A 72089-nucleotide genomic window follows, 5' to 3' on the forward strand; every position below is an offset into this window, starting at 1 on the left:
GATGTGGGGAAAGGCCAGACATAGAGAAACATGCATGGAGTGAAAAAAAGAACCACCACAGTGATATGAGCTGACAGAGTGACAAATGCTTTGGATAAGTCTCCTGAAGAACGTTTCCAGACAGTGACCAAAATGAAGATATAGGAAAGAATTAGCAAGAAGAAGGTGCCCATGCTCATGAAGCCACTGTTGGCAGCAATAATAAACTCAAACCTGTCTCCATCTGTGCATGCAAGTTTTATGATCCTGGGAAAGTCACAGTAAAAGCTGTCTACTTCATTAGGACCACAAAAGGGCAAGTTTATAATGAAAGCAAACTGAGACATAGCATGGATCACCCCAGTTACCCAGCCAGCAATTACAAATGAAACACATATTTTAGGGTTCATGATGTTCAGGTAGTGAAGAGGCTTACAGATTGCTGTGTACCTGTCAAATGCCATGGCTATGAGTAACACCATCTCCACTCCTCCCATAATGTGGATAAAGCATATCTGTGTCATGCAGCTTTGGAAAGAAATAATCTTGTATTCACTTAAAAGGTCCCTAATCATCTTTGGGACTGTGGTAGAGGCAACCCCCACATCAATGAAAGAAAGGTTGGCCAGCAGGAAGTACATAGGAGAATGTAGGTGAGAATCAAAAATTACCAAAAAGAAAATGAAGAGATTTCCCAGGATGATCCCTAAATAGATCAAGGAAAAAATCAACATGAGAAAAACTTTAGTTTCCCAAGAACTAGAGAGTCCCAGCAACACAAACTCAGAAACCACAGAATTATTTAGTCTATCCATTGACTTGGGCGGGAGATCTGATTTTCACATCACCTGAGGATAGAAAATGATTAAAAAGACACAATCAGTGGTATAAATGTAAATTTCCTATTTCTTGCTAGTTGTTCTTTGGGGGTATATATCCTGAACTAGAAATAATTAAATAGGATAAGAAAAAAAATAAGGATATAGAAATGTTGTGGTTAAGAGAATGATTACATAAAAACAGAAGAAAATTATTAATATTTTATATGGAGATAAATAGTGTTGCTTCCCTTCTATTCCATTTTCAGATCTTTTTATTTGCCTCTCAAGGATTTTTAGACATATCCCCTGATCACTTACCTAGGTGTTCTCTCACCTGAATAATCTCAGCTATTACTGTCAATTTCACAATAATAGTCTCACACGTGTTTGCTAATTCTCCTTAGCTGGATTTATTTCAGTGGTGACATAGAGATCTTTAGGCCAAAATAGTTTAGTGTCTTTCACCTTGTTTCACCTTGTATGTGTGTTTTACTTTTTAAATTTTGTATAATTTATCATGAAAGTGAAGTGCTGAGATGTGGTTATTCATAATTTTGATTCATAACTATTATCATGGTACCTGCCTCTATATTCAACTAAACTGTTGGATACAAAGCTGAATAATTGAATGTAAAAGTGTTAATTAAACAATCATAAGATTAATAAATAGCATTTATGCAAAACTTTGTATGAACCACATTATCTCACTTAAATCCACAGAATTGCATAAGAAATTCCATAAGAAATGCTTTTTTACATTCATTTTGCTAACAAAGAAACTGAGTCTTAAAGGGATCAAGTATCAGAGCCGCAACTTTTATCCAGAGCTCTAGGACACCGTAATCCATGTTTAAAACCATGCCATTGTGCTCTTCAAGCCTGGCACATTCCAGTATGCTGGATCTTTCCTAAGGATCCATTGGTTAAACTTTCTTCTACTTTTTGCTTCCTTTTACCTATTCATAAAGTTAAGTTCTTTTTTAAAAGATTTGATTTTTTCAGGTGCCTGGCTGGCTCAGTTGGTTAAAGCCTCTGCCTTCGGCTCAGGTCATGATCCCAGGGTCCTGGGATGGAGCCCCACATCAGGCTCTCTGCTGGGCAGGGAGCCTGCTAACCCCTCTCTCTGTGCCTGCCTTTCTGCCTACCTGTGATTTCTGTCTGTCAAATAAATAAATAAAATCTTTATTAAAAAAATATTTGATTTATTTGTTTTAGTTGATTGATCAAAAAGATTTTATTTATTTATTTGAGACAGAGAGAGAGAGAGATGCATGAGTGTGGGAGAAGGTCAAAATGAGAAGGGCAAGTTGATTCCCTGCTGAGCAGGGAGCCCAATGTGAGGCTCAATCTTAGGACACTTAACCAACTGAGCCACCCAAGTTCCCCTACATAATTAAGTTCTTTCTAAAAAAATAAAATCTCTGAATCTTGTGTCTCCTAATTTTCTTTCTCTCCCTAACTCTTCATTAGCAGCCCTCATTTTTTGGTTGCCAGTAAGCCAAAACAATCAGTTTCCAAAATTCCTTTTTCTTAGAAAGAGACTCTGGCTTCCAAATACATCATACAATAATCAGTTTTTAATTATCATTTTCCTTGATATCTCTGCAGGATTTGATACTGTTTTTCATGTCCTTAGTTCTGTAACTCCCTCTGCCCTTGGCTCCTTGGCTTTCATAAGGCCAATCCTCTTCCCACTTCTTGCCAATAGAAATAGCATTTGTTTAAGTGGTTGGCTGAAATCTCTAGATTTGAGAAGACAGTAGATCTATCCTAAGTGGAGAGCATGATATGTGATTTTTCGAAACCATTTACTATAATTCCATTTACCCTGCCCATGATTTCATCTAAGGTAGGATATGTGACCAAGAAATACTCAATGTGACGTAAACCAATGTTGTCTGGAGAGCTTTCCTTCCAAAACAAAAGACAAAATTCCATGTAGAGAAGGCTCTTTTCATGGTCTTTTTCCTCTTTTTTTTTCATTTAATTCCAATGATATCTTAAAGTTACAGCAACAACAAAGTTGTAAAGCCCATATAATACAAATAATACAATAAAAATTTAGAGAGGACCCAGAAACCAAAAACATGCTGAATCATTTAAAATCTGCCATAGGGGCGCCTGGGTGGCTCAGTGGTTTAAGCCGCTGCCTTCGGCTCAGGTCATGATCTCAGGGTCCTGGGATCGAGTCCCACGTCGGGCTCTCTGCACTGAAGGGAGCCTGCTTCCCTCTCACTCTCTCTGCCTGCCTCTCTGCCTACTTGTGATCTCTCTCTGTCAAAATTAATAAATAAAATCTTTAAAAAAAATAAAAAAATAAAATAAAATCTGCCATAGTGTCCCTTCAGATTTGTTCTTCTCTCGTGAGAAAAATAAACGAGAACTTCTATGATCAACTAAAGCCAGGTTTTCTGTTAATTGTTTGAATGCAATCAGACCATTTTTATGATAGCCCTTTCCTAACTATTCTTCTGCCTTTCTGACTTCTCTATACCTTTCACTAACACAGTAATCAACCTTAATTTATGGTGTAACTCAGAGTCTGTGATAAGTAATTGCTCTTTTTTTTTTTTTTAATTGTGCTGGAAATACCTCTTCTAACCATACTCAGCAAAGTCTTATATGTCTGTATACCTTGGTCCGATGACAGAAAGGATTTAAAAATGCAAATCTTACATTACATATGTATCTTTTTTAAAACCCTTGTAAGGATTTTCCACCTGTGTCTTTTTAAAACCCTTTTACGGATTCTCATTGCCCTTAGGGGAAAAGTTTTATTCAGTATCAGGTTATTCATTGCAACTAGTACCTACATGTTTAACTCTGAATCTGTAGCTTTATCTCTTACTCCAGAGTAATATATCCAAGCAGTATGTGGTATACTCAGATGGAAGTTCCACCTCCATCTTCAAGTTAATGTCAAACTGAATTTATGATATTTTAATTGATAGCAATACCTTAATAAATGTCATTACCATTCTCCCCAGTGCCCAGTGTAGATACCTGGGTCACACTCTGTCCTTGTCATTTACTATTTATTAAAATAATCTTGCTAGATTTATTTTTCATTTAATTGTAAGTTTTTAACATGGACAATTGTATGATATGGGAATGATTATAGTTTTGATACTGTTCTTTCAAGAACATTATTTGATTTAATCTTTCTGCTATAGTAAATCATTGAAATGACTTATTAAAATTTGATTGAAAAGCTCTCATTTGTAAGTGAAGCAAATGTGTAATATATGCACTCTATTGAAAAAACAAACTTTCCTGAAACATTTGAAATGCAGATTAAAATTGGAAATGAATCTGTGCAAATAGAAGATGTTTTTACCACTAAAAAAATCCATTCTTAATGAATGAACTATCTTGAGCAATAACTGCAGTGTCCATTAAAAGCCCAGCAGAAATGTTTTGGAGTTTTACAAAGGTACCTAAATGTCCATTTCAAAGTCCAGGGATATTTTGAAAAAGAAATCAAGTGGGTACCAAGGGAAGAAAAGAGAATACTTTCTATAAAAGATATTGGGATATATCATAAACCCGTGATAATTAAATAATGATTAATTTGACTAAAATGACAGGTAAATAGAACAAAATGTAGTTATGAATATGATACAAATTAGGGAACTTAGTATATGATAAAGACGGCAAAACAATTAAATAGGATAATGGAGGGCTTTAGAATTTAGAATAGATCTAAATTCAGAGTATTCAATGGTTACTAAACATGTAGCTTAACACTGGGAACAAACTTTTAAGCATCTTACTATACATCTTACAGCAAAGTATATTGTAGATGAGTAGAAGCCTTAAATGTAAAAATAAAGTTGTAAAGTTTAATACATTGAATTATGATTTACTTTCTAAAACTTGAGATTGTAGCATTTACCTCAAATTCAGAAAGCAGATTCCATTTTTGCATTTTCTCCTCAACAGACTGAATAAGCCTATTGATGTTGTAGAATTGGAGAAGCAGTGCTTCCAGTTCTCAGGTGAAGGGAAATGTGAAGTAATACAGTCATTCCAGAAGGAGTTGAGTCATAAACGTAAAAAATATTTTAACTGTAATTCAGTAATTACAGAATTAATTAATTCAGAAATTAATTGAAAGAAAATAGATAAATACACAAAACATATAGTGCTATTTTACTTTAACATTTCTTATAATATGAAGTGTTTAATGATAAAAGGACTGATTATGTGGAATATTCTATTTTTAAAAAGCCATTAGGTCTACATTAATGAGCATGGAAAGGTATCAGTTAAGTCCAGAAAACTACAGTAAGAAAATATTTTTACTGTGGGAGGGGAGTGCAAATGACATTTAAATGAATAGAGTTTTAGAATTTGTCCCAAATATCTGTAGGTGGTGTGGTTAAAAACTTTTTAAATTTGAATATAGCTGACACACAATGTTACATTAGTTTCAGGTGTGATTCAATATTGTTATATGCTATGTTATGTTCACCACAAGTGTAACTACCGTTTGTTGTCATACAGGTGGTGAGATTTTAAATAATCTTATGCTTGTTTCTTTACCCCCAACTTGATTTGCTGTATTTTTAGAGGTGATATTCATTTTTTTTTATTTGAAACCAAATGTGTCAAAATAAATTGAGGAGATGGAAACATTTATATAGAAACCATTTCAATACATATTAAAACAGTGTTTAAAGGCACACACATGGGGGCCAAAATGCATCCCCAGGTCCCCCATTTACCTGCTGTGTATTCCATATGAATTACTCAGCTGCCAGATACGTCTGTTTCTGCATCTGTTAAAGGCAGATACTAACAGTCTCTATTTCCTGTAGTTGTTTTGAGGACTAAATGAGTTGAAACAAGAAAACATCAGATAGTGCTTGGACATACACAAAGTACTAAATAAGTTTTATATATTGTGATAATTTTGATGATTTTCAGGAAACAGACCAGAGTTTTAACAGTGATTGAATAAATTTGGCAGAGAGAAAGCTAGCATGCCTTTTTCATGTTATTTCAGTACAAATGGAAGAGCAAAGACATAGACATTGCATTTTATTTTTATGATCCTAATATTCAGAGAAAAGGGAGATGAGAGACCCAATATACTTCACATACTATTTTCAAAAAGATACTAGAGCTTTGAAGAATATGTCATGCAATTTTAACTCTTAGAATAAGACTAGAAGGATATAAAACAGTGTGAATGAAAATTATTCAAATAAAGTGAGTTAACAAAGGAAAAGGGTGACTAGGAGAGAGGTAAACTGTGGGGAATGTAAAAAAGGAGTTAATTATGGAACCCGATGCTGGAGAATTAAAGACGGGGTTTCCACCTACCTGCACAGGCTCTGGTTTTCACCTTCAGCAGCTTCAAGGGATTGAGAAACACAGAGACATTCACTCCCTTCTAGATTCATCTTTATTAATTGAGACATAAGGTTATAAATAGTTGTTACTGTTAGGAATGAAACCAATTACAGGACTGGGTATTAATAACTAACATTTATTCCATTATTGGATGTCTATAGGTGTTAGGAGTTTTATGACATTAGCTTTTTCCCCAAGGGTCAAGTTACATGAGATGCAGAATAGAATCACAGAGAAATTAAAGAATCTGTGTTTTGAATAGTAATTATGTGACGTTATACATCACAGATATTTTATAAATTATAGAATTGTTGAACATTATTGTGAATCACTAATTATATCTTTTTGGCATCAATATCATGTAAAAGACTAAATACCACTACACATTCTTTTTTAAAACATTTTTTTGTATAAATTCAATTAATATATAATATATTATTATTTTGAGAGGTACAGGTCAGTCATTCATCAATCTTTTATAGTACCCAGTGTTCATTACATCACACGCCCTCCTCAATGGCCATCACTCAGTTACCCCATATCTCCATCTCCCTCCCCTCCAGCAACCCTCAGTTTCCTATGATTAAGAGTCTCTTATACTTCGTCTCCCACTCTGGTTTCATCTTGTTTTATGTGTTCCTCTCTTCCCCTATGATCATCTTTTTTGTTTCTTAAGTTCCACATAGTGATATTATCTGATAATTATCTTTCTCTGATTGAATTATTTCACTTAGCATAATACTCTCTAGTTGTATTCACATTGTCGCAAATGGTAAGATTTATTTTTCTTTTTTTTTTCTTTTTTTTTTTTTTTTTTGGTGGCTGAGGAGTATTCCATTGTGTATATATACCATGTCTTCTTGATGCATTCATCTGTTGATGGACATCTGGGCTCTTTCCATAGTTTGGCTATTGTGGACCTTGCTTCTGTGAACATTGGGTTGCATGTGCCCATTCATATCATTACATTTGTATCTTTGAGGTAAATACTTAGTAGTGCAATTGCTGGTTCATAGGTAGCTCTATTTTCAACTTTTTGAGGAACCTCCATACTGTTTTCCAGAGAGTCTGCACCAGCTTACATTTCCACCAAAAGTGTAAGAGGGTTCCCCTTTCTCCGCATCCTCACCAATATCTATCCTTTCCTGACTTGTTAATTTTAGCCATTCTGACTGGTGTGAGGTGGTATCTCATTGTGGTTTTGATTAGTATTTGCCCGGTGCCAAGAAATGTTGAACATTTTTTTAATGGATCTGTTGGCCATTTGAACATATTCTTTGGAGAAATGTCTATTCATTTCTTCTGCCCATTTCTTGATTTGATTATTTGTTCTTTGGGTGTTGAGTTTGGTAAGTTCTCTATGGATTTTGGATACTAGTCCTTTATCTGATTTGTCACTTGCAGATATATTCTCCCATTCTTTAGATTATCTTTTGGTTTTGTGTTCTGTTTCCTTTGCTGTGCCAAAACATTTTATCTTAATGAAATTCAAGTAATTCACTCTTGCCTTGGTTTCCCTTATCTTTGGAGATTGTGTCTAGCAAGAAGTTGCTGTGGTGAAGATCACAGAAGTTGCTTCCTATGTTCTCCTCTAGGATATTGATGGAGTCCTGTCCCACACTTAGGTCTTTTATCCATTTTGAGCCTATTTTTGTGTATGGTGTAAGGAAATGTTTCACTTTCATTCTCTCATGCGGCTGTCCAATTTTCCCAACACCATTGGTTGAACAGAGCCTATTTTTTTTGTATGGTGTAAGGAAATGTTTCACTTTCATTCTTTCATGCGGCTGTCCAATTTTCCCAACACCATTGGTTGAACAGAGCCTATTTTTTTTGTATGGTGTAAGGAAATGTTTCACTTTCATTCTCTCATGCAGCTGTCCAATTTTCCCAACACTATTGGTTGAACAGACTGTCTCTTTGCCATTGGATATTCTTTCCAGCTTTTTCAAAGACTGACCATAGAGTTGAGGGTCCATTTCTGGATTCTCTATTCTGACCCATTGAACTATGTGTCTGTTTTTGGGTATGTACTATACTGTCTTGATGATTACAGATTTGTAATAGAACTTGAAGTCTAGAATTTTGTCACCACCAGCTTTAGTTTTCCTTTTCCAACATTCCTTTGGCTATTTGGGATCTTTTCTGTTTCCATAGAGATTTTAGGATTATTTGTTTCAGTTCTGTGAAAAAATTTGATGGTGTTTTCATAGGGGTTACAAGGAAGGTATAGATTACTCTAGGTAGCATAGACATTTTAACAATATTTGTCCTTCCAATCCATGGTATGGAATGTTTTTCTATTTTTTTTGTTGTTGTTGTTGTTTTTTCCTCAAGTTCTTTTATGAGTGTTCTACAGTTTTTGGAGTACAGATCATTTACCTCTGGTTCAGTTTATTTAAGGTATCTTATGGTTTTGGATGCAATTGTAAATGGGATCTACTCCTTAATTTCTCTTTCTTCTGTCTCAGTGTATTGAAATGCAACTGTTTTCTGTGCATTGATTTTATATCCTGCCACTTTGTCAAATTCTTATCTGAGTTCTAGCAATTTTGGTGTGGGATCTTTTTGGTTTTTCACATAAATCATCATATATCTGCAAAGAGTGAGATTTTGACTTCTTTGCTGATTCAGATGTGTTTTATTTCTTTTTATTCCTGATTGCTGAGGCTGGGTGTCTAAGTACTATGTTGAACAGCAATGGCAATACTGGACATCCCTGTGGTGGTCCTCAGGGGAAAGGCCTTCAGTATTTCCCCCATTGAGAATGATATTTGTTGTGGGCTTTTTGTATATGGCTTTTATGATATTGAGGTATGTTCCCTCTATCCCTACACTGTGAAGACTTTTAATCAACAAAGGATGCTGTACTTTGTCAAATGCTTCCTCTGCATCTACTAAGAGAATAATATGGTACTTGTTCTTTCTTTTATTAATGTGGTGTATCATACTGATTGTTTTGCAGATGTTGAACCATCCTTGAAGCTCAGGAATAAATCCCACTTAATCATGGTGAATAATTCTTTTAATGTACTATGGCATCCTATTGGTTAGTCTTGGTGAGAATTTTGGCATCCGTGCTCATCAGGGATATTGGTCTGTGATTCTTCTTTTTGGTGGAGTCTTTGTCTGGCTTTGGGATCAAGGTAATGCTGGCTTCATAGAATGAGTTTGGAAGTTTTCATTCCATTTCTATTTTTGAAACAGCTTCAGAGGAATAGGTATTAATTCTTCTTTAAATGTTTGGTGGAGGGTGCCTGGGTGGCTCAGATAGTTGAACACCTATCTTTAACTCAGATGATGATCCCAGGATTCTGGGATCCAGCCCGTGTCAGGCTCCCTGCTGGGCCGGGAGCCTGCCTCTCCTTCTCCCTCTCATGCTCCCACTGTCTTATACTTGTCTCACTCTCTCTGTCAAAATAGGTAAATAAAATCTATAAATAAATAAATAATACATAAATAAATGAATAAATAAAGAAATATTTGGTAGAATTCCCCTGGGAACCTATCCAGTCTGGACTCTTGTTTGTTGATTGATTTTTCACTACTTATTCCATTTCCTTGCTGATATGGTTCAGGTTTTCTGCTTCTTCCTACTTCTGTTTTTGTGTGTATATATCTCTAGGGATGCATCAATTTCTTCCAAATTGCCTAATTTGTTGGTATATAGTTGCTCCTAATATGTTCTTGTAATTATTTGTATTTCTTTTTTTTTTTTAATTTTATTTATTCGACAGAGAGAAATCACAACTAGGCAGAGAGGCAGGCAGAGAGAGAGGAGGAAGCAGGCTCTCCACGGAGCAGAGAGCCCGACATGGGGCTCGATCCCAGGACACTGGGATCATGACCTGAGCCGAAAGCAGAGGCTTTAACCCACTGAGCCACCCAGGTGCCCCAATTATTTGTATTTCTGTGGTGTTGGTGTGATCTTTCCTCTTTCCTTCATGATTTTACTTTGGGTCCTTTATCTTTTCTTTTTGACAAGGAAGGGGAGGGGCTTTTCGCTGTTATTAATTTCTTCAAAGAACCAGCTCCTAATTTCCTAGAAAGGAAGCAAGCACTGTTCTACCATTCTTTTGATCTCTGTTTCATTAATTTCTGCTCTAGTCACTATTAATTCTATTCTACTGCTGGGTTTAGGTTTTATTGTTTGTCCTCTCTCCCACTCTTTTAGGTATAAGATTAGCATATATATTTGAAAATTTTCTTGTTTTGTTGAGAAAGGCTTGTATTGCTATATACTTTCCTCTTTGGATGAAACTTGCCATTTCCCAAAGGTTTTGAACAGTTGTGTTTTCATTTTCACTTCTTTCTAAGAAAATTTCTTTTTTAATTTCCTGGTTGACCCATTCATTCTTTAGTAGGATTCTCTTTAGCCTCCATGTATTTGAGTTCTTTCCAAATTTCCTCTTGTGATTGAGTTCCAGTTTCAAAGCATTGTAATATGAAAATATGCAAGCAATGACCCAGTCTTTTTGTATAATTTGAGACCTGATTTGTGACCCAGTATGGGATCTATTCTAGAGAATGCTCCATATACACTTGAGACAAATGTGTATTGTGTTGCTTTATGATGGAAATCTTTGAATGTATGATTGAAGTCCATCTGGTCCAGTGTGTCATTCAAAGCCCTTGCTTCCTTGTTGATCTTTGTCCATTGCAGGGAGTGAATGTTAAAGTCACCCGCTATTATTGTATTATTATTGATGTATTTCTTTAATTTTGTTACTAATTGGTTTATATAATTGGCTGCTCCCATGTTAGGGGCATAAATATTTACGACTGTTAGATCTTCTTGTTGGATATACCCTTTAAGTATGATACAGTGACATTTCTTATCTCTTATTACAGTCTTTAGTTTGAAATATAATTTCTCTGCCATAAGGATTGCCACCCCAGTTTTCTTTTGATGTCCATTAGCATGAAATGGTTTTCCACCCCTGTACTGTAAATCTGAAGGTGTCTTTGGGTGTAAAATGAGTCTCTTGCAGACAGCATATCAATGGGTCTTGCTTTTTTATCTAATCTGATACCCTGTGTCTTTTGATTGCGACATTTAGCCCATTTACATTCAGCATAACTATTGAAAGATATGAATTTACTGCCATCGTATTCCCTGTCCAGTCACTGTTTCTGTATATTGTCTCTGTTCCTTTCTGATCTATCTTACTTTTGGATTCTCTCTTGACTTAGAGGACCTTTTCAATATTTCTTCTAGGGCTGGTTTAGTGATCACAAATACTTTTAGTTTATGTTTGTCCTAAATGCTTGTTATCTCTCCTTCAATTTTTTTTTTTTTTTAAGATTTTATTTATTTGACAGAGAGAGATACAGCAAGAGAGAGAACACAAGCAGGGGGAGTGAAAGAGGGAGAAGCAGGCTTCCTGCAGAGCAGGAAGCCCAGTGTGGAGCTAGATCGCAGGACCCTGGGATCATGACCTGAGCCAAAGGCAGATGCTTAATGACAGAGCCACCCACGCACACCTCTCCTTCAATTTGAATGACATCCTAACTGGATAAAGTATTCTTGGCTGCATATTTTTCTCATTTAGCACCCTGAATATATCATGCCAGTCCTTTCTGGCCTGTTATGGTCTCTGTGGTTTGGTCTTCTGCCAGTTTAATGTTTCTACCCTTGTAGTCTACAGATATCTTGTCCTGAGCTGCTTTCAGGATTTTCTCTTTGTCTCTGTGATTTGCCAAGTTTCACTAATTCATGTCAGTGTGTTGACCTTTTCTTACTGATTTTGAGGGGAGTTCTCTGTGCCTCTTAGACTTGAATGCCTGTTTCCTTCCCCAAATTAGGGAAGTTTCTGCTACAGTTTGCTCCAGTATACTTCTGGACCTCTCTCTCTCTTTTCCTCTTCCTCCAGTGTCCCAGTTATCTTGGTATTTTTAGACTTTATAATATCACTTATCTCTCAAATTTTCCCCTTGTGATCCATAGTTGTTTATTTCTTAACTATTTCTTAGCTTCTTTATTCTCCATCATTTTGTCTTCTATATCACTAATTCTCACTTCTGCCTCATTTTTCCTAGAAGTTAGAGCCTCCATTTTTATTACATCTCATTAATAGACTTTTTGATTTTTACTTAATTAGATTTTAGTTCTTTTATTTCTCTAGAAAGGGATTCTCTAGTGTCTTCTATACTTTTTTCAAGCCCAGGTAGGAATTTATAACCATAGTTCTGACATCTTACTTATCTCCATACTGATTATTGTCCCTGGCTTTCAATACAGTCTCTTGTTCTGTTTTCTGAGGTGAGTTTTTCCATCTTATCATTCTGTCCAGAGAAGAATAGATGAACAAGAGTACAAATACTAAAATGGGAACAATGATGCCAGAGAAACATACACTAAACAAATCAGAAAAGACCTGAAAATGGAAAACAAAACAAAACAAAGCAGTAAAATTTTTAAAAAGGGAGTAAATATAATGAGAGAGCAGAAGAGAATAGAGCAATATACTGGATCCTATGTCTATTTTGGTGTTTTTTTTGTTTTGTTTTGTTTTGCTTTTTCCAAACCAGATCCCAAAATTGTAAAGAAAGAAAACCTTATATATGTAAAGAAATGAAATTAAACACAATGAAAGGATAGAATGTAAATGTAAAAATGAAAATTAAAAGAGGGAGGGAAAAGTTAAAAAAAAGAACAAAAAATAAAAAATATAAGCAGTTAAGTAGAACAGAGCAATACACTATATCCTGAGTGTGTTTTGGTCAGTTAGATGAAACTACAACTCAAAATGATAAAAAAAGAAAAACATATATATAAATAAAATTAAAATAGAATACATTCAAAGGATAGAATGTAACTGTAAAGATGAAAATCTTAAAAGCTTAAAAAAAAAGTAGGAAAAGAAAACGAAAGTGAATATGATTAGACAGGTGAAAAGAACAGAGCTGTACACTAGATTCTGGGTTTATTTTGATCTGTTCCTTAGAGGAAACCAACTCCAAATTGTAAAGAAAGACAAATATATATACACATATATTTTATTTTTGTGTGTGTATATATATTATATAATATATACATTTATTTTTGTATGTATATGAATAATATTAAATACAATGAAAGTATAGAATGTACTTTAAAAATGAAAATTAAAGTAGATTTAAAACAAAGAGTTATTAAAATATGAAATTGGTTGAAGATGGGAAGAGAAAAAAATTAAAATTGAAAGACTGAAGAATCATGGGAAAAAAAGAAATGAATTCTGTATACTATTTCCCCTAGTTCTAGAGTTTTGCAGTTTTGTGTGATCCATAAACTTGGTCTTAGCCCCATGTTCTTGCTGATCTTCTGGAGGAGGGGCTTGTTGCATTGACTCTCAAGTGTCATTGCCCTGGGTGGAATTGCACCACCCTTGCCAGGCAGCCAGGCTAAATACACTGCTTGGATTGATCTATGTGGGTTTTGTTCCCTGAAGGCTTTCCATGCCTTTTTAGAGGCTGGAATGAAATGTAGCCTCCCAGTCTCCAGCCCTGGAGCCAAAAGCCCTGTGCTCCAATCCTCAGTGCATCCTTAGGGAAAACAGTCCATCACTCTTGTCTCCCTGGTTTCCCTCCACATTCCCTGCTCACCAGGCCTGTGACAAAGTGTTTCTATCTCAAGCATGTGACCCTGTTTTGAGTCTCCAAACCCTGTATACTCCTGTAGCATGCCACTATGCCACACCTCCCAAGGGAGGAAGGGGAGTCTTGCCAGTTCTGCCACTGCTTTTTGGGTCCCTGCTAAGAGAGTGGTCCCAATAATGCCACAGTCTGTGGTGTATGGCAACCCTGAACTGATTGTAGCTGGCTTCCTGGCTCCAATGCTTCAGTACTCTGCCACACCTAGGCATCCTGAGAACACATCACACTGTCCCACCTTGGATTCTACCTTACTTTGGCACCTAAACACCCTTTAGACAGGGATATTCCCCACTGGAGCTGATTTCTAGGAAGTTCTTGTTTTGTGCTCCTGTGCTATGTGACTCTGTGGTAGCCAACTTACATAGGCTCCCTACCACCTGGTTTATCTTCTAATACATCACTTCAAATTCACATTTCCACACCTTCTACCTTGCAGAATGTGGCCTCTTTTGTATTTCTAGACTTGCAGCTATTTTCTTAGATCTGTGGTGGGGTTCCCAATTGGTCAGAATGATTTGATAGCTATCCAGCTAAATTCCTGGATCAGAGGAAAATGAGGTTTCCTTCTCCTCTGCCATCTTGGACTCTGACTACACACTCTTTATTGCTACTTCCAGTTAGAATTTTGAGTAATATTAATTGGCATTTGAAAAATATGAATGCTTAAAGGATCAAATGAATTTAAACTCAAAAATGTCACTTGGAGTTTTAATACCTATAATTACTCTATACAAAGTTATAGATATAAAGGAATGTTTGTTTTGGGAGAAAAAGATGTTCATGGGTTAAATATACGTAGATGGTGTTTTTCAGTCCTCACAAACCACTTAATAAGCAAACAGAGTAACAATAATGCAAATTCTGATTATCAATTATTATCCTTTCCAAGTGGTAAGACTATAAGTGTTGGATTTTTTTAAAAGGCTTGTTTATTTGAGAGAGAAAAAGTTGGGGTAAGTGTGAAGAAAGAGAAAGAATCCTCAAGTAGACTCCATGCAGAGCATGGACCCTCCCTACGTAGGGCTGGATACCAGGACCTGGAAACTGTGACCTCAACCAAAATCAAGAGTCAGATACTTAACTGACTGAGCCACCCAGGCATCCCAAGTGTTGGATTTTTTAACATATTTTTATAATGGAATAAACAGAAAGAGAGCAGAAATAGGGCTTCACTGCAAAATTGCTTGGGTTTCTATTTGAACAGCTGTTACCTGGGATCACTCTTGTGAAGAAATGATTTTCTTTTTAAAGTAAACACAGAAGCTATTTACTTAAGGTGAATCTATTTTCTGGAGGGATTAGCTCCAGAACACCAGTCCCTATTAGCTAAAATGTGAAAGCTTTTTATAGGAAATATATTGGCCACATCCCTATACGCTCAGCTAGAAAAATAGTGAATAACAAAATAAGAAGGAGAATATAATGAATCATAGTGAATAAGAATACAGGCTAGTTGTGAAGTGTGAATTTTGTGGACAAGGAATGATCAAGACAGCTTCCAAAGGCTGAGATTCCCTCTAAATTTCTTTTGCTTTGAAACAGACATTCTTCTATTTTCCCCATCCTCCCAGCTCTCTTTGCTTTAATATAAGGTAAAATGATAATTATAAAAATCCTTTATTAACCCAAGGAAATAATGTTTCAAGGGATTGCAAATGATTCTTCAATGTTTTTAACAACAACAACAATACAATTGTCGAGAAATTCTAACTTTAAATCAACAATGAAGACTTGGAAACTTGAACTATAAGGATAATGCTGTGGAGTACAAGTACAATATCATTACAGCTTATTTGATTTATTTATCAGTAGAAGTAGACCACTCAAATAGTTTTAGTATCTTGTCTAGCTAACTTACAGTTGAGGTAAGTAAATCGTGCAATTTTAGAAATGAGACTAATGATAAGTAGTCCAGAGTAGTTTTGTAATACCTAACCTGGGTAAAATGTTTAGCATGGTGTTGGGAATGTTGGTAGTGTTAAATAATGGTAGTAATGATTACTTTTATAATTATCATTGTTATCATCTAAAAGTCTTTAAGTAAATACAAAGGAGTATTTATACAAATTATGATTATCAATTATTGCCTTCTCCAAGTGATAAGAATATAAGATCGGATTTCTTAAAGAGATTGATTTATTAGTAGAGAAGTAGAGAATGGGGGAGTTCTAGAGGAAGAGGGAGAATCCTTAAGTCGACTCCAAGCTGAGCAAGGACTCCCATGCAGGGCTGGATGCCAGGCCCCTGAAATTGTGACCTGAGCCAAAATATTTTTGTAATGGAATAACCACAAACCATACATCTGGGAATACTCCAAGCATATAGATATGAATAAGTCTCATACCCAGTTTAGTTTATACGTCAAATGTGGCCAAATTAGGATGCATTTTCTGATTATATGAGAAAACTAAAAAAACTAAAAATTATCCTGTGAATTCGTATGCTGAGTTACCAGTCTCTTTACAGCATTCCTAATGTCTTTATTTCTCAGTGTATAAATGGCTGGATTCAGGAGAGGTGTGATTACTGTGTAAAACACAGCAAGAAACTTGTCCATCCAAGTGATGTTAAGTGGCCACAGATAGATGAAGATGCAGGGTCCAAAGAATAGCAACACCACTGTGATGTGGGAAGTACAGGTAGAGAGTGCTTTTGATGCTCCGTCCTTGGAGTTGAGACGGACAGTTAGGAGGATATAGGTGTAGGACATCAGTAAGAGAATGAAGCAAGTTGTTGCCAAGATCCCGCTGTCAGCATTTATCAGCATTCCTAGAGTATGTGTATCTATGCAGGCCAGTTTGATCACCAAAGGGATATCACAGAAAAAACTGTCCACTATTCTGGATCCACAGAAGGGCAGATCTAAAATCATGGCTAGTTGGCTCATGGCATGCACAAAGCCAATGATCCAAGATATCAAAACTAACCAGATGCACTTCTGTCTGTCCATGATGCTAGAGTAATGGAGTGGCTTGCAGATGGCCACATAATGATCATAGGCCATTGTCACCAACAGCACCATCTCACCCCCTGCAAAAAAATGCACACCGAAGATCTGGGTCATGCAGCCACCAAAGGAGATGGTTTTATTATCCTTTAGGAAGTCTGTGGTCAGTTTAGGGGTAGTTACTGAGGAAAGGCAGAAGTCCACAAATGAGAGATTGGCTAAGAGGAAGTACATTGGGGAATGGAGATGAGGGTCAGTGATGAATAAGAACATGACAAAGAGGTTGCCCACAACAGTCATCAGGTAGAGCACAGAAAAAGGCAGTAAGAGGAAGGTCTGGAGCTCCCTTGAATCACAAAGTCCACGAAAAATGAACTCAGATGCCACAGACTGGTTTGCTTCCTCCATTTTGTACATGGTGTTCTAATGGAGCCCAAAGAAAGACATGAACTAAGAACTTCTAGAATGGAAAGAAGAATCTCATTAACACTCAGGTACTGAGAGCAGACAAGTCCTATTCATGGGCAAAATTAAAATATTACCATTATACTAGTTGAAAATTGAAAATAAACTTTTCTTGAATTTATAGGTAGATACAGACTTATAGTTAAGATGGGGAGTTAAGTATAGACGTGTAATTCAAACACCTTACCTATCAGAATTATAGTTGTCATGGGAATCAAAAATGATTAAAACTGTCGATAGTAAGGTATCATGGAAATAATTTCTCCAAGGCTTGAATTTACCTCCTCTGCAGGGACAATACATAGTTTTAATACATCAGAGTTTCTATCCCCCCAGGGCAGTAACTGAATGCTAGCCTTCTGATACAAAACATGCTTCTCAGAAACAAATCTATAGCCAAGTGGATATGTGTTAGCAGACTGAACTGAACAAAACATCCAGAAACTCTGGGGAAAACTGTTCATCAAATGATTTGAGAAAAGATAACTTTGTGTTCCAAGAGACCCTGGATGCTGACTATGCATTTTTAGTCTCCAGTATTTCCCTGCATTTGTAATCTCCGCTTGAAAGGATATTTCCACAACCTTATGTATTTCTTGGCCTGAGTAACATTATTTATGAACATCCATTGTTCATAAATGGTCCTTGGTTCTTCGTGGCAACAGAGATTTCTTTTCTGAGATTGGATTAAATGTTGGAGATATGAAGGATACCTTACCCCTGACTGTTCTTCTTCACTGTACCTAAACTATTGACTTATACTGTTTAAATTGACCTCTGTGGAAATACATGTATTTGCTATTTTCTATAAGCCAGGAGACCAACTCTTTTTCTCCTTCATTCTTTCTCTTTTCCCATTCTTTCTTTTGTTCTCTTCATTTCTGGATCTTTCCAGTGTCCTGTTTTTGTTGTTGTTGTTGTTGTTGTTTTTTCAGGCTATAATGTTCAGATTATAGAGTTGACTACATAGCTCTTAATATGTACCAGGTCTGTGTTAAGCACCTTAAAAACATTTATCTGTTTTGCTTTTCAATTTGTCTGTTTGTGTTCCTTCCATAAGAGTTTAAAGCATTTTGCATTTCCACCAGCGATGTATGAATTACCTGTTTTTTCCAAGTCTCTCCAATGCAATATTATTGTCATATGATGATAATAGCAACCCGATGTAGTTTTAATATCTTACTTGAGATTAAGCATTTTTCATATTTGTAAGGATTATATACCTCTCTTTTTCTTTGAATTGCATACCCCTTTAATTATTCATTTATTTCCCCCCATTTTTCCTACTGGACTTTGTTCTTTCTCTTTCTAAGTTTTTTTTTTTTAATTCAAAAACTGTACATCTTTATTTTTTAACAAAAATCAATATGTCCATGTGTCTGTCATCTCATTTTTGAATTTTAATGATTTTATTTAATTTTATGTTTTGATTTTTTTTGGTAAGTATATTTAACATGAACCTCATAACCTCACAAACTATCTATGTAGATACACAAATTATCTATTTTTCACATTGTAAAATAAATAGTAATAAACTAGAATATAAAGTGGGGTCTCTTTTAATATAACTTCACTACTAGATAATTGCTTCTGGTGGAAACCTTGATTTTGACAAGTCTAAGAAAATAAATAAGATTGATATTTTTATTTTTTTTTATTTTTTTTTTAAAGATTTTATTTATTTATTTGACAGAGAGAGATCACAAGTAGGCAGAGAGGTAGGCAGAGAGAGTGAGAAGGAAGCAGGCTCCCTGCCAAGCAGAGAGCCCGATGCGGGACTCGATCCCAGGATCCCGAGATCATGACCTGAGCCGAAGGCAGCGGCTTAAACCACTGAGCCACCCAGGCGCCCAAGATTGATATTTTTAAAATATTGTATAGAACAAATAATATTTCTGAAGTAATACATTTTGTTCAACGAAAAGGTAACAGAGACATGAATAATCGTAAATGGCTAATAATGATAAGAATGAGATATACAGGGGCACGTGGGTGGCTCAGTGGGTTAAAGCCTCTGCCTTTGGCTTGGATCCTGATCCCAGAGTCCTGGGATCAAGCCCCACATTGGGCTCTCTCGGTGGGGAGACTGCTTCCTTTCCTCTCTCTCTGCCTGCCTCTCTGCCTACCTGTGATCTCTGGCTGTCAAATAAATAAAGAAAAAATAAAAAGAAAGGATGAGATATACAGGTTCACATTAAAATGAAACAGTATCATTGTTTGATTTTATTTATTTAAAATATTTTATTCATTTGACAGAAAGAGAGAGATCATAAGTAGTCAGACAGTCAGGCAGAGCTCAGGGCAAGCAGGCTTCCTGCTGAGCAGAGAGCCTGATGCAGGGCTAAATCCCAGGACCCTGAGACCATGACCTTAGCTGAAGGCAGAGGATTAACTGACTGAGCCTCCCAGGTGCCTCTCAATGTTTAAGTTTAAATTTTAGGCACCTTGCCTATTAATTTTTTTCCTGAAGCATTTCTCCATTTGCTACTTTGAGGAAAGGTAGAACAAATAAAATCCAAAAGGAATTAGAAAATGTCAGGATAAATTGGAAGGTTTTTGAGAATCAGTCATCCCCAACCTGGACTTCTGGGAGCATCTAAGAATGTAGATAGGCTGTGCTTTTGTTAGTGTGTGAAATGCTGTTAGGAATATAGAAGTCCCAGGGATTCGCTGGGAGAGAAAACCCATAATTTTCCCCTAAGACATTCACTGAATAACACATTCAGAACTCTAAACTCTATAGATAGGTATGAAAAAAAAATGCTTCAGGGGAAGAGAAAGAAATAAGTCTCAAAATAGGGAAAGACATTAAATGTGTGAGTCAAATATTAGTTGTCCAGGATGTACTTACCTTACACAGATCACCCCTGAAACCGGTTCCTTCCTTGCTTACTGAGAGGGCTTACTCTAGAATCTAGCTTACGTGAAATGAAGTCCAATTAAGTTTCTGCCATGAGCAGTATTGGAGGATTGTGTCCTCCTCGGTGTGCCAAGTTTACACTGTAAGGAGTAGCCTCTGAGCTTGCAGGCTATCTATCGCAGTGGCTTAAATAGAGCCAAGTGTTTGCAAAGGCTTTCCCTGCTCTTGGGGATCCTTAGCTTCCAGTTTTCCCTGAGGAAAATTTGGGCTTTGAGGGCATCGTGCAATAACCTATGCCTTTCAAAGCTAGATCCAAGGTAGTCCAGTTAAATACAAGTAAAAGTGTAAGAGAAGGGGAATCAAAATGTTTAATTACTTTGTTTATGAGGAGGCTATAACTTTCGTTCTTTAGCTGTCTATCTACCTTGTCATAAAGTGAACTAAGATGTCAGTTCCAGTCCCAGCAGAATCTAGTTGAGTTATGTAGGTGGGCAGGTAGCAAGTATCGTTGGCATGTTGCAGCTATGGTCATGATTTAGGGGCCTACTTGAACTCGCTTCCTTGGATTTCAGAGGGATGTTAGGTCTCAGCCTTCACATTCCTTCCTTAAGTCGGTCCTGAACATTAACAGTTTGAGTGTAAAGCATATTAGAGGCATCTCTCTAAGTGATGGGGAGATAATAAAAGGATACTTTTTGGGGTGCCTGGGTGGCTCAGTGGGTTAAGCCTCCACCTTTAGCTCAGGTCTTGATCTCAGGGTCCTGGGATTCAGCCCCAGATGGGGCTCTCTGCTCAGTGGGGAGCCTGCTTCCCCCTCTCTCTCTGCCTGCCTCTGCCTACTTGTGATCACTGTTTCTCTGTTTAATAAATGAATAAAATCTTTAAAAAGGTGGCTCAGTGGGTTGGGCCGCTGCCTTCGGCTCGGGTCATGATCTCAGGATCCTGGGATCGAGTCCCACGTCGGGCTCTCCGCTCAGCGGAGAGCCTGCTTCCCCTCCTCTCTCTCTGCCTGCCTCTCTTGTGATTTCTCTCTGTCAAATAAATAAATAAAATCTTTAAAAAAAAAATAAAAAAAATAAAAGGATAGTTTTCAAGCCATTCATTCACCAAATAAATAATATATGAATGTAATCTAACTTAATAAGATTTCAACCATTAAAAATAGGTGTATTTGGAGCAAATAGTGAAGGCCTCCTTCACCGGTCTCTTGCAGTCTCATGCACTCTTGGAGGTAAGAGCTAACCAGTCTTGCAGTGCATCCTTCTCTTCCTGTTCCCATCAATGACGATGACTATACATATCACCAGGTGTCCTTAGAGAATTTTGTCTTTTATCTTGCTTTTGTGTTTGTTTTTACTTTTGATTTTAAATAAATTAGATGTGAAAGGCTTTTAATTAAAGTCTCGCATTTCTTTCTTTTTCTCTTATTCCTTACTGGCCTTCCCCTTCTATGTCCTCTCTGCTGTCTCATTTTATCCCTTTCAGAGTTTTATTCATTTTTTTCATGTCTAGATCACAAAACATTTATTTGCCCCATGAGCCATTTTGTATCCCAATGTCTAGAGTCTATAACCATCTCAATCTGAGAACATAAAGATTCAGCACTTATCACTTGCTTATGTACTACAACAGCTTTCCAGGGAACAGCTCATATAATAATCATGATACCACTTAGATTCATTTATAGAGGAGAACTAGGAAAAAGAGGCTAAGTGACTTTCCCAAGCCTTACAAATATTAAGTGAAAACCAATCAGAGGTGCCCTCTGGGAAAGGATGCTGGTTTAGAGGAAAGTTTGAGGGAGTATATGCTTGCAAGAAACTTGAAAAAACAAAAATAAAAACCTTTGTAATGCAATAAAGTACTCTTAGAGAACTCTTGTTCTCTTTCCTTTCTTGGCTGTGAAAGGCTGTTTACTTGAGTGTTTTCATTTCTGGAATCTCATTTAGCTGTATACTTATGATTTCCTTAGCTTCCGACTTTTCCAACTCTTCCCTGTCCACTCTTTCTGCCACTATTTGGTTCACACATAATGGGCACATTGAAGGATTCATAACAGTCAGAAGGGCTCCAGTTTGAGACTTCTTAAGAACTACAAGGTCATGAGGTGCTTGGGTGGCTCAGTGAGTTAAGCCCACTGAGCCCTTTGGCTCAGGTCATGGTCTCAGGGTCCTGGGATTGAAGCCCACATTGGGCTCTCTGCTCAGCAGGGAGCCAGCTTCCTCTTCTCTCTCTGCCTGCCTCTCTCTGCCTACTTGTGATCTATCTCTCTGTCAAATAAATAAATAAAATCTTAAAAAAAAGAAATACAAGCTCATAATGCAAAAGGAAATAATGACTGTAATCAAGCATTAGACAAGTTTGAAAAGTACAACAAGAACATATAGGAGAAACAAAAAAGAACATATAGGAGACTTCTGGTTTCTGTCTGACAGGTAAAGAGCTTATAATTTGTCACTTTTATTTTTACAAGAAACTGAATTGCTGAAAATCATTTCCCTTTTTTTTGTACCCATAAAATAACTGAAATCATAAGGCAAACTGCCACTTTGAAACCTAGAGTGAAAGGCATCTTCAGAGAGACTCAAATTAAGCCTGCTTAACTGGAGAAGAAGCCCCTGGAGCTGTGAAGTTGTAGGGACACTTGATTGATAATTTTGGTGATTTGTTGTAAGCTTGATTGTGGAGTAGCATAGGAAATTTTGGGGGCCACATTTTGGGATGGCACACTTTTGGGGCCTGTACATCCAAGAACCCTACGAGGTTCTCACTATAATCATTTGAGAAGGATCTTTTTCTCATGGTTATGCCTGAGGAAGGGCAAAGTAAACATTGTGAACTATGCTCGGGGTCTTTTCTATAATTAGGAACAAGTGAAAGGATCTCGTCAGAGCACAACTTTAAAACCTTTCACAGGTGAGTAAGGAAGTTTTTCCAGGCCAATTTTTTTTTTTTTTTTAGTCTTCATGGGCTAACCAACAAGTCAAAAGGGGTCAGGGCTTCAAAATGATGTATCTGGGAAGGAAGTAGGAGGCAGAAGAATTAAATGAGCTACACCACTAGAGAAATAACCTTAAAACAAAGGTCCACTAAAGGATGGTAATCTAATACCAGAAAATTATAGAATGTTCCCTTGCCCTTGCAGTATAACACAATATAATCAGGGCTCCAGTATAGTAACAACAGATTACAGCTAAAAGAATTGCATGTCACAGATTCTCTGAGGAAAAATGTGTAGGGAGGTCCAGGGTCAAGAGAGGAGAATAAAACAAATGCACTAGAAAAATTTGTTTTTCTACATAGCCAAGGAATGAAGGAATGAGCTTCATGATGCCCATATTGAAATGCAAATAGAAAGAGAATGAAAAAGAAAGCAGAAGAGAACAACCAAAAATTGTGGGACAATAGAAAGAGATCTTGTGTATGTGTTAGTGGATGGCCAAAGAGAGAAGAAAAAAAGAACAGAGCAGAAAAAATACTTGAAGTAATAATGGGTTAGAACTGTCAAAACATAATAAAAGAACCCTAGATCCTGGGAGCCAAGAGAAGACCAAAAATGATAAATACAGAATAAAACAAAAGCCCCACATGTAGGCTTATCAAATACAAATGCAGAAATTAAAAGACAAAAAAGAAAAATCTTGAAAGAAAACAAAGGTGGAAAGGACATCATGCCAATCACAATGAGCAGCTTGTTAGAGCCATGCGAACAAAAAGAGTGGAGTGGAATTCTATATCCAGTGAAGTCATCCTTCAAAGTAAAGGAGAAATAACAAGTTTTAAAGACAAAATTGGAGGATTCCATTATCAGAAAAGCTACCCTGAAATAAATGCTTTAAAAGGTTCTTCAGGCAGCAAGAAAATGAAAAAAGTCCAGAAACTTGGATATACATTTAAAAAAAGGAAGGCACTGGAGAAGGAATAAGTGATAGAGTGAAATGTTTTTCTTTATTCTTAACTGATTGAGGAATAACTCCTCTCCCCTACCTTTTAAGGCAATAGATGTACTAATGTATGGGTGGTCATAACATGCAGATGTATGAATGGTACCAGCGTCAAAGGTACAAAGGGAAGAATTGAGAATATTGTGTTATAAGGAATGTGTAGTACATGCGAGACAGTATAGTATTATCTGAAAGTGCATTTAGATTAGTTACAAATGTATATTAAGTCTAGGGTAACTGCCAAAGATTTTTTAAAAATATAATTTACAAGGTAAGAGAGGAGATAAGTGGAATCAAGAAAAAATACATTTTTTACAAATTTTGCTCAAACACAATTAAAATTTTTAAGTAATCTGTATCATAATAACAATGATAACAGTAGTCATCAGGACCTTTAAACTGTGGATAAAATATTGCTTAGAGAAAATTTTATAGCTCTTCAACTTTTAACACAAACCAAGTGAGAATGAACAAAATATTATAATTTTTTTTAACTTTGGAATGTAAGTGATGGATAGGATAGTAAACCCATGCAACATAGCAGAATATAATATACAGAAAAGTAAATATTAATCAATTTAAAACCAAATTCACGGTAAAATCAATGAATAAATCCAGAATAACTTCTTCAAAAAAATATGGTAATTGAAATATTAGCTAATAGCTTTAAATAAGAAAGCATAACTTCATAGTATTTTAATTGAGGATGAAGAAATCAACATAAGCACAGAAGAAATTTAAAAATAATTTAATATTTATTTTCAAAAATGAACTTGAAATACAAAATTAATTTGGAGGAAGTATTTATTACCACAAGTAACTCTAGAAATTATTTAAAAAGAAAATCAAGCAGACCAATTATACCAGGAAAACACATGCAAACCAATTCCCAAATAAGCATAGCTCTTCTCCAAAATCAAGACAGTTCAAAAGTGTGGGAAGACTACCAATCCAACAGTGAGAGTGTGGTTCTTTAATATGAGGGCTAGATAAAGTCTGAAAGTCTTATGAAAAAGATAGATACAGTGTAAATTTTTTCTGTCTTCTTTGGTCATTCACATCTTGTCTTTAAATTTACAGCTGGATGATCAGCAATCTTTCCCTCATGCCTCTACTTCTGTTACTATATAGCTACTTAGACTACTGTGCACTTAGGCTTTAATCTTTCCTCTGCAGCCTTTACATTTAAATATCATTTATATCTATAGGACAGTTCCCGCCCTGATTTGAAGGCCCTTCCAAACATGTTACGTTTTGTAGGAATTTTAGATATTAATGTCTTACTATCCTGGATTCCCAATTTACCAGGCTTAGTTCTTAGAAAAATTTCTTAAAAATAATTCCACAGGGAAACCTGGGTGGCTCAGTGGGTCAAAGCCTCTGCTTCAGCTCAGGTCATGTACCCAGCGTTCAGGGATCGAGCCCCGCATCAGGCTCTCTGCTTGGCAGGGAGCCTGCTTCCCTTCCTCTCTCTCTGCCTGCCTCTCTGACTACTTGTGATCTCTGTCAAATAAATAAATAAAAATAATTCCACAACATACATAGTATGATTCTTTTTGTTTCTAAAAAAAGGATGTAGTGTATATGCATAGAAAACTTTTCAAGGGATGATAAAGAACATACTCCACAGTGATTACTTCTGGGAAACTGGAAAAGGACCGAGGAATTTAACACTCTTTCATATTTTTTTGAAATTCTTTTATGACATATGTGTAAATATTGATTGAATAAGCTAGATAGATATTTAAAAATATTTTAAAGTAGGGGCACCTGGGTGGCTCAGTCTTGGTGAAGCATCTGACTCTCGATTTTGGCTGAGGTCATGATCTCAGGGTGCTGAAGTCCAGCCCCACATCAGCTCCATGCTGTGCTCAATGGGAAGTCTGCTTGAGAGTCTCTCTCTCCCTCTCCCTCTGCACCCACCCCCCACGTTCAAATAAATCTCTCTCTTCAAATAAATAAATACATCTTTAAAATATATCTATATTTTAAAGTAACATATTTTCATCTCAGTTGGATTCCGGACATAATGTAGGGAAGCCACTTTTACAATAGATATTTCAGGAACATTTTCAGCTCAGTAGACAATCACAAAATTATGAAGACCTTGAATCATGAAAGCACAAGTCTAGCCTCCATAGAGAGTATTCTAAACTCAGCACGAGATGTTAACATGCAAAAACATTTTGTTGTTGTTAACAAGCAGAAAATAGTCAATAAACATTAGTGACTTAAAGAATGAACCCATGCTGTCCACTTCCACATCAATTGCATTCATTTCTAAGCATTCCTTTGACATTTCTCACTCTAAAAGGCATAAGTGTGCATGGAGCATTATGTTTAGGGCTGCGTTCACAATTCAATACTAACTAATTCATTCAGTCAAAAAATCTGTTTAATATTGTTAGGAATCAGTTGGACAGTTAGGTAGTCAGGGCCAGGGTCTCCAGCAAGAAAACATAGAGTCAGGACAGCTAAGACAAAATAGTTCTACCATCCTCTTTTGCAGCTTTGATAAGACCATCACCACGTGAGCATTAACCATAGGTAGACAGTTGCTAATCAAAACCCTGATTGGCATGTATTAGCACACCCTGGCTGCTTAAGACAGTTTTGCAAAAGAGCTCATAAAACACCCTAGACTTGGAAAGTCCAGTGGCAACCTTTTTGGGTTCTCTCCCTCTTTGGGAGCTTTGTACCCAATAAAATTTCTTTGCTGCCCACCAGTCTTTGCATGGTCTATCTCTTCATTCTTCAAAGCTGTATGACCAACGACCATGAGCACTAAAGGAAAAATCATGAAACAAGTATTATGGACATCAAATAATTGGTTTATCAACCAGGTTTTCTACTACTTCTCTCTCTCTCTCTCTCTTTTTTTTTTTTTTTTTTTTTGGATTACTTTTCAACTATTGATTTATCATAAATGTATGTTCCAAATTAGTCATTAAAAGAAGTTATATTGGGATACCTGGGTGGCTCATCTGGTTGGGCATCTGCCTTCTGTTTGGGTCATGATCCTGGGATCCTGGGATCTAGCCCCATGTCAGGCTCTGTGCTCAGCAGGCAGCCTAATTCTCCCTCTTCCTCTGCCTGCCACTCTCCCTGCTTGTGCTCTCTCTCTCTGGCAAATAAATAAATAATTTTTAAAAAATTTTTTAAAGAAGTTATATCAATGACTCATAAATCTTTTTGTATGAAAAGACTTTAGAAGTTATCTAATATAAAAAAATCTAGTATAATTTTACTCTATGGCAATTCTGTCAGATAACTGATTATTAATTTTTGCTCTAATTCTTCTGATGACAGAAATCTCACTCCCTAACTACAATAATAATTTCATGGAAACTGATATATGTATACCCTGTTCTTTCTTTCTCACAATTGAATTAATTAATTAAAAATTTCAAACAGATCAGGCACTTGGGTGGTTCAAAAGATTAAGTGTCTGCCTTCAGCTTAGGTCATGATCTTAGGGTCCTCGGATTGAGTCCTGCATCTGGTGCCCTGCTCAGTGAGGAGCCTGAGTCTCCCTTTCCCTCTGTCTCCCCCTGCTTGTGCTCTTTCTCCATCAGATAAATAAATAAATAAAATATTTTTCAAAAAATTAAAATTAAAATTTTAAAATGAAAAAATGAAAAAAATTTAACAGATATCAGTCATTTTTCAGGAACTAATTTCTATTATTATTTTTATTTCTATTGTATTTTTAATTACTCACTTGGTCATTTACTTCAGATAAACATGATTTTAAAAATCACATTCAGGGGGCACCTGGGTGGCTCAGTGGGTTAAGCCTCTGCTTTCACCTCAGGTCATGATCTCAGGGTCCTGGGATTGAGCCCCACATCGGGCTCTCTGCTCAGCGAGGAGCCTGCTTCCTCCTCTCTCTCTGCCTGCCTCTCTGCTTACTCGTGATCTCTCTCTGTCAAATAAATAAATCTTAAAAAAAAAAAATCACATTCAGCTTTATATCCTAGCTGTGCCTGTGAGTGTTTAAATAATTAATGCATAAAATTTCTCAGCTACTTTTAAACTCCACAAACTAGGCTTTATGAAGAACTTGGTGTAATAGTTAATAGACAAACAATGATTAATAGCAATTTCATTGACAACAATTAAATTTGGATATTTATGTCAGCTGAAATCATGTGTTTGAAAGTAATTCTTATTCTAAAATTAAATTCCCATGATTAAAGGTGTGTGAGGTTGAATTTTTCACTTGTTTAGATTTCTGAACAACATTCTAGGTATTTATTATGTCTGGTGTTAGGGCAGAATCCCAGAGTTAGGTGAGTTCTCTGCTACCTACCTTAAGTGAATCATGTGTTGTAAGTTCTCATTTTTAATCTATCAAGTCAGAAGTATGTGATGAGATATTTGTCCTATTGATCACAAAGTTTAAAACATACCTAAACTAATTTTTTAAGCTACCTAAACTTATAGACCCCTGTTGATATATGCTATAAGGATGACATAAAAGGGAGACAGTATAGTATAGTGGTTAATTTCTTGATCTCTGAAATCAGACACATCTGGGTTTGAATATTGGTTACACAAAATCAACAGGGTGACCTTGGTCAACTTATTGTGCCTGAGACTTAACTTTATTAGAGTGAGAATTCATGTGCAAACTTTCTCACTTAAGTCTTTTTGTTAATATGCTTCACAATAGAAATTTAAAGTGTGCTTACTGACTGTGTTAATAGCTATTTCCTGTTCACTGAGATTAGTTTCACAGGTATTTTGTAACATCCTACTGCCTGGAAATAGTGATTCTCCTTTAAAGGATTCCCCAAATGTGCTTAGTTGCACAAATATTTGTTTTCCTTTAATTTAATTTTACTCTATAAACTCCTATATTCCATCTTTCTTCAGACCATGGGGATTCTAAGGTAGAATTCCCAAGGTGAATGAACTGAGGACTATTAGGTCACCAAAGTATAGTTTGGTCACAGAGAGCTGACATTTTTGCTGGAACAGCTCTAATTTACTCCAGTGATATCTCAGGAATAACTACAGGATATCACAAGGATAGATTTTTAAAATGACACAGGCATTTCTGAAGATACTGCTTTTTAATTTCATTTTCTTGGCTCCATTTTGTTGTTGTTGTTGTTGGGTCAGGTAAGTGAGATAAAATTAAAGTTGATAGTCTTCTGCAATTCCAGAATTCTAAGGATACTCTCTCTCCTTTTAGTTCAACAAACATTTTTTGAATACCTCCCAGGTGCTAACTTTCAGCAGAGGAAAACTAAAACTTTTGGCTACATGGGTTGTTCTATATGGGTAGATGATACCCTGATTTATGGGAGAATTTTTGTGTGTGTGTGTGTGTGTGTGTGTGTGCCTGGATCATAGCATATTCCAGGAGGGGCTAGAATGACTTGGGCAGTGATTATTAGGTACACTGCTTTGGACTGTGCCTTGAAGGTTTTTGAATAGTCATTAAGAAAGAGTTGTTGTTCTCTCCATGCCCCATACTTTTGGCTCAGATAAATTCTACTGGTTATTTCTATTTATTCAAATTTATTTTGTAGAGTACTGAATTTTCTATTCCATTGTCCTTGAAGCTATAAGGAAATCTAAGTGTGACCCTAGAGGTATTCTAGGTTTCATGCTTGTTGAGTTGCAGGTATAGGTAGGAGTAGGGGAGGAATGAAGATGGTAATATTCCATCAGGCACGTCAGGTTTAGAGAACCCTCCTCTGGAAATAAAAATGTTTTATGTGCATGAGTCTCTCTTGATAAAAATATACTTTTTGGATGAGTTATATAGTGCAGTGCCTTAGAAGATTCATTATTCAAGTGTAGAGAAAGTCATTTGAAGTTTACAGATCAGTGGATTTAAAATAATTAAAGTAATATCTGTACTTTCACAGAAGGATTGGTTTGTAGAAGGCATCATACCTTGTCTAGTGGATCCCAGAATCTTACAGGACACAGGTCAGGACCAGTGAGAAGAGTCCGTTGGCAAGATGCAGGGAAAACAGAAATGAGACTTTCAGTGATTTCTCACTGCCAGGATAACATTGTGTTTCTTTGCAATATGCTTTAATCCTTCTTGTTCTCACAGAATTCATGAGAGGAATACACAGAAACTTGGTTTCCACTGGTCAAAAAAATATAAATTCAGTATGCAAATTTGCTATGGAATTTTCAAACTTTGATTCGTTTTCCACTGGACAGACATTAGAGAAATATTCATTTCATGCTTGTAACTTCTTCAAGGTCATGAACTACATATTTGGATATTATTGCATGGGTCATAGACTTTTCAGGGATAGGGAATGTATTCATAGGGAATCTCTTTAAAAAGACTTCTAGAAATATACAAATACTGTCATCAGATAAAAATTCCTAAGAATGTATTCTATAATGATTTCAAAGTTTGGAAGTGAGGGAATATAAAATAAATAAGTAAACTGACATTAAAAAATAATTTTTCAAACGACTATTTCAATTGGTCGGATGTCACAAATATCAGTTATTATAAGCATGTCAAAATTAGTTTAAGAAATCTAGAATTCTTTGGAAAATCTAATAGAAATTAGAGTGAAGAGTTGAAAATGTCCTGTTTGTTTCAGTTATTTCCAACCTGTATTTAAAATTAAAGAAGTAGGGGCACCTGGGTGACTCAGTCAGTTAAATGGCTGCCTTTGGCTTAGGTCATGACCCCAGGGTCCTAGGATTGAGCCCCATATCAGCTCCCTGCTCAGGCAGGGAGCCTGCTTCTTCCTCTCCCTCTGCCTACTGTTCTGCCTACTTGTGCTCTCTATCTGTCAAATAAATAAAATCTTTTAAAAAATAAAAAATAAAGAAGTAATAAAGGGAAGACTCACTCAAGGAATTAGAAGATGAAAGTTTGTATATATCCTCATAACATTTGATCTTTTTGAACTAATCAAGATTAGCAGAAAAAAAAACAATGAACAGTTTGAAACAATTGGATAGTGATAATTTTCTATTTACTTTTGATTATTTCACTTTTTATTGGGGAAAAGAAATTTTCACATGCCAAAAATAGCTAACAATATAAATAATTTACAAGAGAAGTATGCACTGAAGTAATTGTAGGTCTCAATAGACGGACAAAGAAAACAAATCCACAGTTCAGGTTAGAGTTTAAAAGATGAAGGAAAATATTCGGTATGTTGATGATGACAGGAATATCACCAGGTTATTGCTTGTGCAATGCCACCAACACTCATAGCTTCTTCTGCTGCTGCTGTTTCTACTCCCTGCTTCCTTTAATAATAATCAAAAGCTTCATTAGAAGCAAGTAATGTAGCTCTGAGCTGCAGTGAGGAGTGCTTTAGGATGTGAGGTCTGGGAAATTCCCTGAACTGGCAGGATTCAGAGATTAATGGAAAGATAGGAATTAAAGTTGTTGTGGACAAATCTGAAACTTAATGTAGAGTGCTTCCTGAGAAAAAAGTTAAGACATAAATATTTAGACAGACATTTAGCCAATAAATCATAACGTAGAACTCACCCGGACACTGGGATACATGGGGGGAATATCAGTGCCAGAGTTCAGGACCGAATCTTGCTGCCTGTGCGTCCCAAACTCTCAAAGACATGGAGTTAGACATCAGACCCTGAGGGCAGCCTCTTTAGTATGGTAGGTTTCAACAAGACTGCACATTTCTTAGGTCACTTTATATTTTCTGACTTACTGCTGCATGTTATTTTGTGGGAAACGGTGTTAGCTGGAGCCTCTCCTATCAGTTCTTTTTTATTAAAATTAAAATAAGATAGATGCATATGCTTCAGAAATCAATTCTGGATTCCCAGTAGTCTTTGAATGCACCTCCCCTTTAAACTTGATGGATTCACTCTCTTGGCTGGTGATAAAGTTACAGGCAGATTGTGAAGGATTAATTCACCCTTCCAGATGCTTAATTACATTCACTGACCATGAAACTAGCCATTTTATGGACAGGATCAAAAATATAAGATAATACATAAGAAACTATTATTATCAGATCAGTCACCCGTTCATCCATTTATTTACATACTCACAAACATTTATTGAACACTTATTATGGGCCAGAATTTGTAAATAAGATACTGTATCTCTTTATGGAACTCATAGATGTGGTAGGAGTGATATACAGGACAGTGAAAGTGGTATCATAAACATTATGCTTGCACAGCATGACATGAGAGCATAAAGGAACAAGGGTCAGTTGCAGCTGGAAGAAAGAAAGCTGTCCTTGAGCAGGTGTTCCATGAGTTGTACTTGTGAAAAGCAGTCAGCTGAACATAGGAAGCAAGCAAATTAATGTCAACAAAAACAAGGTCATTCATCGTTCAAGAACATTGGAGACTATTTTGTGGGAATAGGGGAGAATCAAGATGCAAGGCTGGGGAGAGACAGAGAACAGATCACCTATATGAAGGAGTCCAATCTTTTGTGCAGGAATAAAAGTCATGGAAGGAGTTTAAGCAGAACTCTTACCAAAATCAGAGGACTCCCACAGACACCTCTCTTTTCTTTTACTCTCTGAATTGATTACTTCTATTTCTCTTTTCTCCTGTTTGTTAGTTTTTCACCTTTGTCAGTTCCTCCCTTTTCTCTCTCTCTCAGTCTTTTTTTGAGAGAGAATGAGAGAGCACCTGGGAATGGGGAGAAAGGACAGAGGGAGAGAGAGAATTTTTTTTTTTTTAATTTAAGATTTTATTTATTCATTTGAAAGAGTAAGAGAGAGCACAAGTGGGATGAGGGGTAGTGTGACAAGCAGGCCCTCTGTTGAGTGGGGTGCCCTATGTGGGACTGGATCCTGGGACTCCAAGATCATGACCTGAGCCCAAGGAAGAAACTTAACCTACTGAGTCACCCAGGTGCCTGAAGAGAGTATTTTAAGTAGCTTCCATGCCCAGTGCAGAGTCAGCACAGGGCTCAATCCCACAACCCTGAACAGTGACCTCGTCTGAAATTAAGTGTCAGATGCTTAACCAACTGAGCCACCTAGGAAACCCCCCTTTTCCTCTCTTATAAAAATCATCTCCCTCCTTAATCAATCAAAAATGTATCACTTATTTGTGGAGCATAACAAATAACGAGGAGGACATAAGGAGATTCAGAGGAGAAGGGAGTTGAGGGAAATTAGAAGGGGAGATGAACCATGAGAGATTATAGACTCTGAAAAACAATCTGAGGGGGGTGGGAGGCTGGGGGAGCCAGGTGGTGGGTATTATGGAGGGCATGTATTGCATGGAGCACTGGGTGTGGTGCATAAACAATGAATTCTGTTATGATGAAAAGAAATTAAGTTAAAAAATGCATCTATTCTCTCTCTCTCACACACACACATATACACACATATCTTCAGAAAAAGAAAGTATTAAAAATATAAATATATAAAGGTTGCACCTCAAGATAGACCCTTTGCTGAGAACTTTTGCTATATTGATAGTTTTGATTTTGGTGAGGAAAGAGTTGATCACTTATTAGTAAAGTTTTAAGTCATTTTTTTCAGTGTTTGCATTGTGCTTTTTCTTTTAAGATGCTGTCCATCTTGAATTTTCACTTTTATTATTTTTTAATTCTAAAATTTTAAAATTTTAACATAGTGTTTATTAGTTTCAGGTATACAATATAATGATTCAGCAATTTTGTACTCATTATTCAGTGCTCATCATAAATGTACTCTTAATCCCCTTCCTCATTTCACTCCACTGCCCCCCCAACTTTCCTGTGGCAACTGAGTCTATTTTTCTGTTTCTCTTCTTTGTTTTGTTTCCTAAATTCTTAATTTCTCTGACTGACTTGTTTCAGTTAACAGTATATCTTCCAGGTCCATACATGTTGTTGCAAGTGGCAAGACCTCATTCTTTTTAATGGCTTTTTAATGGAATATATATAATTTTCCATTATACACACACACACAGACACACGCACACACACACACACTCACACATAACACCACATTTTCATTATCTGTTTATCTATGGATGGATACTTGGGTTGCTTCCATATCTTAGCTATTATTTAAAAATGCTGAAATATACATATATGCATTAATTTGTAAGTATACACATTTTCTTTGGGTAAATACCCAGAAGTGAAATTATTTATTGGAAAGGTCAGCTACAACACCTGATTCTTATAGTAGTTGCTCTATGAAGAAGAAGAGATACTGTGGTGCCTTATGATGTAAAGCCTATTCACCAGAACTGGGCTTCATTGGTGTCTCCTGTGTGCTTTGTGTGTGCCTGACTGTTTTTAGATTCAAAAATAGATCCCCTTCGGTTACCCCAGATACCCCAGACACTTTTCAAACCGCTGCTTCTATGCTGTATCTTTATTATGCTGGCTATTTAAACTGCAGGGACTGTTTTCTATAGCCCTCAGGCTCTCCCAGAGCTAAGCCACCTGATTTTTAATGTACCTGGAGTCAAGCCCCATTGATTGTAAAAACAGGGGAAGATAAGCTCCAGTGGTTTCCAAAGTGGACATCATGGGGCTCATCATCTCAGTGCAGGTCCCCACTGCTTGGAGTGTCTGGGGTGGGGTGGCATCTGTCCTCTCACTTCTCTGTGCCTCTGATGTCCCTCCTGTTTGTTGTTGTTATTCTCCCAGGAACTTGATTCCAGACCACATTTCTGCCCTTTCCTACCCTTTTCCATGTGGCTTCCTTTCTATGATTAACTGTGGGAAGTCTGTTCTGCTAATCTTTGGGTTATCTTGTTAGTTATGTTAATGTGGCTGTTATCTTGGTATGTCCAAGCAACAGAGAGAGCTCAGGATCCTCCTACTTCATTCATCTTTCCAGAACTCCCCTGCATCTAATCTTCACTTTCATATTTTCAAAAATCAATGTTTTTCTTTTTTTAATTAACAAATGCCAGTTCTTTGTAGAAGGCATCTAAATTGCAGAAAGCTAAAGTCACATATAATCAATCACGTTTTACTATATTAATAATTCTAAAAAGCTAGGCATTCATTCTTTAAGATGTATTTATGTACATATGCATAGAATCATACTATTGATTCCATTCTGCAAAAATTTTCACTTTAGTTGTCTGTTATGAAGATCCATGCCATTGTTTCAGTGTATAGCTATAATCTAATTTGATTAAAAAATTTGGTATTAATTTATATTTTGGTTATTTACATTTCTTTGTCATTGCTATTGAATACTAGTGCACTGAACAGGTAAATATATATATCAACACTGGGCAAGTAAGCTGTGGCATTTTCTTTCGGTTATGATACTATGAATTTAGCCCTCTGTTTAGGGTTAGGGGTCTCAGGAACCTCTGCTCTTGCCTATTCTTGGATACATTAGATATTTATTTCCACTCTCACCAATCAAGCATAAAAATTCCCATCATAATGATGAAGTTCTAGAACCTAGGTGAGGTTCGATGAGGTGAGGTCTGGAGCCGATGACCAAGAAAGAATTTTTGAGACATCTTTGGTGCAAAATGGTGGTTTATTAAAGCATGGGGACAGGACCCATGGGCAGAAAGAGCTGCTGCCCAGGGTTGTGGGGGATAGCAGGTTATGTACTTTGTGGTTGGAGGAAGGTGAGGGGAAGGGAGGTTTCAAAGGAGCTTTCATATGCTAAAGAGGGCCTACAAGGTGCAGGGATACAGGAGGCCTTCCTGCTTGATCAATGTTGTCTTTTGGCCAGCCATTGACATCAAGATAGTTGGGAGATTCCTGGTGGGATGTCACAATCCTGCTATCAAGCATCTTTGTTAGTGAGATTTAGGTTCAGAAGAGATTTAACTATATTTATGTTTCCTTCTATCTCAGCCTCCTTCAGTTTTATTTATGGAAGGGAGGGTGATATTAGGGCTTGAGGAGCTGAGTTATTGGCCTCTGGAAATTGTGCTATTGATAAGGTAACTTCTTTGTTTGTAGATCTCTAGGACATTTGTAAACCAAGGGAGACTCCTATATTGCAGGATTGTGATCTCTGCAAGTTAACTATTTGTTTCTCATTTATGGCAGTCAGGGGTGCCTGAGGAATGTCACACAGATTACCAAGGGGAGCAGGTGCAAAGGGGGTGCAAGGTGCTGGCTTTTGTTTTGTCCTCAGTCAGCCTCAGCTCCCTCATCAATAAGGACTCCTTTGAACACACTGGGATTAATCTTTATCTTTTTCTTTTTCCAATTGTGTGTGTGTGTGTGTGTGTGTGTGTGTGTGTTTGCCAATATGTTAGGAAAGAATGATAAAACAAGACTTTAAAAAAAAAAACTACATTTCTTTGATTGCTGGTGAGTTTGACTCTTTTTCATATTTTTAAAAAAGATTTTATTTCTTTATTTGACAGAGAAAGAGACATCAAGAGAGGGAATACAAACATGGTGAGTAGGAGAAGGAGAACCAGGCTCCCCACTGAGCTAGGAGCCCAGTTGTGGGGCTTGATCCAAGGACTCCAGGATGATGACCTGAGCCAAAGGCAGACACCTAATGACAGCCACCCAGGCACCCTTATTCTTCATATGTTAACTAGATTTCTCATTCTGTCCAAGTTTTTATGTGTTTGCTCCTTTAAAATTTGGTTAACCATTATATTGAACAACCATTTTCATACTATTTTTCTAAAAATATATAAAAAATTAAATTTTTGAATCTGAAGGTGTCCTTTTTTTTCTACAGGATTTACTTAAACAGATTTTTCTCACACAAAGGATTATCTAAAAATAAGCCTATATTTCTTCTATTTTTCTATTTTTGTTATTTAAATATTCATTAAAATGTATTTCATACACTGTTGTAAGGTAAGGAATTTCATTTACTTCTACCAAGTTTGGTAAGTTGTGTCAACACGATTTATTGATAAATTAATTCTGTACTGATTTGATATGCTCTTTCAATAGACTCTTTATAGATCTCTCTCTTCCCTCTGGATTTCTGTTACATTCTTTACTTTGCAGCTACTGTCAGCTCTTCAAGGTACTAATATTATTTCACCATTCCACTTCAGTGACTTTCTATCACTTCTAAGATTTTTTTTTTAAGAATTTTATTTATTTACTTGAGAGAGAGAAAGCAAGAGAGAGCATGAGCCGGGAGGAGATGCAGAAGGAGAGGAAGATGCAAGCTTCCTGCTGAGTAGGGAGCCTGTTTCAGGGACCCTGGGATCATGACCTGAGCCAAAGGCAGATGCTTAACTGACTAAGCCACCCAAGTACCCCCACTTCTAAGATACTGACCAAATTCTTTTTTTTTTTAAGATTTTATTTATCTATTTGATAGAGAGAGATCACAAGTAGGCAGAGAGGCAGGCAGAGAGAGAGGAAGGGAAGCAGGCTCCATGCTGAGCAGAGAGCCAAATGCAGGGCTCGATCCCAGGATCCTGGGATCATGAACTGAGACGAAGGCAGAGGCTTTAACCCACTGAGCTATCCAGGCACCCCCTGACCAAATTCTTTACACAGGGTAGAGGACTCTACCTTTATCAGACCCTTGTTGATCTTTTTTATTTATTCCTAATTGTTCTGTTTCTTCATGCTTCAGAGTATGTCCCGTGTCTTTCCTCTGGGTAGATCATGCTTCCTACTCTTCAGTTTTTTTTTAACTCCTGTTCATCATTTAGATCTTAACACAAATGTCTTCTTTGAAATCATAGCAGATGGCGCTGCTATGAGCTCTTATAATTCTCATAGCCCTTTGTTCTTTTCTTCAAATAACATTACCATTAGAATCATTTGCACATGAGTTGTGTCCTTCCACAGTGTCAGCTTTATTCAGTCATAAAGCAAAGTTAAATCACAATTATAAAGCAGGTTCAGGTTTCCAAACTCAATGACATGTCACCATGTGATTAAACTTGGCTTCTTACACAGAGTAGGACAGAAGATCAGCCACACCACAAACAAAATAACAGAAGGGTGTAGGAAGTTAACAAACCAAACACAAAGTCAGTCTAGGAGTGCACATTGGAGATAAGACCTCCATCTGGTCTGGGTCAGCTCCGGCCATTTACTGCTTCTTAAGTTCAAGCAGTGAAGGATCTCAGTTCTGTTCAGATATCAATCCGGCAGAGCTTTCCACGGCAGTTGCTTTTTCTAAGTGGTCAGACATAGAGGGGCCAGGGTTGAAGAGTCTAACAGTTTACTGCCAAAATCCTTCCCTTTTTTTCTATTATTATTTAAATTTATTTATTTATTTTTTCAGCCTAACAGTATTCATTGTTTTTGCACAACACCCAGTGCTCCATGCAATACGTGCCCTCCCTATAACCCACCACCTGGTTCCCCCAACATCCCACCCCCGCCCCTCAAAACCCTCAGGTTGTTTTTCAGAGTCCATAGTCTCTTATGGTTCGCCTCCCCTTCCAATGTCCCTCAACTCCCTTCTCCTCTCTATCTCTCAATGCTGAGTGAAATAAGTCAAGCAGAGAGAGTCAAGTATCATATAGTTTCACTTATTTGTGGAGCATAACAAATGACATGGAGGACATTGGGAAATCCTTCCCTTTTTAAAGGGATTTAATCAGTTTGGGTCTCTGCAGACCTCCTCGGCTTCTGCTCATTATCAGTTCTGTGGTGTCAGTTGACATTGGTCACGGTGATATTTTCTAGCTGTAGTGCCTGAACTGCTTCTGTCACTGCTTGAGGCAGGCTCCTGCTTGACATGAGGCACTCCATTTTGCTTTGTAGAATATTATACCCCAGAATGTGGCAAAGTGCCAGGTACATAGATCTTCATGGTAGCTGCTGAATGAACATTTGTTAAATGAATAAATTTTCTATGACTTTTTCAAAGGAGTTTTTCTGACAAGAGTGAAGTTTTTTCTTTAATGTCAGAATTTGAAACCCAATGACTTCTGTTTCTTTCAGTATCTCTCATGCATCCCTTTATAATTATTTTTATTTGACCCTTTTAGGTAACACAAAGTCAATGAATAAATCAAATTACTCTTCAGTGTCTGAATTTGTGTTGCTGGGACTTTCTACCTCTAGACCAGTTCAGCATTTTCTCCTTGCCTTCTCTACAGTGTTTTATGTAACAATTGTTCTGGGAAATCTTCTTGTTGTGTTTGTAGTGACCTTTGACCCTCACTTACGTTCCCCTATGTACTTCCTTCTAGCTAATCTCTCATTCATTGATTTGTGTTTTTCTACCTTAACGGTTCCTAAGATGATTCATGACCTGTTTTCTGGGCACAAAACCATATCCTTTCAGGGATGTGTCATCCAGATATTTGCCCTTCATGTCCTGGGTGGATCAGAGATGGTGATGCTGGTCGCCATGGCCTTGGACAGGTATGTGGCCATATGTAAGCCCCTCCACTACCTGACAATCATGAGCCCACAGATGTGCATTTTGCTTCTGTCTGGTGCTTGGGCTATTGGCCTCATACATTCAGTGGCCCAGTTAGCTTTTGTTGTCCATTTGCCTTTTTGTGGTCCTAATGAGATAGATAGCTTTTACTGTGACCTTCCTTGGTTTATCAAACTTGCATGCACTGACACCTACAGAATGGAATTCATGGTTACTGCCAACAGTGGGTTTATTTCCATGGGCACCTTTGTCTTACTGCTTATCTCCTATATCTTCATCTTGGTCACTGTATGGAAACGTTCCTCAGGTGGTTTGTCTAAGGCCTTTTCTACTCTCTCAGCTCACATCACCGTGGTGATTTTGTTCTTTGGACCATGCATCTTTGTTTATGTGTGGCCATTTCCCACTGTGTCAGTGGATAAATTTCTTGCCACTTTGGACTTTATGATTACACCCATTCTGAATCCTGTTATCTACACACTGAGGAACAAGGACATGAAGATGGCAATGAAGAGACTGCGTAGTCACTCCTGAGTTTGAGAATGATTTCCTAAACAATTCTCAGGAGCACATGTTACTCTTTGCATTTTCAAACAACTTCAAGTAATACAAATGCTTAAATAATTATACAAAATTTGGAGCTGTTTTTTTCTAAAGCCCCCATTTTGCTGTATTCAGAATAGATCTATAATTATGAGGGTACATGGAACTATCAGGTTAATTCTATTTAATAAGTTGTTTTACAACTGAATTAAAGTCCAAAGAAAAGTTTATGGGATGTTGAAAAAGCACAGATTACCAACTTAGAATCTGCTGAAAGTATGACATCAGATATTAATTAGACTGTCTGCATTGAAACTGATCTATTTTGAGCTAATATACTAAAACTTTTGAGGGAACTATGAAATATATAGCTTTCCTTCCATTTTAACCTGGGATATGAATAATCCAATTTTGTTTTTTCAGAAAGACAAAAAATATATAAGAGAGGATTTAAAACCTGGAGGAAAAGGAACAAAGAGGGAGATGTGAGGTGGACAGAAGTAACGAAGAAAGATTGAGATATGTAAGTGGGAAAACAAGAAGGAGAGTATCAGAGATAGCATGTTTCATGTATTTGCCCTGTGGCTATTACTCTCACCCCTGGTTGCCTCAATTCCATGAATTCAAGCCATCTCTATTTGGCCTGGGGCAGGGGAATATATATATATATATGTAAAATCTTTATTTTAAATATATCATATATATTTATATATAATACTTAATTATACTTATTTATATATATCTTATTTCATAATTTTTGAGCTTCTGACTTAATGTCTATGACTCAGTAAGCAGATATTCTTTAACTGCCAAGTAGATATTTGATATTATTAAATAGATATGGCTGGTATTATTGAACCATTACTCTGTCCAAATTATTTGTTGACAATTTTTCTCTAGTAGCTGGTCTTGTATGATTTTTTTCTTGTTCAGGCTATAGGTCTTAAGTATATATGTGTGTGCATGTGTGTGTAGAATCTGTAGAAATTGTGAAGCTAATTTAATTTATATTTTGGTTTGATAACAAGAAGACCCAGCCAAAATCACTGCTAGACTATGAAAGGACTCTACATCCTAAGTATTTGCAGTTATTCCTGGTTATACATTCAGTAATATTTCACATTTTTCCTGTTCATTATTACCTTGTTGCTTAATATTTATGTTTGTCATGGATTCTTACTGGATACATTCAATTGAAAAGGATAAACATAAAGCCAGATTTCTGAGTGAGGAATCTGCCACTTTTGATGCTAGCAGGAAAGTGGAGAAGGCTAAAGTTCTAAGCTCAAAAATTCTGAAGGGCGGGGGACCTGGCTGGCTAAGTTGCAGAGCCTGCAACTCTTGATCTCAGGATTCTGAATTTGAGCCCCACATTTAGGTGTAAAGATTATTTAAAAATAAAAAATCTTAAAAAAAAATTCTGAAGGGCCTAATTAAACCACCTAAAATATTTCAGACTGAGAAGCAAGAGATCCATTAGAATCATAATTAAAACTTGGAAAGGATATATCCAAGGAACAGGTATAAACCAGAAGTATACCAAGTCTTCTAAAAACTACAATACGATTCAAATATGCTCAGTACCTGATTGGATTAATGCGATTACATCATGCCATTTTATGCCCCATAGAAGAAACAGTAAATAGTTTCTGGAGAAATATATCAAGTCAACCTATATGACTTTTTATATACAGTGCCTAAAAAACATAAAATGGGAACATGCAAAGAACCAGGGATATATATGCCTCATAATTTTTAAGAGGAAAATAGTTAAAAGAAGAACACAGAGGGCTCAATTGCTGAAATTAGTATAGTATAAAATGACATATTTTTTAAAAAGTGCTGGAACAGTTGAAAAAATGGAGAAAACAATAAAATCTAACAGAGAAATGGAATATCTAAGAATCAAATGATATTTTAGAACTGAAAAAGCAACATAAAGTTATGAATGTAAGTAGGCTTAAAAACAGTGAACACAGAAGAATCAGTGAATTCAAAGACAAGTTAATAAATAGATAATATCCAAACTGATGTACAGAGATATAAAATACAAAAAAATTCTCAGAATGTATATGTGTGTGTGCACACACACACACACACACACACACACACAGAAATAGTTATTTTATATAAGGGTTTGTGTTTCAGACTCTATTTTGGGATGTTACAAAGTACACAAGACCATGTTACCATTACTGGCTCTTTGGCCTGGGGGAACCCATTGCCTCTGCTTATCTTGGGAGTGAGCATGTTTACCTGCACACTGGGTGGAGCAGCAACTGCTGGAGGCCAGCATGGGGAGGCTCAAGGTGTCCCGGTCTCCCAAGAGCTTCAGAGCTTTAGCGATATTGCGTGCAGAATGCCTGCAAGGATGGCCTGCTGGTAGTTGCTCCAGCTGGAAGCAGCACCTTCCGGGGCCCAGATCCTGTGCATTATTCTTAAGGCAGTAGGGAAAAGTCTGCTGAGGAATGCTTTTCAGTGCAAAACAATGAATGACTGCCTAGAAGTCTCAAGAAAACACTATTCTCCAGCCAAAAGATTTTCACATATTTCAGACCTTTCCTGTGGCTTTGGTCCTGTGTCAACATTCTACGAAATTGATCAGTTTCTACTCAGATAAGGAAAGTGGATGAAAGAGTACACTTTAAATAATAATGGCCTGATTCTTTTGGTTAAGTATTTTTACATTTAAGACCAGCAAATGTGAGAAGCACTTGGGGGGCTCAGTCTGTTAAGTGTTTGACTCTTGGTCTCAGCTCAGGTCCTGATCTTGGGGTCCTGAGTTCAAGTCCTACATGTACAGGCAGTCTTGAGACTCCTTAAGAAAAAAAAAAAATACCATGAAATGCACCTCTTTCATAAGAGATTCACTATTGTTCCTATACCTGTAATATTATGTTTGTTTTATTTACTGGATGTTTCCATTTCGGGAAGGAAAACAACTTCGCTTATTTAAAAGTTGAATATTTGTAATTTCTTGCTCCTAAAATTTTTATAATCTAACAGAACTTGTTCTTTCTTCATGAATTTACAGTTTTTAAATGAAGACAACCAAGTATAAAACTGCGGGAAGAATAAGCTTTATTAATCAAATGATATCTCGATTTTTCTAAATAAGATTGTTTAATTTGTATCACTAAACATGGAGCTGTGTCCTAGCAAATTTGTCTGTAAAGATTCATGTTGTGATTAGATTACTCCATCCTGTGTACAAACCAGACTGAGACTTAGTCTAAGTCTTCTTAAGTTCCTCTACTTTACCATTGTGGTTGTACTTTAAAAAAAAAATACTATATTATTTCATGTCTTAAAAAAAGTGTTTTAATGTGATCATCAGAACATGCAAATAATTAGACACAAAATAATGTGAAAATATGACAACTTAAAGGGATTCTTAATGTCACAAGTGTTTTACTTTGATGGGGTGCCTTTGATTTAACTTGCGACAATTTTAAAAGGATACTTTTTGTTTATAATAATCCTTGATGAGCTTGGAAATAAAATTTCTGCTTAATTCATCATTTAAAAAATATGAAATTTGAAGTGTATCTGGGTCCATGGATTTCAGATAAAAAGATGTAAATTTGCGTACCTTTTTGTGGCCTATAGTAGGAAGAATTCTTAAGTTATTGAAATGGAGCCTCGAGTGCATGGTCGAGAAAGAACACTTGATATGTTTTTGGTGCAAAAAGTGCTTTTATTATAGCATGGCGACAGGACCCATGAGCAGAAAGGGCTAAACTTTTGCTCTGTGAAGCTGGTTGTTATATGCTTGGTGTCTGAGGGAGAGGGGACACACAAGGAGTGTTAAATCACAAATGTTTTCTTTGAATTTCTACTCATAAACTACTTTTACTAGATTTCTATGAAGCTTATCATTCAGCTCAATTTTAACTATCAGTGAGATGTACAGGCAGTCATGAGACCCTCCAAGAATGTAGCAACCAGCACGTATTTGATTCTTATTGGAGCTATGTAGACTACAGATCAGCCTTCTGGGCTAAAGGTGAACATTCTTCTGCTCCCATCCCTCTTCAGTTATGTTATATGTAGGAATGAACAATTCACAAACTTTGTATATAATCCAGTTGCTTACAGGCCATCTGAACACTGAAGTGAATTAAATGGATAATTTATTCCCAAATCCGACTTTTGGGCCTCACTTTCATAACACTTTTCCCTGTTTTTATCTGATATAGATCATGAACTTTCTAACCCATTTACAAATAAAAAGAGAAGAAGCAAAATCCCCAAAGGTTGTTACTATATCCATCTTTGTATTTAATTTAGCACATCTTCTGAAGATAATTACACAAATAGCTAAAATATTATGTTGAGGGGAACAACACTCTCATCAGATTATAATTATGATGCATTGCTTTTCTGAGTATGATAAGAAATATTTAATTATTACCTTTACAGCTGTCTCTCCAGATAAGGTAGCTAAATATCAACTGAGAGACTAATTTATCCCTTTATAAATATAAAGAGCAATATTTAATGCACTGACATATTGACCAAAATGTAAAGATCTAGGTGATCTTAGAAATGCTCAAAGAAATGCTTAGAAATGCTCAAAGAAATGCTTAGCATAACAGAACATTTTAAGTTGTTGAAATAGCACAAACACTAGTAAGCAACATTAACTTGTTATTAATTTTAAGTCATTCTTGAGCACAACCAAAATCATAGTCATAGAGACTTGCCACATTTTCCAGACAGGAAATCATTTTGCATTCCATGATCAACAAATGATTATGGAATATGATAGAATTCACATAAAACTTTTATCTGGAGATACACATGACTTCCATATGTGAATGGAGGAATGCTTCCCAGTTCCAAGCAACAGGACAGGCATGGGTAATTTAGAGATTCTGATATCATGAGACCCTTTAATACTGAAATCCATTAGCTAACATCATAGTCTCTTAATGGCATTTTTAATTTCTTTGTTCCTTAGAGTATACATAGCTGGATTTAGGAGAGGTGTGATCACTGCATAAAAGACAGCAAGAAACTTGTCCACCCAGGGGATGCTGAGTGGCCACAGGTAGATAAAGATGCAAGGCCCAAAGAATAACACTACCACTGTGATGTGGGCAGTGCAGGTAGAGAGAGCCTTGGATGCCCCATCCTTAGAATGAAGGCAGATGGTAAACAGAATATAAGAGTAAGAGATTAGCAACACAATGAAGCAGATGGTTGCCAGTACCCCATTGTCAGCATTTATCCACATTTCTAGAATAGAGGTCTCTGTGCAGGCTAGCTTGATCACCAATGGAATATCATAGATAAAGCTATCCAGTTCCCTCGGTCCACAGAAGGGCAGTTTTATAATCATAGCTAGCTGGCTTATTGAATGCACAAATCCAGCGATCCATGATGTCATCACTAACCCAATGCACATTTGCCCATTCGTGGTGCTGGAGTAATGAAGTGGCTTACAGATGGCTACATAATGGTCATAGGCCATTGACACAAGGAGCACCATCTCACCCCCTCCAAAGAAATGTCCAAAGAAAATCTGACACATGCAGCCTTCAAAGGAGATTGTCTTGTTTTCCTTGAGAAAGTCTGTGATCATTTTAGGGGTAGTGACTGAGGAAAGGCAGAAGTCAATGAATGAAAGATTGGCTAACAGGAAATACGTGGGGAAGTGGAGATGAAAGTCAACAATAATTAGGAGCATAATGAAGATGTTACCTAAAATAGTGATCAAATAAAGTGAAGAAAATATCACTAGTAGGAAGGCCTGGAGTTCCCATGAACTACAAAGGCCCAAAATTATAAATTCAGACACCACAGACTGGTTTATTTCTTCCATTTCGTCCAATTTGTTCTAAATTTATCTGAAGAAAAGACAAGAAATTAGATTTGCTGAATAAACAGTAAGTGAATCAAGAAGATTTCTTATACATTGCTGATGGAAGTGTATACTAATATAATCAGTCTAGAAAAATGTTGGCCTTATCTTGTAAAGCTCAATGTTCACGAATTCTGTGGTTCATCAATTTCATTCCCATTTCCATAATCCAAGATAAACTCTTACGTATGGACATAAAGAGAAGTGCAATAATCCCCATAAGTAAGACAATTGAATATTAGTCAGAGCCATAATAAATTATAATTATAAAATGATATAGATGTATCTTAGACATAATAGTGAACGTAAAGTCCAAAATGGATCCACTTAGCACAATTTTTACAAAATGAAAAGCAATAGAAAAATAACAGTATACATTGCAGGAACTCATACACGTGGTTAAAACTATGTACAGAAAGAGAAGTTGTAAGATGTAAATAACCTCAAGTAAAGGGAGATGAAAAGTCAGCATAAAGATGAGCACATAAGCAGATGTATGTTATTAACAATTCTTTAGATCTTGTATTATATTTTTAGATCATGTTTTCATCAGTATAATTTTACCATTAAACAAGCAAGTAAACACAAAATGTGCTGCAAAAATTGTTAGGCTGTGTTATGAATCAAGAATTATGGTCAATTTGGGGTGTGTGGCTCACTCAGTCAGTAGAGTATGCAACTCTTGATCTTGGAATTGTAAGTTCAAGCCTCACAGTGGGTATAGAAATTACTTTAAAGTAAAATCTTTTTTTTTTTTTTTAAGAATTATATTCACTTCGTGATGCCTGGGTGGCTCAGTGGGTTAAAGCCTCTGCCTTTGGCTCAGGTCATGATCCCAGAGTCCTGAGATCCAGCCCTGCATCAGGCTCTCTGCTCAGCAGGGAGCCTGCTTCCTCCTCTCTCTCTGCATACTTGAGATCTCTGTCTGTCAAATAAAAAAAAAAAAAGAATTATGATCACTTCAATGCTGTAGACCTAGGTAAAGTAATATTTTTAAAATGACATTTTATTGTGTCAGGTCTGTATGTTAGAAAAATTGTTTCTATTTATAAATTTGAAAAACTGAAACAATGTTTAACACATTATTGAAGGGCAATTTTTTTAATGAACAAATGGATGAATCAATCAGTTTTTAAAATGAGATATTCATACTATCTTTGCCAAAATGATAAAACTTACTCACTAATGAACATAGTTAACTGAGTAAAAAGCAGATAAACTATCAAAAAGAAAATAGTTAAAAATTATTAAAGAATAAATGTTCCAGGGGTAAAGAAAGGATAAATCATGAGAACAGGAAGAAATTGTTCTCTATTCATGAAATTCAAAGCTTACCCAACCTTTGAGAAATTACTTACAGCCTGAAGTATACCTCAGCCATAGTGAAACCTGAAGTTTAGCTTGAATATCAAACTCTAAAATGTGTTTGAAAGCCATTCTGCCAGACTTGGTATAGAACCATCGCATATACAATGTGGTGTTAGGTTTCCAATTCCAGACAAGATGGCTTCTGAGAAACTAAAATCTGGAAATCTCTACATGAACTGAAATGATCCAAAGTCTGTAATTAACTCTGGGAGAGAGACTATGCATCAAGCTAAAAGAGGAAAATATTTTTTTGTGTGTTACAAATGAGAGTTTCAGAGTTAGGCAAATTCCTTCATTTCCCACATATCCATTGGAAGCCATTTCCTTCAATCTTATTTGCTTCAGCCTGAGAATTCATGATTTTTGAAAGATGTTCCAGGAATCTTTGGCAGAAGACTTTCTTTGCAATAGCAGAGTAAATGGCAAATACAAATTAACGAGATTTTTTATCAAATAAGTTAGAGAAACTTTAAGTTTGCCTTTAAATGTCATTTTTACCATTTAAATTAATTACTTCAAAAATCTAACAATCCTATCAGGCTGGAAAATAGATTCATATTCTCTATCTCTCTCTCTTTTTGTTTTTCTCTCTTCTTCCTAGTTTCATTTTTCCTTCTATTTTTGCCGTCTGCTTCTGCCACCTTTTAAAAATGTGTTGATCAGAAGGACTTGCCGCAATGGTTCAGTCATTTCCAGCAACCACTATTAATACTTGATGACTGGTGTTCATAGTTCTCTATCAAAGTTAGAAAACAGCTCTACAGTATTTTTTTTCCTTTTTTACATAACTCAGTGCTATTATAAACATTTTTTAAAAAGATTTTTATTCATTTATTTGAGAGAGAGAGCGAGTTAGAGAGCATGAGACGGGAGAAAGTCAGAGGGAGAAGCAGACTCCCCGTGGAGCTAGGAGCCCAATGCAAGACATGATCCTGGGACTCCGGGATCATGACCTGAGCCGAAGGTAGTCGCTTAACCGACTGAGCCACCCGGGAACCTGATAAGCATTTTTAACCATTGTTTCATAACCATGACAACAATCATACTCATTTTACTACGGAAAAGCTGAGTTAAAAGGTAAATGCCCAAAGTAACATAGTTAATAGAGTCTATTTGGAGTTAGCTTCTGGAAAGAATGTTGGTTTAGAGAAACGTTAGTTTAGTTGAGAAGAAATAGGATTTCTATGAATCAAGAAAAATAATAAAACTATAAGATTACATGTTCTATGAAGAGATCATTGATATAAGAAATATAAATGGTCAATAGCTATTTGAAAAGTATGCTCTGTATCTGTAATAATTCTGCTAATGCTCTTGGCACTAACTGCTTCAAGTTTCCTCTAATTTGTCTGTTACCCTCACCTCTGTCTATAATGAACATGTTGTTAATATTGTTTAAATCCACAAAGGTGATCAGACACCAGGGATGAAAATGCCTAGAAAGTACTAGATGTAGGAGGGCCTTTAAATTTCTTCTAAAACAGTCAAGCAGAACATATTGAATTTATTTTTACTGTGTACTCTAATCACTTTTGGACACTGTGGATGAAAATGAAATAGTTTCTAGGTGCTGCAGGTTATAACAAAGAAATAAAAGCTTATGCATATTTTCTCACCTAATATTTGCTTTAAAAGTTGTTAATATTGGGGCACCTGGGTGGCTCAGAGGGTTAAAGCCTCTGCCTTCGGCTCAGTTGAATCCTGGGATTGAGCCCCACATCGGGCTCTCTCCTCAGCAGGGATCCTGCTTCCCCCTCTCTCCCTCTGCCTGCCTCTCTGCCTACTTGTAATCTCTGTCTGTCAAATAAATAAATAAAATCTTAAAAAAAGTTGTTAATATTATTTTAGTTGAATTATGAAAGATAAAACATTACTGCTAAATTAAGTATATTAATAGCCATATTAATAATACAATTTATTTTCAAACATGTCCTAAGTGGGAGAGTTAAATCTCCAGATTCCAAGATTGCAATTGTAAAATCAAATGACTTAAAGCAGAACTCACCAAAGAGAATCACTAACTTGGGGGGGGGGGGGCAGCTGGGTGGCTCAGTGGGTTAAAGCTTCTGCCTTCGGCTCAGGTCATGATCCCAGGGTCCTGGGATTGAGCCCCTCATCCGGCTCTCTGCTCAGCAGGGAGCCTGCTTCCCTCTCTCTCTTTCTTCCTGCTGCTCTGCCTACTTGTGATCTCTCTCTGTCAAATTAATAAATAAAATCTTTAAAAAATATATCCTTCATTTAATGGTAATGATTGCTTTTAGAAAAATAAAGAGAAATTAAGAATAAATTTATTTAAAATGTACCTCTTTTTTTGTTCAAAAGTAAAGGTAATTTTCAAGTTTCTTCATAATTTCTTGGAGTTTGGAAAGCAAATGTAGGAAAACAATGAGGTTCAAAGAAGAGATTGTCAGTCTTGACATTAACTATGTGGGTAATATCAGTGATGTGAATCCACTGATCAGCTTGGCTGAAGATTAGATAGATACAGGAAGGAAGGCAGTGTCTTGAGATATAGCCTAGAAACATCTCTACATTAAAGTATAGTTTGCTATGTTTAAGGAATAGAAACCACAGATAAATAAGTCAATCAACTATTTAGGTTGCATTGTGTGAGCATTATACAATCTGGAGAATATGAACATTTTAAAATATGGTAACTACACTAAAATAACTTCGAATATGGAGTGGAGCAGCGTCATAATATACCTGCACCTCAACCCCACATAAGCTTGTCAAGAATGAGTGCCTGTGATACAGGGTATCTCGGGATGATCTTCCGTTATTCATTTCCTTTTCTCCTAATGGTTAAAGAATTTTTACTAAATAGACATTTCACTAGTTCTCAGTAATGGGAGACTCTACACAGGTTTCAAGCATTTACCAAGTATAGACTTCATAGTCACTATCCCCGTATCTGGAACATTCTACATAAGTATTCTAGGGAGTGAATGAATCTTGTGTTTCAGCTCCACCAAGTAAGAGAAGACAACAGTAGAGAAGGTTATGTGTTCAACTGAGAGAGGTTTTAATATTATGATTCTTTGAGGCAGAAGGGAGTAGTTACCTCATTAAATCTTGCTCATCCCTAAGTAAAACTAAAAGAGTAGAAAGTCTCAGAGACTTTCACCTTGGAAGACGAGCACTTATGTAGCAAAGGGCCCTTGGATATATCATCTACCTGAAGTGGGTCCAATCAGGCAGATGGAAGTGATTTAAAAGGACTGGGCAAAATGGAATTTGATAGAGAATAAAAGCAATCTCTTGGTCATATTAATAAATCCACTTAACAGGGATTTTAATCAACCACCACAGATGTCTCAAAATACTTTTATTGGAATTGAATGATCACTATGCTCATCCTAGACATGAGAAAGATACTTTGGGGACAATATTATAATAGTACATCATAATCCTGAGACAGCTGGCTGGAGATGTACTGAAATGTTTCCTGGCCAATAGACCAGGCACACTGGAGGAGAGTGATGATGAAAACTTGAATAACTGCCTGATAGGAGCAAGCCAAGTAACCCAAAACAGCATAAGCTCAGGTATGAGACATATACACACAACTCAAAAAAAAAAAAAAGAAGAAGAAGAACGAAAGAAAGAAAAAGAAAAAAAAAAAAAAACTAGAAACTTGAACAATGCCCGTTGAATTTATATTATTCATTAATGTTAAAGGTGGAGGAAGGAGGTGAAGTTTAAGTACATATGTAAATGAATTGTTGCCAACTTAAAAAGGCATCCACATGTATATATCATAGGGGATATTGGGAAAAAGATGAAGACATCCATGGCTGATGTCCAGATTTCTAACATAATCCAGAATGCTGGATTATGTTAGAAAGGGCTATGCTAAGACCACTGGCTCAAAAAGAATGATAATTTGGAGTTAAGTAATTACTGCACAAAAGGGACTTACACAAATAGGAATTTTCTCGAATGCTAGCCTAGATCTTCTCCCAGACTGACAGTATAAAGAGGAATAGGCTAGTGGCACTGGGCTCATAATTCTGTTTCTGCTGACCACTGGAATTCAGATGGGCTTTTATGAAGTAACATGGAGGCGATTAAAAACTTTTTCTTTTATTTGGCTTTATCGTCTTTTATATCAACTGCTTGTTTGAAAGAAAACTAGAAAATACTAAGGCAACCTAAACTGTGTCTAAGTTGTTTTTCTCACCAAAGTTTGAAAAAGACCATCTTTTGTTTGTTTTTGGTTTTTGTTCTCAACTAGTTTGGATAGCCAACTAGATTAAGAATTTCAATGGCTTTAAAATCATATGTTTCTCCAGCTTCTGGGCAATGGGGCTCCTGTTCAATCACAATGAGAACAAAATACTGAAAACCCCAGCCTGGCTAATTTAATTAATGAGGCCAAGATTTCTATGAGCTAAGAATTGCTGTGCAAGGGTAATGAGGAGGAAAGAATTAAGTTGCATAGTTATGGATGGGCTCCACTTCCCACATTTTTAACAGTACTTTTTTGATGATCTCTTTGTAGGCCCTCAAGAGATGACACTTTCTGTATTGGTAGGGATTATCTTATTCTAACTTCTACTTCTAGAAGACTGGGACATATAAGGTTTAAAGTTATGATTTCTGTAACCTGCTATTTTCAAAGCAAAGTTCTCTTTGGTGGAATTTCACTGTTTGGTGCCTATCATTTTCTTGCCATCATCTTCTAGCAATCTACCCAAGGAAGACAGTGAGTTAAGGACTATGTCTTAGAAGAACTGCCAGATGTAAATGCATATAACACAGATCCCTTATCTTAAAGAATGTACTATTAGAGTAATAAATAAAACATTGAGCAACAGAAGGTAGTATATTAATTAGGGCTACATTTTTCAAAGGATTAAAGGATCAACAGGGGTAGCACAGATTGGTTAAAGTACTATGGAATATACCAAATTTGGCTGAATGATAGGTAGATTCTCCAAAGATATAGGGATAAGGAATGTAATTTCAAAGAGTGGGAACCTTAGTATAGTACATGAAAGAAAATAGTGAATCATGTAAACCAGAGCCTGGGCTTTGAAGACAGGCAACTGTAGTCTGAAATTTGGCTCTATCTTTTATAAATTATAGAAACTTAGTCAAGTTACAAAATCATAGCCTCATATTTTTGTATCTAAAATGGGATTCTTGTATTAGCTTAATATTTATGTGTGTGTGCGTGTGTTTCTAGACAGTATCCAACCAAAGTAGTTCAGGTAAACAAAGAAGTGCACAAAATGTAAAATGTGATCATAGTGTACCAGATTTAGTTTATACATCACAGCAGATATTCAAATTTGCCTTCCTTGCTTTCTTTCTAGCTGAATTATCCATAACAATGATTGTCTTTGCCTCTACCATACAACCAAGGGCCCACTATTGTTGCTTGTGTGGATCCTTTTTGTCTTTCTCAGACATGTTAAGACATTGTTTTGTCTCCTTCCAACATGTCACCTTTGGCTTCTCACCTCTGGACCTGTTTTAGTTTGAGATTCCTTCTCCTAAAGAGGAGCTTGAATAAAAAACTTGTAGGTAGCTAGTTTATGTGAGAAGGGGATCTCTGGAGTTAGGAATGACAAAATAAAGGAGATGTGACTGGAAAGGAGGAAAATCCAACATAAATGTACTTTTCTGAGGTCATTGAGGAGATCAAATGTTATGTCATGTGCCCACAATGTTCAAGGCACTTGTCCTAGCATTGAGAATATAGGTTGACTAAACTATAGACAAGAACTTAGAGTTTTGAGGGAAAATCAGATATCAAACAAATACTTATATAAAGAAATAACTGAAGTTTGCAGAGAATCTCTGTGGAAGAAAAGGTATACAGTGCTGTGAGAGAGTGAAAGAGGAAATAATGTTTTTATTACTTAAATTTTTTAATATGAGTAGAGTTGACACACGATGTCACATTAGTTTCATATGTACAACATAGTGATTCAATTTCTCTTTATATTATGCTATTCTTGCCACAAGTGTAACTACCATCTGTCACAACACGACATTATTCTAGGACCAATGACTATATTTCCTATGCGATGCCTTTTATTCCTGTGTCATTCATTCCATAACTGGAAATTTGTATCTCACACTCCCATTCACCATTTTGCCCCCCACCCTCTAGTAACTATGAGTTTGTTCTCTGTACTTATAGGTTTATTCTTCTTTTAGTTTGCTTTGTTTTTCAGATGTCATGTATAAGTGAAATCATATGGTATTTGATTTTCTCAGATTTATTTCACTTTGCATAATACCTTCAAGGTCCATCAAACATGTCACAAATGGCAAGAACTCATTCTTTTTTATAGCTGAGTAATATTCCATGTTGTATATATCACATCTTCTTATTCATTTGTCTATTGATAGACATTTAGGTTGCTTCCATACCTTGGCTATTATAAAATAATGCTGTGATAAATTTAGGAGTGCATATATCTTTCGAATAGGTGTTTTCATTTAGGGAGGTAAATACCCAGCAGTGGAATTATTGAATCATAGGGTATTTCCTATTTTTAATTTTTTGAGGAATCTTCACAGTGGCTGTACCAGTTTACATTCTTACCAACAGTATACAAGTGTTCCTTTTTCTCTACATCCTTGCCAACATTTGGCATTTCTTATCTTTTTTAACTATTCTACCAAGTATGAGGTAATCATGGTTTTGATTTGCATTACCCTGATGATTAGTGATGTTGAGTGTCTTTTCCTGTGTCTTTTGGCCATCTGTATACTTTCTTTAGAATAATGTCTATTCAGGTCTTCTGCCTATTTTTTTTAAATGAGTTTTTTGGTGTTGTATGAGTTATTTGTATATTTTGAATATTAAGCCCCTATTGGATATATCATTTTCAAATATCTTCTCCTATTCAGTAGGTTGTCTTTTTGTTTTGTTGATGGTTTCCTTTCCTGTGCAAAAGCTTTTTATTTTGGTGTAATCCTAGTACTTTTGCTTTTGTTTTCTTTGCCTGAGGAGATGTATCTAGGAAAATGTTGCTATAGCTGATGTCAGAGAAATTGTTGCCTGTGTTCTAGGATTTTTATGGTTTCAGGTCTCACATTTAAGTCTTTAATCCATGTTGAATTTATTTTTTGTGTAGGGTGTAAAAAATGGTCCCCAGACTTATTTTTTGCATGTAGCTGTCTAGTTTTCCCAGCACAATTTATTGAAGAGACTGTTTTTTCTCCACTGTATATTCTTGCCTCTTTTGTCATAGATTAATTGGTCATGTGACTATGCATTTGTTCTGGGCTTTTGGTTCTGTTTCACTGATCAATGTGTCTTTTTTTGTGGCTATACCATACTGTTTTGATTACTCCAGCCTTGTAGTATATTTTGAAATCTGGGATTATGATACCTCAGCTTTGTTCTTCTTTCTCAGGACTGCTTAACTGTTCAGGATCTTCTGTGCTCTGTAAAATTTTTATATTAATTGTCCTAGTTTTGTGAATAATGCTGGTGGTATTTTGATTGAAATTGCATTATATCTGTAGATTGACTTGGTTGTCAATTAATTAATATTAAAGAATTAATATTAAAATATTAATTCTTAATCCCTGAGCATGGAATATCTTTCCATTTTTTGTGTCATCTTCAGTTTCTTTCTTAAGTTTTATAGTTTTTGGAGTATAGGTCTTTCATCTCTTTGGTTAAGTTTATTCCTAGGTAATTTATTCTTTTTGAGGTAATTGTAAATGGTCTGGTTTTAAAATTTCTCTTTCTGCTAGTTCATTATTGATGTATAGAAACACTACTGGTTTCTGGGTACAAATTTTGTATCCTGCCATTTTACTGAATTCATTTATAACTAGATGTGTTTTTTTATGGAATCTTTAGGATTTTATATGTATAGTATCATGTCTTCTGCAAATAGTGACAGTTTACTTCTTCTTTACCCATATGGATGCTTATTTCTTTTTCTTGTCTGCTTGCTGTGGCTAGGACTTTCAGTACTACATTGAAAGAGAGTGGTGAAAGTGGATCTTTCGCTGATCTTAGAGGAAAAGCTCTCCATATTTTACCACTGAGTATGATATTAGCTGTGAGTTTTTCATATATGGCCTTTATTATGTTGAGGTATGTTTCCTTTAACTCCATTTTGTTGAGAGTTTTTTTTTTTTTTTTATCAAGAATGGATGTTGAATTCTGTCAAATGCTTTTTTTTGCATCTATTGAGGTAGTCATATGAATTTTATCCTTTTTGTTGTTGATGTGGCTTATGATATAGATTGATATATGAATATCAAACCATCCTTGTATCCCTAGAGTACATCCCACTTGGTGGTGGTGAATGACCTTTTCAATGTATTATTATATGTAATTTGCTAAAATTTTGTTGAAGTTTTTTCCATCTGTGTTCATCAGGGATACTTGCCTATAGTTTTCTTTTTTTTATGGTGTCTTTTTCTGGATTTGGTATCAAAGTAATTCTGGCCTCAAATATATTTGGAAGCTTTCCTTCCATTACTGTTTTGTGGAATAGTTTGTGGAGAATAAGTATTAACATTTCTTAAATCTTTGGTAGTATTCACCTGTGAATCCATATATTCCTGGAATTTTATTTTCTGGCAGGTTTTTTTTTTCTGATTTAATATCATTACTTATAGTTGATCTGTGTTGTACTGTTTATCCTAGTTTTGTGAATAATGCTTGTGGCTGTTCAGATTTTCTATTTCTTCCTGGTTCAGTTTTGGAAGATTGTGTGCTTCTAGGAATTTATCCACTTCTAGATTGTCTAGTTTGTTGTTATATTAATTTTATAATCCTTTGTATTTATGTGATGGCTATTGTTACTTTACTGGCATATCTGATTTCATTTATTTGGGACCTTTTCTTTTGATGAGTTTGGTTAATAACTTATCAGTTTTGTTCATCTTTCCAAAGAAAAAGATCTTGGTTTCACTAATTCTCTTTCTGGGTTTTGTTTTTGTTTTGGTTTGTGTGTGTGTGTGTCTGTGTCATTTACTTCAGCTCTCATCTTTGTTTTCTTCCTTCTACATACCATGGACTTTGTTCTTATTTTTCTAGTTTCTTTAGGTAAAAGATGAAATAATTTGAATTTGTAATTCAGAGAAGCCTACATAACAAGTGAGATCTAAAATATTCCTGAGGCACATAAAGATAGAAAACAACTGTAATTTTAGAGTAATAGTAACTAATATACATAGTCTTTGGGTGTTCACATGTGATTTATCATATAAACTTATTTTACTTCTATTTTTTGGCTGAATGTAAATAGTTTGTTCAAAATCACAAAACTGTTAAGTTGTAGACCTAGATTTCAAACTGAGGCAGCCTGACTGAGAGAACCTGTGCTCCTAGACACTATACTGTGAAGAATGAAGAAAAAAAAAAATAGAAAATACCAGTGGAACAAAGAATATTATGTGGGATCATGTTATGAGAGCCATTGATAGTTTCTTATTGGTGTTCGTTCTGCTCAATACACAATTGTAGTGAAAACTGAAAAATTCTGTTTGAGGATACCTATAACAGATCCATTCAAAGCCAAGTCTTCATACATCTACAAGGTGTTTACATGACCTCATCCCTGTTTATTCCTTTGATTGATTACCTACTACTCTTGCCCCTCATTTATTCTACCTACCTTAAATGCCTTACCCTTCCTAGAACATGTCAATCATGCTTTATATTTTAACCTTATGGCTTTTGCAGTAGTTGCCCTTCTTATTGACACATAATTCCCCTAGTTGTCCTTATGTATAATCAATTTCTTTAAGTCTTTGTTAAAATATTACCTGAGGGTCTTGAGAGGGCCAGGGGTGGGAGGATGGGGCAACAAGGTGGTGGGTATTAGGGAGGGCACGTATTGCATGGAGCACTGTGTGTGGTGCAAAATAATCAATACTGCTGTTATGCTGAAAAGAAATTTAAAAAAAAGTAATAAAAAAACACAAAAAACAAACAAATAAACAAAAAACCAAAACACAACTGACAGAATGGAAGAAGATATTTGCAAAAGACATATCAGAAAAAGGGCTAGTATTCAAAATCTATAAAGAGCTTGGCAACTCAACACGCAAAGAACAAATAATCCAATCAAGAAATGGGCAGAGGACATGAACAGACATTTCTGCAAAGAAGACATCCAGATGGCCAACAGACACATGAAAAAGTGCTCCACATCACTCGGCATCAGGAAAATACAAATCAAAACCACAATGATATACCACCTTACACCAGTCAGAATGGCTAAAATGAACAAGTCAGGAAATGACAGATTCTGGTGAGGATGCGGAGAAAGGGGAACCCTCCTACACTGTTGGTGGGAATGCAAGCTGGTGCAGCCACTCTGGAAAATAGCATTCAAGTTCCTCAAAAAGTTGTAAATTGAGCTACCCTATGACCCAGCAATTGCACTACTGGGTATTTACCCTAGAGGTACAAATGTAATGACCCAAAGGGGCATATGCACCAGAATGTTTATAGCAGTAATGTCCACAATAGCCAAACATTCAAAGAACCTAGGTGTCCATCAACAGATGAATAGATATAGAAGATGTGGAATATATATACAGTGGAATACTATGCAACCATGAAAAGAAATGAAATCTTGCCCTTTGCAATGATGTGGATGGAACTAGAGGGTATTTTGCTGAGCGAAAAAGTCAGGCAGAGAAAGGCAATTATCATATGATCTCCCTGATATGAGGAATTTAGAGGCAAAGTGAAGTGTTTGGGTAATAGGGAAGGAAAAAAGGAAACGAGATGGGATTGGAAGGGAGACAAACCAAAAGAGACTCTTAATCTCACAAAACAAACTAAGGTTTGCTCAGGGGAGGAGGGGAGGGAGAGTGTGGTTGGGTTATGGACTATGGGGAGAGTATGTGCTATGGTGAGTGCTGTGAAGTGTGTAAGCCTGAGGATTCACAGACTTGTACCCCTGGGGCTAATAATACATTATATGTTAATTAGGAAAAAAAAAAAAAACAAAACAGAAGGAACTACTGAATATCTATTTAAAGATTCTAGTGCCCAAAATGCCTTCCTTGACTCAAACATAAGTGGCTGCCCTGCCTATTCACATTCTAGCAGAAGTCTGGAGTTTAATTGTCCCAGAGAGCTCTGAACAGGATACAAGGCAGGCACATACCGACCTGAAACCTAACCCGAGCCCTAATCCTAGAATTGAGGTGGGAAGAGATGTGGTATATATTTGCAGTGGAATTTACTTGGCATATAAAATGAAATTCTGCTATTTGAAATGACATGGATAGAGCTAGAGTGTATTATGCTAAGCAAAATTAGTCACTCACAAAAAGAAAATACCATATGATTTCACTCATATGTGGCAGTTAAGAAATGTAAAAGATAAGCACAGGGGAAAAATGAGAGATGCAAACTGAGAAACAGACTCCTTTAACTGTAGGGAACAAAGAAATGGTTACTAGCAGGGAAGTGGGGGGGTGAGTTAAATTGGTGATGGGTATTAAGGAGTATATTTGTTGTGATGAGCACTGGGTGATATACAGAAGTGTTGAATCACCTAACAAATTAAAATAAAAACTTAAATATGTGTGTGTGTTTGTGTGTGTGTAACTACAGAATTAATTTTGATATATGTAAAGGGTGAGTGTGTGTGTGTGAAAAGCTATAAATTACAAAAATATAAAATGAAAGAAATACTTTATTGAATCACAAAGTTTTCACTCTAAGTTTCAGAGCAACCATGTACTTCCTCAAACTCTCCCCTAAACAAGCATCCTTCCCCAGAGGGGACCTCTCAATGATCTTTCACTTAACAGCTTGTAAGGTTTGGGAGAGTCATTAAGCCTCTTTTTGCCTGTTTCTCCTCTGTAAATGGATCTATATGTTATCATGATTGCATGAGATGGTGCCTGTGAAGTGTGTTGTAGTACACAAGCAAGGGAATAAATATTGACTCTTTTAAGCTCTCAGATTGAGATGGTTATGGACTCTAGACATCAGGGCACAAAATGGCTCATGGATCATGTTTTGTGATCTAGATCTGAGATGATTTAGACATAGATCATGCTTTGTGATCTCGGTGTGAAAAAAAAATGAATAAATCTCAGAAAGGGAGAAAACGAGACAGCGAGGGGCAGGGCCAGTAAGGAATAAGAGAAAAAGAAAGAAATGGGAGAATTTATTAATAGCCTTTCACATCTAATTTACTTAAAATCAAAAGTAAAAACAAACACAAAAGCGAGATTTAAAAAAATTCTCTAAGGACACATGGTGATATGTACAGTCATCGTCATTGATGGGAACAGGAACAGAAGGACACACTGCAAGACCGGTAGTTGTTACCTCCGAGAGTGCATGAGACTGCAAGAGCACAGATGAAGGGGCCTTCGCTATTTGCTCCAGATACACCTATTTTTAATAGTTGAAATCTTATTAAGTTAGATTCCATTCACATATTATTATTTCCTTGGTAAATGAATGACTTGAAAACTATCCTTTCATTATCTCTCCAGCACTTAGAGAGATGCCTCTAATATGCTTTACACTCAAACTGTTGATGTTCAGGACCAGCTTAAGGAAGGAATGTGAAGGCTGAGACCTAACATCCCTCTGAAATCCAAGGAAGCGAGTTCAAGTAGGCCCTTAAATCATGACCATAGTTGCAACACGCCAACGATGAGCTACTTGCTACCTGCCTACCTACATAACTCAACTAGATTCTGGTGGGACTGGAACTGACATCTTAGTTCACTTTATGACAAGGTAGATAGACAGCTAAAGAACGAAAGTTATAGCCTCCTCATAAACAAAGTAATTAAACATTTTGATCCTCCTTCTCTTACACTTTTACTTGTATTTAACTGGACTACCTTGGATCTAGCTTTGAAAGGCATAGGTTATTGCACGATGCCCTCAAAACCCAAATTTTCCTCAGGGAAAACTGGAAGCTAAGGATCCCCAAGAGCATGACAGGGAAAGCCTTTGCAAACACTTGGCTCTATTTAAGCCACTGAGATAGATAGCCTGCAAGCTCAGGGGTTACTCCTTACAGTGTAAACTTGGCACACCGAGGAGGACACAGTCCTCCAATACTGCTCATGGCAGAAGCTTAATTGGACTTCATTTCACGTAAGGTAGATTCTAGAGTAAGCCCTCTCAGTAAGCAAGGAAGGAACCGGTTTCAGGGGTGATCTGTGTAAGGTAAGTACCTCCTGGACAACTAATATTTGACTCACACATTTAATGTCTTCCCCTGTTTTGAGACTTATTTCTTTCTCTTCCCCTGAAGCATTTTTTTTTTCATACCTATCTATAGAGTTTAGAGTTCTGAATGTGTTATTCAGCGAATGTCTTAGGGGAAAAATTATGGGTTTTCTCTCCCAACGAATCCTTGGGACTTCTAAATTCCTAACAGCATTTCAAACACTAACAAAAGCACTGCCTATCTACATTCTTAGATGCTCCCAGAATTCCAGGTTGGGGATGATTTGTTCTCAAAAACCTTCCTACTTATCCTGACATTTTCTAATTCCTTTTGGATTTTACTCATTTTGCCTTTCCTCAAGGTACCAAATGGAGAAATGCTTCAGGAAAAAATTAATAGGTCAAAGTGCCTAAAATTTAAAATCAATGAAAATGCTTCTGATTGTTTTTAATGTGAACCTGTATATATCATTCTTATCATTATTAGCCACTTACAGTTACTCATGTCTCTGTTACCTTTTCATTGAACGAAATGTATTAGTATAGAAATCTTATTAGTTGTATAAAATATTTTTAAAATATCCATCTTATTTATTTTCTTAGTATTGTCAAAAGGTTTCCACAAGAAGCATTTATCTAGTCACAAAGATGTATCAGAAGCTTTGGAAACACACAGACCTCACTTCATTTTCTACCTTTATTACTTTTTATTTTACAATGTGGAAAATAGATAATTTGTACAACTGTATACATAATTTATGAGGTTCTGAGGTTCACATGAAATATACTTTACAAAAACTGGTACATATAATAAAATAAAATCATTAGAATCCGATCGTAAGATGAAAGTCATAAAGACATCACAACCTCATGTTGATTTTTGTTAATAGAATAGGTCATATATTTTCAAATAAAAAAAAAAAACTTGGAGAAAGAAAATGTCCAATAGGTAAAATGGAAAAAAAATAAATAAAAGGAGTATGCAGTTCAAAGTAAAGGATAGGTATATAATACTTAGAAATAGGGAAAACACTTAATCTCACAATAAGGAATTAAATTACATCAGGCTGCCTTTTCTCCTCATCACATGACAATAACATTCCATTGGAGAGATTTGGAAAAAACAGGAAATTCATATATTGCTGGTGGAAATGCAAAATGCTTTAAGCCTTATGGGAGGAATACAAACAGACAAATGAAAAGTAAAACAGATAAATGCTTTTAATGTGCTTTACACAGACCTGGTACATATTAAGAGCTATGTAGTCAACTCTATAATCTGAACATTATAGCCTGAAACAAAACAAAACAAAACAAGATACTAGAAAGATCCAGAAATGAAGAGAACAAAAGAATGGAAAAAGAGAAGGAAAGGAGAAAAAGACTTCATCTGCTGGCTTATAAAAATAGTAAATAAATATATTTCCACAGAGGTCAATTTAAACAGCATAAGTCAATAGTTTAGGTACATGAATTCCCATGAAAAACAGTCAGGAGTAAAAGTATCTTTCATATCTCCATCATTTCATCCAGTCACAGAAAAGAAATTTCTGTTACCAAGGAGAACCAAGGACCAGTACATGTATGTTCGTAAATAATGTTACTCAGGCCAAGAAATATGTAAGTTTGTGGAAATCTCCTTTCAAGGGGAAATTCCAAATGCAGGGAAATGCTGTATATTAGAAATGCGTACTCAGCATCCAGGGTCTCTTTTGGAACACAAATATCTTTTCTCAAGTCATTTGATCAACAGTTTTCCCCAGAGTTTCTGAATGTTTTGTTCAGTTCAGTACGCTAACACATATCCACTTAGCAATAGATTTGTTTCTGAGAAGCATGTTTTGTATCAGAAAGCTAGCATTCAGTTATTGCCCTGGAGGGATAGAAACTCTGATGTATTTTAAAGCTATGTATTCTCCCTGCAGAGGAGGTAGATTCAGGCTTGGAGAAATTATTTCTGTAATATATTACTATTGACATTTTTAATTAGCATATTCATTTTGGATTCCCATGACAACTATAATTCTGATGGGTAAGGTTTTTGAATTACCCTTCAATACTTAGCTCCCCATCTTATCTATAAGTCTGTGCCTCTCTGTAAATTCAAGACAAGTTTATTTTCAATTGTCAGCCAGTATAATGGTAAGATTTGAATTTTGCCCATGAGTAGGATGTGTCTGCTCTCAGTACCTGAGTGTTAATGAGATTCTTCTTTCCATTCTAGAAGTTCTTAGTTCATCTCTTTCTTTGAGCTCCATTAGAACACCATGTACAAAATGGAGGAAGCAAACCAGTCTGTGGCATCTGAGTTCATTTTTCGTGGACTTTGTGATTCAAGGGAGCTCCAGACCTTCCTCTTACTGCCTTTTTCTACACTCTACCTGATGACTGTTGTGGGCAACCTCTTTGTCATGCTCTTACTCATCACTGACCCTCATCTCCATTCCCCAATGTACTTCCTCTTAGCCAATCTCTCATTTGTGGACTTCTGCCTTTCCTCAGTAACTACCCCTAAACTGACCACAGACTTCCTAAAGGATAATAAAACCATCTCCTTTGGTGGCTGCATGACCCAGATCTTCGGTGTGCATTTTTTTGGAGGGGGCGAGATGGTGCTGTTGGTGACAATGGCTTATGATCGTTATGTGGCCATCTGCAAGCCACTCCATTACTCTAGCATCATGGACAGAAAGAAGTGCATCTGGCTAGTTTTGATATCATGGATCATTGGCTTTGTCCATGCCATGAGCCAACAAGTCATGATTTTAGATCTGCCCTTCTGTGGATCCAGAATAGTGGACAGTTTTTTCTGTGATACCCCTTTGGTGATCAAACTGGCCTGCATAGATACACATACTCTGAGAATGTTTATAAATGCTAACAGTGGGATCTTGGCGACAATTTGCTTCATTCTTTTAGTGATCTCCTACACCTATATCCTACTAACTGTCCGTCTTCACTCTAAGGACGGAGCGTCAAAAGCACTCTCTACCTGTACTTCTCACATCACCGTGGTGCTGCTATTCTTTGGTCCCTGCTTCTTAATCTATCTCTGGCCATTTAGCATCACTTGGATGGACAAGTTTCTTGCTGTGTTTTACACAGTAGTCACACCTCTCCTGAATCCAGCCATTTATACACTGAGAAATAAAGACATTAGGAATGCCATAAATAGACTGATAAATCAGCATATGAATTCACAGGATAATTTTTAGTTTTCTCATGTAATTGGAAAATGCATCCCAATTTGTCCACATTTTGACCTATAAACTAAACTGGAAATGGGACTTATTTGTATCTATATGCTTGAAGTATTCCCAGATGTATGGTTTGTATTTATTTCATTATAAAACTATGTTCAAAAATCCCACGCTTGGGATGCAGTCAATTAAGCATCTAACTCTTGATTTTTGGCTCAGGTCATGATTTCTGGGCCCTGGGGTCCAGCACTCCAATGGGGTTCATGCTTAGCATGGAGTCCACTTGAGGAATCTCTCTCTTCCTCCAGACGTTCCCCCCATTCTCTATCTCTCTACTAAATAAATAAATCTCTTTCAAAAATACAACACTTGGGACCCTTGGGTGGCTCAGTCACTAATCGTCTGCCTTCGGCTGAGGTCAGGATCCCGGGGTCCTGGCATTGAGTCCCGCATGGGGCTCCTGCTCAGCGGAGATTCTGTTCTGCCTCTCCCCCTACTTGCCTCTCCTACTGCTTGTGTGCATTCTCTCTCTCAAATAAATAATAAAATCTTTTAATAAAATTAAATTAAAATATTCCAACACATATTCTTACCACTTGGAGAGGATAATACTTGATAATCATAATTTGCATAAATATGCCTTTGTATTTATTCAAAGATTACCAGATGATAATAAGGATAACTATTAAAATAATCCTTACTACCATTATTTAACACTACCAACATTCCCAACACCATGCTAAACATTTTACCCATGTTAGATATTATTACAAAACTACTCTGGACTACTTATCATTATTCTCATTTCCAAAATTACATCATTTACTTATCCCAACTGTAAATTAGCTAGAGAAGATACTAAAGATATTTGAGTGGTCTACTTCTACTGAGAAATAAATCAATCAAGCTGTAATGATATTGTACTTGTACTCCACAGCATCACTCCCATAGTTCAAGTTCCAAGTCTCCATTGTTGATTGAAAATTGCAATTTCTAACTTTTTTTGTTGTTGTTGTTAGAAACACAGGGAAAAGCATTGACAATCCCTTGAAACATTACTTCCTTGGGTTAATAATGGATTTTTATGGTTATCATTTTACCTTACATTAAAGCAAAGAGAGCTGGGAGGATGGGGAAAGAGAATAATGTACTGTTTCAAGGCAAAAGAAATTTAGAGTGATGAGAAGAGAGCCAAAAAGAAACCATCAGTGAAAACAACACAATAATTTTATACCAAGATCTAAAAATCCTTCTAGAAATGAAAAAAAAAAAAATTGACTCAAAAGGGGAGACAAGAGGCAAAGGAATTGAACGGTTATGTATTCCTAAAAAGAAATACCATGGGACACTAAACACTCAATCTCATTAGTAATCAAGAAAATATAACTTAAGATCAGAATGAAACACCACCTTACCCCTATCAAATGAGTAAGAGAAAAAATCTGACAGCAAAAATTATTGTTGAGAATATGTACCGATGTGTATTAATGGAAACATTATGCCCTGCTTATGGGTGAAAATGAACTTAATTAAGCCTTGAAAAACAACTTGGTTTTGTCTTGTAAAACCAAACATGTGAATACACTGTATGTCTGTAACTGGCTGTTAACTGTTCCCCAGTGTCCGTATGCCTATTCTTCCTGTTACCAACAGAACAGCCCCAAGATTCATCTGGACACATGACCACCCAGCTACAGAGTAGATTTCTTAGTCTCTGCAGCTAGATGTGACTATAGGATTGAGTTCTGGCAATAGAATGTAAGAAAAAGTACTTTGTGTAACTTCAGACATCTCTTTAAAGACATCAACTCTATTTCCTCTTTTCCCTGTCCCAGTGGCTGGGACACCAAACATCAGGAGCAGATGCTCTGGAGTCAGTAACAAAAGCTCCAAGTGGAGAGGAGCAGAGCTAATGCTCCAACCAGGAGACAGATGGACTCCAGAAGGAGCCAACACAACTAAAATGGTATTGGTATGTTCTGGCTATCATCCTATCACTGTTCATTTGTATGCTTTTCTTCATAACTTACATACATTGTTTTGTATACTTCAAGTATTATATATTGCAATATTAATGAAAAAATAAAAGAAAGTCTTTCTCTTTGGCCTTCAAAAATCAGTAAGAACAAAAGCCCACATACCATACCTCTTTGTCCCCTGAAGGTTTCAAATAGGCCATGTTCTGGGCAATAGACCTAACCAATTTTGCTTTCCAGGGAAGCCGTCAACTGATAACCCACCAGAATGTATGCTATATTATACACAAATAGTAAAATATACAGAAGGAAAATGTGTGCATTTTGGTGTTATTGTTAGTAGGGTTAGACTGGGCAAGACCAGTAATGTCAGCATCTTATAATCTTCATAAATGAAATTGCTATTGTAATAGAGCATATATATAGCCCCAGATGATATATGCCATTTGCTGAATAAAATTAAATTGACACAACTTTACAATATCCCAATTTCTAGCTCATTCCTCTGAAAAGAAGGAGAAAAAGTCATGATTTCATGTGTCCTAACCCTATACCAATATCTAAAAAGATAATAATGCACATCAATCTCTATACCAATAAAATAAAGTGGTTAATGACATAACTAAACTAATAAAATATACAAATAATTATAGTTATAATTTTTAATTTCTGAGAATTTTTTTAAAAGAGAAGTAAAAACTGTATTAAGAGCTGTTGGCAGAAAGGAAGTTTGGATGTTTCCCCAAACCACATAACCGGAAATATTACTCAGATCTGTCTATAGGCATTCATGGGTACATATGGCTTTGGATATTTTTAAGATGAAATTATGTCAGCTGTACTCATTGATTAAAAAGTCTTTAGTTTCAGGAGCATACCATTTATTTAGAAGTGATTTGAAGGTTATATATAATGTCCTTTCATACCTCTTTATTAGAGGACTATAACAACATAACAACATAAATATAACATAAACACTGAATCTGGATTGAATTCCTGATAGACAACATAATCAGTAGTCTAACTGATAGATTACAAAATGAGGTCCTACTACCCATCTAATTTCTAAGCATACGCCTTTCATTTAACTCATTCAGCAATTCTACACAACTCACACTTCATAACTAGACTATATTCTTATTTTCTCTGACTCATTATATTCTTATTTTGTCTTTCACTATTTTTCTAGCTGTATGTATAGGGATGTGGCCAATATATTTACTATAAAAAAAACTTTGCCAGGTGCCTGGGTGGCTCAGTTGGTTGGGCAATTGCCTTTGGCTCAGGTCATGATCCCGGAGTCCTGGGATCGAGTTCCACATCAGGCTCTCTGTTCACCAGGGAGTCTGTTTCTCCCACTGACCTCTCTCCTCTCATACTCTCTCTCTCTTATTCTCTCTCTCTCTCTCTCTCAAATAAATAAATAAAATATATATTTTTTTAAATTATAAAAAAAAAAAACTTTGCCATTGTAGCTAATAGGGACTGGTGTTCTGCAGCTAATCCCTCCATAAAATAGATTCACCTTAATTAAGTAGCTTCAGGGTGTCCTTTAAACAGAAATTATTTCTTCACAAAAGTGATCCAAGTAACACCTACACAAATAGAAATCCAAGGAATCTTGCAGTGTAGCCCTAGGTAGGATACTCTGTTTGCTATTATTGTTCTGTGTGTGTTTATTCCATTACAAAAACATGTTCAAATGTCCAACACTTTGGACATAGTCAATTAAGCACCTGACTCTTGATTTTGACTCAGGTCTTTCTTTCAGGGGCCTGGGATCCAGCCCTGCATGGGGAGGGGAGGGGTCCTTGCTGCACATGGAGAGAATACACTCTCTTCCTCCAGACCTTCCACCACTCTTTCTATCAAACAAATAAATCTTTTTGAAAAATCTAACCCTCGTATTCTTACCACTTGGAGAGGATAATAAGTGATAAAAATAATTTGCATAATTGTTACTTTGCTTATTAAGTGGTTTGTGAAGACTGAAAAATATCATTTGGGTATATATAACTCATGAATATCCTTTTTTTCCCCTCTCCAAAACAAAAATCCCTTTGTCTCAAGAACTCCATATAAAATAGTTTCATGTATTAAAACTCCAAGTCACATTTTTTAGTTTATATTTACTCTATCATTTCAGCTTTCATATTTTTCAAATGCCAGCTTATTATTACTCAAAATTCTAAGTGGAATTAGCAATTAAGGGGTATAGTAGGAGTCCAAGATGGCAAATAAGTAGGAGACCTTATTTTCCTCTGGTCCAGGAATTCACTAGATAGCTATCAAGTCATTCTGAAAATGTGCATATGCCACCATAGATCTAAAGAAAGCACAACTGAAAGTTTAAAAATTTAAAAAGGGCTACTTCCTGCAAGGTAGGAGGTGTGGAAAGTGAATCTTAGGTGATATATGGGAAGATAACCACAGTGGCAGGGAGCCTATGTAAGTTGGCTACCACAAAATCATATAGCACAGGAGCACAAAATCAGAACTTTTTGAAATCAGCTCCAGTGAGGGATAGCCCTGCCTGAAGGGTGCTCAGATGGCAAAGAGGGGCAGAATCCTAGGTGGGACAGTGTGGTCTCAGGATCCTCAGGGTCACAGGAGGACCACGGATACCTGAGTGTGGCAGAGCAGCCAAGCTTGGGAGCACAGAAATTGCTGCAATTGTAGTCTGTATCCCTACCCTGATGGGATACACAATAATTTCCCATATAGTGAGATATGATTCAAGGAAAGAAGCAACTTTGCAATATATAAGAAAGTCTTGAGCTATAATATCCATTGGTTTCCTAGGATTTAGTGCATAAGGTCACCATATATTCGCAGCAGGTATAGATGTTGATACATCTATATACATCTATGTTACATCAGTTCCTATGATTATTGTCATTTCTACAGGAATAAAAATATTCAATCGACTAGCAAACCTCAATGGAGATAATACTAAATGCTCACCAGCTGTACTATGACCCTTAGGTTTTATTTTCTTGTTTATACTAAGAGGTCAAACAGAAATTACTTTAGCAGATCCATCATTCAATATTGTTCTCCATGATACATATCATGTAGTAGCACATTTTCATTGTGTCTTATCAATTTGAGCATTTTGCCATTATAAGAAAATTTGTTCACTGATTCCCATTATTGTTAGGTTACACTTAATCTGAGCAAAAATATATTTCACATTTATATTTGTAGGTATTAACATAACTTTCTTCCCACAACTCTTTCTTGACCTTTAAGGAATTCCATGACATTACCTTGACTACTCAGATACATATACAACATAGGACACCATGTCAACCATAGGTTTGTCTGTTTTATTAGCAGCAATAATGTTAATAGTTTTCAGAATCTGAGAGGCATTTGTATCCAAGTGAGAAGCATCAAGAGTAGAATCAACGACTACTAACCTCAAATGACTACATGGATATCACCTACCATATCATAAATGTGAAGAACCTACCCAAGGAAATTTAAAATAAGAAGGGAAGGAATGGAGCTCCTCCACCTGGCTTCAAGCCAATATCATAACCACTGTGCCTTTCTGAGACAGTAGCAAAAAGTTCAATAACTTTATCAAACTTAAATTATAAGTTCAAATCCTTTAGATCTCCATGGCACATTCATCTCAACTAGGTTTTCAAAATGCAACATCACCCATCATTGAAGAACATTTACATTTTCATGATATAATAACTAGTTCCTAACTAGCTCTTTAGTCCTCTATATCATCCTATTAACATTCAGAACCAAATTAACCCACACAAATAAAACAGATGCACATGTAAAAACAGTCTGAATTATTCTGCCAGCCATTGTCTTATTCCTAATTGCCCCACCACTATTACACACTCATTATGTAATAGACTAATAATCCTGCCCTAAACATAAAAACTACAAGCCATCAATTATACTGAAGCTACGAGTATACAGACCATGAAAACTCAACCTCCATTCCTATATGATTCCTATATTTTCTAATTGCAGTCTCATTTTCCAAACTTGCCATCTGCCCCCACTGTTGAAGGCAGAACACTTCTCCTTTTACATCCTATGAGTGTGAATGCAGACTACATTAGAGAAAACTTTTAAATCATTTGTACCAACACTAATGAAATTGTTTATGGAATATCTTTCCATATGGATAGGTACCACTCATTTCACCTTTTTTTTTTTTTTTCCCTTTTTATTAATTTTTTCAGCGTAACAGTATTCATTCTTTTTGCACAACACCCAGTGCTCCATGCAAAACGTGCCTTCCCCATCACCCACCACCTGTTCCCCAACCTCCCACCCCTGACCCTTCAAAACCCTCAGGTTGTTTTTCAGAGTCCATAGTCTCTTATGGTTCACCTCCCCTCCCCAATGTCACCTTTTTGAGAAAAATTCTTATGGAGCCTTACGTTATTAAATGTAAACTACCAGCGGACCCAAAATTCCCACTCTTGGTTATTTCCTGAAATGAAATATCAAGATATCAAGATGAACACTAATCTGTAGAAGAATATTCACACAGTTCTACTCTTAATCACCAAAAACTGAAAACAGCCATAATGTCTTCAACCGAGGAGTTGATAAATAAACTTGCTATGTCTATACAATGAAAGAAACTACTAATACATGCATCAAAATAGATGACTCTCAGGTGCACAAGGAGAAAAACCAGACTCGAAAGGTAACATATGATGTCATTTTTATGATCCTTTAAACAAGGAAACTATAGGGACAGAAAAGCTATCACTGGTTTCCTGAAACAAGGGAATGGTGTGTGGTTGACCAAAGGGACCACAGGAGAAGTTGATGTGAAGTGCAGCAGTAGGATGTCTTGGTGTGATTTGGTTACCCAAATATAAATGTATGAAAGCTGAGAAGCAGCCTCTTTATTCTTTAGAAGTACCCAAACATTTAAGTATTGTTAGTATTTCTGAAAATGGGTGTGAAAGTAGAGATAAAAACAGAAGGAACTGAGGAGGAGGTGAGATGGCGGAGGAGTAGCACAGTGAAATGACAGCAGGTCGCAGGAGTTCAGCTAGATAGTTATCAAACCATTCCGAACACCTACAAGCCCAACGTGAGATTGTGGAGAAGAAGAGCAGCAATTCTAGACACAGAAAATCAACCACTTTCTGAAAAGTAGGACATGCAGAGAAGTGAATCCAAACAACAGGAAGATAGACCGCAGGGGGAGGGGCCAGTTCCTGGCAAACAGTGTAGCAACAGAGCACAAAATCAGAACTTTTAGAAGTCTGCTATATTGAGGGACATCGATCCAGAGGCTAAGTGGGGGTGGAGCCCTCGCAGGGACAGTATGGTCTCAAGTCCCGCAGGGTCACAGAAGTATTGGGGGTGTCTGAGTATTACAGAGCCCTCAGGTATCAGAGTGGGGAAACCTGATACAGAGATGGAGCTGAGGAGTGAGCTTGCAGTTTGTGTTTACCTTAAACTGTGATCTGTGGCACAGGTAGTCCACTGCTCTTTGAGCAGGGACCCCACGAGTGGCAGATCTGGGGAGACCCACCTTCATCTGCCGGAAGAGCAGAGTGGCAGGAAGCTAGAGTGTATTATGCTAAGCAAAATTAGTCACTCACAGAAAGACAAATACCATATGATTTCACTCATATGTGGCAGTTAAGAAATGTAGCAGATTAGTACAGGGAAAAAAAGAGAGAGAGATGCAAACTGAGAAACAGACTCCTTTAACTGTAGGGAACAAAGAAATGGTTACTAGCAGGGAAGTGGGGGGGTGAGTTAAATTGGTGATGGGTATTAAGGAGTATATTTGTTGTGATGAGCACTGGGTGATATACAGAAGTGTTGAATCACCTAACAAATTAAAATAAAAACTTAAATATGTGTGTGTGTTTGTGTGTGTGTAACTACAGAATTAATTTTGATATATGTAAAGGGTGAGTGTGTGTGTGTGAAAAGCTATAAATTACAAAAATATAAAATGAAAGAAATACTTTATTGAATCACAAAGTTTTCACTCTAAGTTTCAGAGCAACCATGTACTTCCTCAAACTCTCCCCTAAACAAGCATCCTTCCCCAGAGGGGACCTCTCAATGATCTTTCACTTAACAGCTTGTAAGGTTTGGGAGAGTCATTAAGCCTCTTTTTGCCTGTTTCTCCTCTGTAAATGGATCTATATGTTATCATGATTGCATGAGATGGTGCCTGTGAAGTGTGTTGTAGTACACAAGCAAGGGAATAAATATTGACTCTTTTAAGCTCTCAGATTGAGATGGTTATGGACTCTAGACATCAGGGCACAAAATGGCTCATGGATCATGTTTTGTGATCTAGATCTGAGATGATTTAGACATAGATCATGCTTTGTGATCTCGGTGTGAAAAAAAAATGAATAAATCTCAGAAAGGGAGAAAACGAGACAGCGAGGGGCAGGGCCAGTAAGGAATAAGAGAAAAAGAAAGAAATGGGAGAATTTATTAATAGCCTTTCACATCTAATTTACTTAAAATCAAAAGTAAAAACAAACACAAAAGCGAGATTTAAAAAAATTCTCTAAGGACACATGGTGATATGTACAGTCATCGTCATTGATGGGAACAGGAACAGAAGGACACACTGCAAGACCGGTAGTTGTTACCTCCGAGAGTGCATGAGACTGCAAGAGCACAGATGAAGGGGCCTTCGCTATTTGCTCCAGATACACCTATTTTTAATAGTTGAAATCTTATTAAGTTAGATTC

At 36.4% G+C, this 72089-nt stretch overlaps 5 protein-coding genes across 5 annotated transcripts in view; 2 read left to right on the forward strand and 3 right to left on the reverse strand.

Annotated features, from left to right (window-relative positions):
* Positions 1-794, reverse strand: part of LOC123944514 (olfactory receptor 4F21-like) — a 936-nt gene extending 142 nt beyond the window's left edge. The window contains exon 1 of the mRNA XM_046009673.1: positions 1-794. This exon is cut by the window's left edge and continues 142 nt beyond it. Within this exon, the coding sequence (XP_045865629.1) occupies positions 1-794 (794 nt within the window).
* A 15418-nt stretch (positions 795-16212) lies between these two features.
* Positions 16213-17151, reverse strand: LOC123943568 (olfactory receptor 4K3-like). The gene has a single exon (XM_046007843.1). The coding sequence runs from the start codon at positions 17149-17151 to the stop codon at positions 16213-16215; it is 939 nt and encodes a 312-aa protein (XP_045863799.1).
* Positions 17152-38879: 21728 nt separating this feature from the next.
* Positions 38880-39797, forward strand: LOC123944361 (olfactory receptor 4F6-like). Its single transcript, XM_046009417.1, has one exon. The coding sequence runs from the start codon at positions 38880-38882 to the stop codon at positions 39795-39797; it is 918 nt and encodes a 305-aa protein (XP_045865373.1).
* A 4930-nt stretch (positions 39798-44727) lies between these two features.
* On the reverse strand, positions 44728-45633 carry LOC123943304 (olfactory receptor 4K3-like). Its single transcript, XM_046007344.1, has one exon. The coding sequence runs from the start codon at positions 45631-45633 to the stop codon at positions 44728-44730; it is 906 nt and encodes a 301-aa protein (XP_045863300.1).
* Positions 45634-62466: 16833 nt separating this feature from the next.
* LOC123943166 (olfactory receptor 4K3-like) lies at positions 62467-63405 on the forward strand. Its single transcript, XM_046007093.1, has one exon. It carries the CDS (start codon positions 62467-62469, stop codon positions 63403-63405), a length of 939 nt encoding a protein of 312 aa, XP_045863049.1.
* Positions 63406-72089: the final 8684 nt, after the last annotated feature.

The sequence above is a fragment of the Meles meles genome, chromosome 6 (genome assembly GCF_922984935.1).
Source record: "Meles meles chromosome 6, mMelMel3.1 paternal haplotype, whole genome shotgun sequence".
NCBI classification, from domain to species: domain Eukaryota; kingdom Metazoa; phylum Chordata; class Mammalia; order Carnivora; family Mustelidae; genus Meles; species Meles meles.

Coding starts and splice junctions, on each gene's coding strand:
- LOC123943304 (XM_046007344.1), bottom strand. CDS start 45,633: ATGGAAGAAATAAACCAGTCTGTGGTGTCTGAATTTATAATTTTGGGC.
- LOC123943166 (XM_046007093.1), top strand. CDS start 62,467: ATGGAGGAAGCAAACCAGTCTGTGGCATCTGAGTTCATTTTTCGTGGA.
- LOC123943568 (XM_046007843.1), bottom strand. CDS start 17,151: ATGGAGGAAGCAAACCAGTCTGTGGCATCTGAGTTCATTTTTCGTGGA.
- LOC123944361 (XM_046009417.1), top strand. CDS start 38,880: ATGAATAAATCAAATTACTCTTCAGTGTCTGAATTTGTGTTGCTGGGA.